Genomic DNA, 64,986 nt, shown 5'->3' on the forward strand with positions numbered 1-64,986 from the left:
GGATCCTCTCACCCTCAGCTGGCCTATCAGCAGCCAGGGCCGACCATAAAGGAGGCACCCAGGAAGTCTTCTCGCTCTCTCACTCTGGGTAGATTGCTGATGGAGGAGCCTGCAATTTACTGCCTTGTAAACGACAATATTTCTCTTTGTTTTGTATGACCTTTCTTGAAAGTGTGTGTGTTGAGAGGTGGAGGAGTTAGGTAAGTCTGGGGTACCCTGTACACTTCTCATCACGTAGATAACTAATGTTAAGACACACTAGGTTAGCGGATTGTTGCCACCCCTGTATTCTGTTTTTGTCCAATTCTGAGTAGTTTAGTTAGTGAGGGTTTTTGTTTGAGTTTTGGTTTCAAAGGATAGACGTAGAGATAGGCCTGGGTTTGTTATGCTTGTTTCTTTTGTTTGGCACAATCCTTCGACTCCTCCTCCTCACACACAAAGTATTTCTGTAAAGTTTTCTGTTCAGTTTTAAAGGTTTACAAGAATAAACCTTTTGTCAAACCTTTACGCTGACTCTCATTTTATTGGTTGTTGTGTGTTAGTGTCTCCAGGTCCCCTAGACCTTAGTGGGGACGTAACAGTGCCTTGCTCGCAAAAAATCCCCACGCTTCAGATACGCCCACCTCCAAGATTTTTTTAACGCTGCTGTGTGGACGGGCCGTAACTCCCGCCTGCTCCAAATAAGGGCAAAGAGGCGGAGCCGAGGCGGGACCTGCTGCCTCCGAGCTGGAAGTAACAGAGCTAGCTCAAGCTAAGAAGCTAAGCTAACATGCTCCCCATCTGCACACTGCCGTCACATTGTACGTTTCTAAGGTAAGCGGACATGAAACTATTCAGCAAAACTATAAATAATAATCTAAGTTATTGAGTTTTTAGCATAATACTTCAGAATCTTAAAATCCCTTAACGTTTGTATGCAATTGTGCTAAATTCAACACTGGAATCAAGCAAATATTAATATGTTTGCATGACATTAGTTATTTATATTTTGCTATCACTTAATTATACGTTTAATACATTTAAGTCAAGCTAAGGTACATGTGATGGTTATGGAGGACGGAACATGACTTAAGTATACACAAATAAATAAATGCATAAATAAATATGGAAATAAATACACCAATGTCTAAATAAATAAAACAGAACACACGTTATTATATATCTTTCATATATTTCTACATTTACGCGACATACATTTATGTATTTATGTGTCCGTATGCTAATGAGGTGGGCGGTCCTAACCTCAGTCTGAAGCAGGATTCGCCAATTGTTGGAGCCAGGCAGAAGCAAGAGATTCGTGGCAAGTCACATCTGTTCATTCTGTGTACAGTGTACACCCACGGCAACTCGCTAATGGCTTCTTTAATAATTGTTTTTTCGCACACCCCGAACACCTGCGCAATGTCCCCAGCGGTGTGCCCCCAACGAAGATGTGCTTCAATAACGTTTGGGGGCAACATGTAAGATGGACGCCCAAGGGTCGCCTCTTCTGTTTCCGAGAGGATTTCAAGTTGGCGGGCAACCTCTTGAAGACTCTCAAACACAGCTGGGTTAGCATCCACATCCATGTCGAGCTGAGCCAAGTCCTCTATACATCGTTCCACACAAAACTGGACATAGTCTTTTGGTTCTCCGTTCTCTAAATGGTCCGCTAATGATCGTAAATGATCTCCAATGGCTCTTAAACCAATATCCATAAATAATCCTTACAACTGTGGATAAACCATGGATGTATAAAGATAAGGGCTAAACAGTAAAGCTCCTGCATTCGAATCAGCGCGGTTAGCCAGGCGTTAGTAGTAGAGTTTATTTATTCTTTTATTTATTTATTTGTGTATTTATTTCAACATTTATTTATTTCTGTATTTATTCCTGTATTTATTTATTTATTTACGTATTTATTTATTTATTCCTGTATTTCTTCATACATTTATTTACACATTTATTTATTTATACTTATGTCATGTTCCGTCCTCCATAGATGGTAGCTAGTTAGTGCTCTTACCTGTGAGGCCTCCTCCAAACAGCATTATAACCAGACTGTATCATTAAAACTATAAGTACCAGTTCTAGATCCTTGACTTTAGACAAACAATTCAAAAGACAAAATGTTAAAATCTTAACCTGAGATATTAGTTATACAGTAATAGTATTGACAATCTAAAAAAACTGAGCAACTCAACAGTCAACTTTATATTTCTTATTGTCTAAAGCATTTATTATTTTCATTTTTCCCCTCTCATATTCAGTGTGGACGGATTGAGACAGCGTGGTGTCCAGAGAGCTGCAGAGACTTCAGAGAGAAACCTCCGTGTGATGGACGTCCTGTCTGTTGGTTTGGAGAGGACTGAGGGTCTTTCCTCTGTGAGGAGGACCAGGCCTGATGGAGGAGCCCATGCATAGCTGATGCCACCTGAGGCCTGTACTACGAAGCTGGTTCAATTTAACCTGGATATGTTGGAGTTAGCCGGTTGGCGTAATCCAAAACATTCGCGCTGGCGCTAAACTGTACTACGACGCTGGATATCAAGTGGATCGCTCAAGCCGCCGTGTCCTATCTAGTTAGGTGCGCGTTCACATGAAAGGGGTGGTATTTGGAGCATTCGACCAATCTCAAACACGGACAAGCGTACTGACAGCGCAGCGTCATACTTCCTGAATGAAAAGTGAACTTTAATATTAGTCAAATATGAAGAAGTTAAACCTCTGATTGGTCAGCAGGCAGTGCTTTCACTGAGTTGATCTCGCCTGCCACCTAACCTGCTCCGGAGCAGGTTTGCCGCTCAGCATAAGTTACCATGGAAATCTAGCCTGCTAAAAAGAGAACCAGCGTCGTAGGACCGGAAAGCCCGAGATTTCCCTGAATTTAGCCGGCTAAGCGAAAATCCAGCTTCGTAGTACAGGCCTCTGATCAGGCCTAGTCTGTCACTTTATTTGACTAAATGTGTTTACTTATACAATTAATAGGTTTACACCTTCTGTCCATATGTGCTTTTTATTTAAAACATGTTTGATTAACTTTTGGTTCACATTTCAATAAATTGTATTTGTATTTGCACTCCTTTTGTCCATTATTCTTACTGAAAATGTTAGATTACACATTCACATCTGACTGAAGATTGGCCCCATTTATTTGTGACGTTGCAAACTCTGCGGTACAAGGTACATGTTGTGAAGCTCATGAAGTGAGGCAAATAGAATTAATCAGCTGATGGAGTGTAGATGTGGAAATAGGTGCATTCGATCAGCTGACTTCACAATAAAAGTAGTTTCTTAGTGAATGTCCTGTACTGGTCTTAAAATCTCATAACATCAGCTTTTAATTTCCCTCTTGGATGTTCTTCTTGACCCTCGGAGAAAGAGGAGATGTTGAGTCGTGTCTTTCAGGCATGTCCTTTCCTAACAAAAATTACAGGAAACAAAACATATTATTGTGTTATTTATGAAAGAGGTGTGTTTGTGTGTTTAGGGGCTGTAGATATAATTATTTTATATGTTTTGTATGTTTTTCTTTTATTTTAACAGTGAGCTACAAAGACAATCTGATTATGAATGAACAGTATGACATTCATCAACATTGAAATATATTTTATTATCAAAATAATATTGAACTGTTATCAAAACGTAGTGCAACTGTAGAAGCTTGCTCTGTTCTCTCACTGAAAGAATAACTTTTACCAAGTTTTTTACAGACAATATTGAGAGATAAATAGCAGTTCTCACTATGTGTTAAATAGCTTTGCTTTCAATACATTAAATTAGAAAGCTGACAGTCATATTGCTTGTTAACATCTAAATGTAACCCTTTGCATGGAAAAAACCCTCAACTTAACTGATGTGTAGGTGATCTAGTATTTAGTATTGTTTAATGGAATGTATATCAGTGTATTAAAGTCAATACTTCATTTATTTAAACCAATATCTTTCTTGATTCTTTGTACAGTATGAAAAAAAGAATATTTGTACCTGTGCTGAAGTTCACTGCTGTGAGGAGTCCAGTTCTGTCTCTCACTCTCTGGTCCAGCCTGTCTGCATCACCTGGACACGTTAAACAAACAGATATATATGTAAAGTACCATGTGTACAAACAATATAACATATCTTCTGTTGAACATGTTGGATTGTGTATTGGCCGAGTCAGGGTCCTTTTTATTTTACTGTAACTTTGGAAGTTGTGTTACCAATGCTTACTGTTTATTTGATACCAATTTGGTAATGCAATTAATAAAAACAACAAGGTTTGGGTTCGTTCTTCAGATGACTGTGACGTTAACGTGTAAGCTCAATAATGAACTCCAGCTCAACCAACCATATTGTAATATCCAAGTAATCATCTTGAAATATGACATTAATAATTGTAATATACACACATCTTATTGTGAGGTTGATTTCACATACACTACTTCGACATTAGCTTGTCTACATACTCGAGCATAGCCAATTTAAATTAACCTTAGCGATGCATAAAGTTCCTACCTACATAATAACATATCTCTCTAAGTTACAAGGATGATCTTATTTTATCAACCTCAAACAAAAGCCTTTTGTTCTACAGTATTATCCCACTTAACGCTTAACACTTGTCTATTTCGTTTTAACCTTTATATATACGGTCTATGGTTTTAACTTGGAGGCTACGATTAGCATCGTTAGCACCGATGTAGCTACCACTCGCTTACACGCTAACACATTCATTACGTAGCTGATTAAAATCATAAACACATAAAGTACTCTAATTTCACTTACCGCAAAACGGCATTGATGCACCGTCTGTTTTAACCGCAGAGCGAGTCACAATAGTCCGATATATAAGCATGAAGAACAAACAAACACGGCCGGGGTCAAGTTGTGTTCCCTGCATGAACTGAGCAGGCAGAGTCCCTGTAGCTTCACGGAGACGGAGCAGCAAGCAGAGAGACAAGAAGCTAACAGCAGCAGTCACTTGACAGAGCTGTCACTCAATGTGACCACGCCCTAATTTATGCAAAAACTTTAAGACCTAATATAAATAAAAGGGTCATGTTAGAAAACAATTCACTCACAGATCCATAATCATGAAGGTGGAATCTAACTATATCTATAATAATATTTATTGGATCCATGGGTAGAAACATGTTTTTTTAGGCTGTAAAATTGGGCATTTTAACATGGGGCTCTATGGAAATTGCTCCTTTCTGCAGTCAGCGCCTATCGGCCAATATATGAACTGCAGTTTGTGGCACTTCCGTATTGGCGTCCCGGCTCTTCCCCAGAGTTTGTCGCTTGACACTGACACACCCCCAGCTCGCCGCGGGGTCACGAGCGTGATGACGAATCATATTTTTTTAAGGAAATCTTTTTATTTTTTATTATAATTACTGTGAAATGTATTATGTTTTTGTCATTATTACAACAAATGCACACTTGCAACTGATAACACTGGCAATGATTTTATATTTATTAGACTATTGAAAAAAAGATCATGCTCCAAATAAGTGGGGGTACGGCGCCCCCGCGTCCAACGCCCACTACACCACTGTGTGTGTGTGTGTGTGTGTGTGTGTGTGTGTGTGTGTGTGTGTGTGTGTGTGTGTGTGTGTGTGTGTGTGTGTGTGTGTGTGTGTGTGTGTGTGTGTGTGTGTGTGTGTGTGTGTGTGTGTGTGTGCAGGTGCGGCTGTGTGACGATGCTCCGCTCTCCGAACAAGACGAGTGCCATGAAGCAGTGGGAGCAACGCTGGATCAAAAACTGTCTGTGTTAAACAGCTCAGGCAGGTGAGGGAGAGTCTGGCAGGCTGACAGCTACATCCTGTAAGGCCGGTTTCCACGTGACTCTGACGTGTTTTTACTCTCTGGATTTCTGACGGTGTGAAGGCGTGTTCAGATCAGATGCAGGCAGACTCAGGACTGAAGAGGAAGAGATGAGCAATGTTTCTGTGAGTGGACCTGAAGAGAGTCTGTGAGTAGACCTGAAGAGAGTCTGTGAGTAGACCTGAAGAGAGTCTGTGAGTAGACCTGAAGAGAGTCTGTGAGTGGACCTGAAGAGAGTCTGTGAGTGGACCTGAAGAGAGTCTGTGAGTAGACCTGAAGAGAGTCTGTGAGTGGACCTGAAGAGAGTCTGTGAGTAGACCTGAAGAGAGTCTGTGAGTGGACCTGAAGAGAGTCTGTGAGTGGACCTGAAGAGAGTCTGTGAGTAGACCTGAAGAGAGTCTGTGAGTAGACCTGAAGAGAGTCTGTGAGTGGACCTGAAGAGAGTCTGTGAGTAGACCTGAAGAGAGTCTGTGAGTGGACCTGAAGAGAGTCTGTGAGTGGACCTGAAGAGAGTCTGTGAGTAGACCTGAAGAGAGTTCAGCAGGTGAGAATCCTCATGATCACATGGTGCTGGGTCACTGTTTACCTGGACAGAGTCACTGTTTACCTGAACAGGACACATGTTTCTTGATGCTGATTCTCAACATCTGTCTGAAATATTGTGCACGGTTTCTCTCTGAGTGAGACAGAATGAGTTTAGAAAGATTTCCATGTACTGTTGTCAGTGTTTCCGGTAGAATGAGTTGCAGTGTGATTGTTATCTGAGTTATCTTCATCAGAGAAAAGTGCAGGGCGTGTCAGAACCGGTCTAACAACTCGTGACTGTTTTTAACTCAAACAAAGAAATGCATGGCTCAACACGCTGAGTTCATTTTTTGGGTGTGCTGTAAGCATACTTTGAGTTTCTGGGTGGTTCTGGGGCTGTGGGGAACCTTCTGGGCTGATCAGGTCACACACACACACACACACACACACACACACACACACACACACACACACACACACACACACACACACACACACACACACACACACACACACACACACACACACACACACACACACACACACACACACACACACCACACACACACACACACACCACACACACACACACACACACACACACACACACACACACACACACACACACACACAAAACGGTATTGCATTGTTTTCTTATGCGCAATTACTTCATACTAGGCTTGTTTGAGACGAGCGAGACCGACGCAGACCTGCGCAATTCCGATCGCCGTCTTGCTAGTGCGTTGCATGATGGTTAGTCATTTTGTCCGACTTGTTCTGGAGGCTCGCCTACATGAGACGTTGAAATCTCGCGGGACAAAGACACCCGCAGACTTGAGAGCGAGGCGAGGCGCGGCGAGGCGCGGCGAGGCGCGGCGACGCAGTTTCTCTCCACGGGCTGCAGAAGCGAAATGCTTGATGGGAAACGACTCGCTGGTATCTCGAGCTGAGCGCTCATCGGTGGGTTTTACCCCGTGCTGGTGATGAAACTCTCCATTGGCTCGGCAAAAGTTTGTTGTTGTTTTGTGTCAGTTTTACGTCGCCACTTCCATTCACATTTTTCATCATTGTTCCACAATGTTTATCATCATGAAATTAATATCTATATATTTTATACTGTACTTGCACTGCTTACCGTTGTCATACTTTATATATCTTAGCATATTCATACACACTGTTCATACTGCTCACAGGCTGCTGTGTGTATCTAGTGTATTCATACCCCTCACTGTTTATTCATCATTCAATTCATTTAGTGGGAATGCTGAGACAGCATTCCAACTATATGTTATGCTACGCACGGAAAGTTTATTATTATTCCGCCGACTTATTTTGGCCCTCTTCTCCCGCATTCCACATCGCAGAAACTCCGTTCAAACATCAAAATGTTCAGCTCGGTCGGGAATCGATGGCTATTACTTTTCTCATTCATAACTTTCATAATTCCAGAGATACATCCCATAATGGTCAGTGTATGTTTTGGTCATTGGATTTTCTTTTCACAAATGGAAATTCAAAAACAAAAAACGACTGGATATTTGATTTTCGTTTTCAAATTGAAAAACCAAAATTGAAATACAAGGCGATTTTCTTTATCACGGTCAAAAAGGGATTTACTAAACTTAAAAAACGGGATGATTTTCATTTTCTACTTCTCAAAACAAAAAATAAAATCACTAGAAAACAGAAACAAAAAACCCCCCCGTTTTTTCATATTCTGCTACCGGAAGTTGTCTTTCAAAATAAGAGCGCAGATGAGGACGGTCAATCCGTGTATCTACGGTCCATTTGTTTTCACAACGAAAACAGCCAAGACACATATTGAGCCCAGAAAATGAATGTTATTAAGGGCTGTAAATATAATAGACCTATGTCTAAAATGGACAACATTGTTAGGAGATTTAAACTATACAGCGATTCTGCACTGCGGTCAGCTCAGCCTTCTCTCGAGTTTGTTATAATTTTTTCTGCCATTAGTTCTTCGTGAGATCGATCCTGTTGGACTCAGTAGGCTAGTAGTGAAACTACTCCCACAAGTAGGCTACTATGAAGTACTTACTGTGTACTTTTTGAGTAATCCTCTGTCAATGTCCCCTCCTGAGAACAAGAATGCATGTTTCTCTGCTATTTTGAATCAGCGTTAAAACACCTTTCTTCATGAGACTGATATTGTTGGACAGAGTATTTTAAGAGGATATGGTAGACATGATATCAGCAATACTTCCAGTCAGTAGTCCGGCAGCAGCATTTTTACCCCTTGGAAAGTCTTGCCCGCTATTTGAATTTACTTTGATTGAAGTTAATAACAATATTGATATTATATAGATATATAGATATAGCATATTTGATGCAGTCTTTCTGAACACTTTTAAAATAAAATACTGCAAATTAAGAATATTTGTAATGTTCTGCACAGATAGTGCCTTAACTTGAAAACACGTGGCAGCTTTATTAATACAGCAGATGAAAAGATTTGTGGAAGGATACATTCTTCATGGGCTTCAATGGCTCTCTAGATAAAGGGCGTTTTATGGTTGCTTGTATTATCCTCAGATAGGGGTTTGTTTAAATAACTAGTGACATTTTAATAAATATTGCAAAAAAGGGCTCCAAAAAAGGCATATATATATATATATATATATATATATATCCTGGCCGGCTTAGCCAGTGTGTATTTTTTCAAGCACCACAAGATTCATAGTTTATAAAGTACAATTCTGGGCCATTGATTGTGTTATTTCTCCAAACACATACAGTAAAAATGCCTGTTTTGAAGCCTTAAAATGGTGCAGGAAAAGGACTTTACATTGTATTATACTTAAAGACAGGACTATTCAGTTAAGAGAAGAGAAAAAAGGAAAGCACATTGTTATAATGGGTGATGTAACATTAATGACAGACATAATATGAGGTCCTTGGCACTCAGACTTTAGAGGGGTCATTTTGTGATCATGGGGCATCACCCTTACAGCATCAGGACAATATCATATGGAGTCAGACACTGGAAGTGTGCTGGAGGCGTTGACTGGGACTGATGGAAGGATGAGGCTGATGAGACTGAAGAATCTGCGAGGAACGAATTAGCGGCTGAGAAATAGTTATATATTAAAAGACAGCAGCATCATAAGAGGGCAACCAGAGTGACAGTGTGTTTGCTGAAGGATATTACTACTAACAATACATTGAAGTAATTTTACTGTGTACTTTTTGAGAAATCCTCTGTCAAAGTCCCCTGCTGAGAACAAACTCAAGCCACTTCTGCTAAGTTTGATGAGGGAATTATTTTTTGTTGCCATTAGTTCTTCGTGAGATTGATCCTGTTGGACTCAGTACTACTGAAACTACCCCCACAAGTAGCTACTATGAAGTACTTATTGTGTACTTTTCCAGTAATCCTCTGTCAATGTCCCCTCGCGAGTACAAGAATGCATGTTTTTCTTTTAATAAGCGTTAAAAAGCATTTCTTCCTGAGACTGATATTGTTGGACAGAGTATTTTAAGAGGATGGTAGACATGATATCAGCAATACTTCCAGTCAGTACTCCGGCAGGAGCATTTTTACACCTTGGAACTTCTTTAGAGATAGGCTCCAACAGGTGTAGGCTACTATGGAGGGGACTCTGACAGAGGATTACTCACAAAGTACACAGTAAAAGTACTTCATTTCATTTCTGGTAGTGTAGCACCCATAAGGTTGAGGTTGTCTACCTGCACATGCATGTTTATACCACAAGGGGGCAGATCACCTGATGGTTCATCATTGTTTTATGCTGGACATGAACAGAAGAAGTGTGTCTGTGTGTTGTGCTTTGAGATCGTTTGAGATGCTGACATCTTGCACATGTGCCTTGTGGAAGTTAATAAATGAACGTTTTCTACACCTATAATACCCTTGCGGTCTGAGTGGTGTAACAGTAGCAGTCAAATTAGTACAGAGTCCAACAGTGTCAGTTTTATTAAGAACTTGTGGACAAAAATATTTGTATCACTCATTGAATATAGCAGGGGAAAAAATGAAGAGCAGCTGATTTGAAAAATCAAACTCGAGAGACGGCTGAGGTGACCAGGTGCCAGAAACATACTCTAGAGTTTTTTACCAAAAGTTCTTAATAAAACTGACACTGTTGGACTCGGTACTAGTTTGACTGCTACCAGAAATTAAATGAAGTACTTTTACTGTGTACTTTTTGAGTAATCCTCTGTCAGAGTCCCCTCCATAGTAGCCTACATAATGTATGTTTATCTGCTATCTTTGATGAGTGATAAAAAGAAAATTTTACCATTAGTTCTTAATGAAATTGATACTGTTTGACTTTGTATTAGTTAGCCTACTACTACAATACATTGAAGTAATTTTACTCTTTACTTTTTGAGAAATCCTCTGTCAAAGTCCCCTGCTGAGAACAAAATCAAGCCACTTCTGCTCTAGAGTATGTTTTGGCGCGTTTCCACTACAGCGCGGAGCACGGTTTAAGAGGGCTCAGACGTCAGCGGCCCGTCTTTGGTTGCGTTTCCACTTGGCCTAGTACCGGCCGGCGGGTCCTAATTCACAGTTTTTCTGGCCTCATAAAATCGTGGGTCTAGGGCCAGACACAACGAGGCTGAGTCGGGCTGAGTATGCTAAACTAGAGAGAGAATCGCTGGCAAGGGGGCTACAACTACAACAAGATGGACATATTTGACCGTGATTTAATTGTAATACACGTTTCAAAATGATGCCGAAGTAACAACATACTGATACCGGTTAGTAAAAACCATGAATTAATGCTTTGACAAGTCTGCAGACAGACGGCAGGCGAAAAACCTTTTAAAATGCGTGTTTTCTAAATGGAGATTGGCTAAGCTAACGCAGTATATGCTCCGACCGTCCACACTCACAACAACGGCCTATACAGACATAAATAAAGCAGCGACTGTATTCGCCATGACACAGGCAGTCTGTGGTTTGTACTTGTTTAACTTTTGTCGAGTTTCTGAACAGATATGAGGAGCTGTGAGCTCTGAGTGCTAACAGCTAACGGCTGTGTTGTTTTTCTGGGGTTCTCATTGAAGATGACGTCACGGCTCCGCCTACACTGCGTTACTATAGATACTACCCCAGTTCCTAAACTGTAATGGAAATGCGCCATAAAGTGAGCCAGTCCTAACGAGGCCTAGCCATGCCGAGCGAGGCCGAGCGAGGCCGAGCGAGGCCGGGTAGTGGAAACGCGCCATTTGTGTGGGACAATGTGGCCCGTGGGACATGTAAATGCAATGTCGACGCGTGAACTGTCAACGGGGGGTGGAGAGACACTATGGACGCTCGTGAACTGTCAGCGGGGGGGTACACTGTGAACCTCTGTCGCCTGTCAGCGCAACTTACATGATGCCGTTTAAAACCATAGACTGTATAAAGTTTAAAACATATAATAATAAAGGGCGGTGCCGGCCGTCAGCTAACCGAGCCGGCCTTTCTCCGCATCTGATTAATGTCATAAATCAGATTTTAGAAAAGCGTTTTAGCCAATCAAAATGAAATATGCGGGACATCGTCTCAATTTGCGGGACGCACCAAAAGTCGTGAAAAGGCTGTGCAATACCGCACAAAGCGGGACATCTGGTCACCCAGACGGCTGAGTTGACCGCAGTGCAGAATCGCTGTATAGTTGAAATCTCCTAACAATGTTGTCCATTTTAGAAATAGGCCTATTATATTTACAGCCCTTTATAACATTCATTTTCTGGGCTCAAAGTGTGTCTTGGCCGTTTTCATTGTGATCGCTAAATTCTCCTTGTTTATAATAATCACAGTTCCTTCAACAGGATACTGTAGTGATTCAAAGTGTGATTTTAGCATAGCCTACGAGTGCTTTTGTTTTGAAATCACTTCCGTGAGTTTCGTCTGCGCTCTTATTTTGTAAGGTAACTTCCGGTAGCAGAATATGAAAAAACTGGGTTTTTTTTTGTTTCTGTTTTCTAGTGATTTTATTTTTTGTTTTGAGAAGTAGAAAATGAAAATCATCCCGTTTTTTAAGTTTAGTAAATCCCTTTTTGACCGTGATAAAGAAAAACGCCTTGTATTTCAATTTTGGTTTTTCAATTTGAAAACGAAAATCAAATATCCAGTCGTTATTTGTTTTTGAATTTCCATTTGTGAAAAGAAAATCCAATGACCAAAACATACACTGACCTTCGTGTAACACAACTTTTAAATCTGATTCTTACTTTTAGAGATATTAAACATTGTTCAGACCTTGGTAAAGAGGCTTTCTTCAGATTTTAACATTAACTAGAGTGCGTGATGTCACAGCTAGAGTGGAGGAAATCTTGAAATTTGCCTTCACATTTTTTTTTAAAACTGCCATAATTCCCAAACCCTACATTCCTGAGACATATTTTTCATGACAAACGTAGGAAAACATCTCGTAGCTTGAAAAATGACAAATAATTATGCAAAATAATTCAACAAAATGCCTCTTGAGGGCATGAAGTGTCAAAAACGTTCAACATGCCTCCGTTAAAGCCCATTGTAATTTCAGGCTGATATTTCCTCACGGTAGCAGCCGCACACCTTTAGTTAAACTGCCAAAAAGGCCTCATTATTAATCCGAAAGTACACAAAAGTTACACTTCAAATACTCAACTTCCTTGACATGCTTCAAGTTTTGAAATTTCACAGATATCTGTTACAGTTCTTCCACAACACATGTAAGAGGTTTACCTCTCATTCAGAACAATGAAAACCTTTGATCTCTGCACACCTCGTTAGCTCAAATATAAACACCTGTGTCATGGAACATGATGATGTCATCACTCCAACTGACATGCTCAGAGCAGCAGACTTCAGATAATAGTTAATGGTCCTGCCCTCAACAGCTCTACATCAATTATGGGGTGTCATCATCATATGCCGAAGAGAGAGAGAAGAGAGAGAGAAGAGAGAGAGGGCGATCAAGAGAAGAGAGAGAGTAATGTAACCTCCTAATGTAATGTATAACTACTATGAAAATGTTCAAAAAGTGTTCAAACTTCGCATGTGTGCTAACAGTCCAGCCGTGAAGACATCTACGGGACAGTTTTGCCATGGCAACAGACAACTCGCCATGAAACACGATGTCGCTGTAAGTCCAATCAACACGGTCCAATCGTCCCCCAATCTTCACTTGTATATCACCGGTCCATGCCTCAACAGCTCTACGCCAAATCTGAGATCTCACCATATGCCGTTTCCATGGAAACGCATCCCTCGCCATAAAACATGATGTCGCTATAACTCCTATGAAAATGTTCAAAAAGTGCTCAAACTTCACATGTGTGCTAACAGTCCAGCCGTGAAGACATCTACGGGACAGTTTTAAGATTTCTTCAAATGCCGTTGCCATGGCAACACAATGCTTGCCATGAAACACGTTTTTCTCATAACTTCAGTGAAAATGCTCCAAACACCGCAAAACTTCACAGGTTTGGTAACGATGCAGCCATCAACGCATCTAAGCGTATTATGGGGTGTCATCAAATGCCGTTGCCATGGCGATAGACCACTCGCCATGAAACACGATGTCGCTGTAAGTCCAATCGACACGGTCCAATCGTCCCCCAATCTTCACTTGTATATCACCGGTCCATGCCTCAACAGCTCTACGCCAAATCTGAGATCTCACCATATGCCGTTTCCATGGAAACGCATCCCTCGCCATAAAACATGATGTCGCTATAACTCTTATGAAAATGTTCAAAAAGTGCTCAAACTTCACATGTGTGCTAACAGTCCAGCCGTGAAGACATCTACGGGACAGTTTTGAGATTTCTTCAAATGCCGTTGCCATGGCAACACAATGCTCGCCATGAAACACGGTTTTCTCATAACTTCAGTGAAACTGCTCCAAACGCCCCAAAACTTCACAGGTTTGGTAACGATGCAGCCATCAACGCATCTAAGCGTATTATGGGGTGTCATCAAATGCCGTTGCCATGGCGACAGATCATTCGCCATTAAGTTAGTTCAGAAGTTTGCAGTTCAAATATTCTGCTGCTTTTCCAAGCCTTTTTACTTTCTTTTCTTCTCTTATCACACATTCAAGCCCCCTGTGTTCATGTATAATTTCAATCTAAATTCTTCACTTTCTTCTTACACATTACATTTCAGCATAGCAGTTTAGCGTCAGCTTTTCAGCATAAAGCATTCCCACTAGCAATTTCTTCAGGAATTGCATCCTCTAGTTCTATATGTTATTCTGTAGATTGTGTACATTACTTTTCACTTTACTGCTTTTTGCACTCCTGGTTAGAAGCTAAACTGCATTTCGTTGTCTCAGTACCTGTAATCTGTGCAATAACAATAAAGTTGAATCTAATCTTGAGCAGGAACAAATGTATTTACTTAGTACATATCTGACATTAACGAAACACATTTGTGCATTCTTTAGAAGAGAGAAACGTGCTCTGTCATAGGCCTACTGGGTCAGGCTACAAGGAAGTGGAGAGGAAAATATCACAAACAGAATACTACAGGATTGCTGGGAATATACAAAGTTCCAGGGGCGTGGGTTTGGCTGGACAAGTAAGGAGAGAACGAGGGCATATGGAGTGGAGACCATAACGTTTGCCAAAGCAAGCCCATTTACAGTAGCAGTGTTCCCCCATGGCTTTTCCCAGAAGCTAATATATATATAGATGTGAGTATCATAGAAAGGAAAACAGAGTGGCAAATAAATGAAGTGGGAATTAAAACGAGTATGTACGAGAACGAAAAGTATTACAATTACCTCAAAATGTACACAGATGGATCTTAGAAGCAAGAATGCGTGGGGATAGGCGTGTATATACCAGAATTCAAAATATCAATCTCAAAACGAGTGTCACATAACTTATCAGTTTATACAGCAGAAATACTAGCAGCAATTATTGGGCTACAATAGGTTGAAGTCAGATAGGGTGGTGATATGCACAGACTCACTATCTGCTTTGAAAAGCATACAGTCGACAATAACTCTGAGAGAAGATTTAATTATTGAACTTATCCACTGCTTATTGAGACTTCAGAGAAGGGGAATAGATGTGCAGAACTTGCTGGGTGCCTGCACATGAGGGGGTTCAAGGGAATGAGCATGCTAATAAGTTAGCAAAAGATGCGTTACAGAAGGAAATAGCAATACCAGTTTCACTTGGGAAAGGAGAAGGAAAAACAATAATTAAGAAGAAGGGTATGGAAATATGGCAGAAATGGTTGGAGGAAGATCAGAAAGGGAGGAGATACCACAAGTTACAGAAATCAGTCATAGTAAAGATCTATACAGAAAGGAACAGACGGGAGGAGATCATCATCGCTAGACTCAGATTGGATCATACAGGATTAAACTGCACAATGTTTATGGGAAAAAGCGAAGTTGAAGAATACAGGGGGTGTGGAGTGAAAGAAAATGTGGAACACATCGTATTACACTGCAACATGTAGAAAACAGAGAGGGAAAAACTAAGAGACAGGGTCAGAGAGGCAGGAAGGGAGTGGAGCCTGATGGTGATACTTAGAACAGAAGGTGAGGGGGTAAGAGCTACCAGGAAGGCCATTCTTAAATATTTGAGTGAAACAGGATTGATTGGAAGAATTTAAAACAACGTAAATACAGTGGTATAATTCTACAAGTGGTGATAGGATGATATGGTGATACACACTCTTGTACAGTAGGTTGCGGTATGCACCTTAACGTTGTTTGCAATCCGCCAAAAACAGAGAGAAGAAGAAGAAGAAGAAGAAGCCGACTCCGAGCTGTCCGACTTCAGGCGAGCTTTTTGAGACCTCCCTCGGCTGCAATCGGCTATTCTCGTCTACTTTCGAGGCGAGCCGCAGCTCGTCTCAAACAAGCCTAAAGTCTTTGTCTTGTTCGTCCTGCATTTATTGTGCCCCCCTCAGAAAATAACTGGACCCAGCCTGCCCCCCCAGTCAAATTGGTCTAGAACCGCCACTGATCTGCGCCATCATGGTTACATAACTATACAGACCAGGGACGTGCACAGGTACGGGCTAATGTTGCCCGGGCAACGGCCCGTTTGCCTTTTCTGTCTGACCTGCCCCTCTGGAGAGAGCGAGAGTTTTTTTTCTGCTGTGGCCGAATCAACATGATAAGCCCGCAATTAGTATGGTAGCGTCTCGCTGTGATAAAACACACCTTCTCAGTGCCGTCATCTACTCCCGGTCACGTGACTTTGTTTAAAATCTGACAGCTGAAAGTAAAGAAAATAAAAGCCCTCCGAGTCCGGCCTCATATGGCTGCCTGGCTTTGGTGGCCAATCCCCGGATCAATCTGTCCCCGGAAATGTCCCCGTTTTTTAATATGCTGATTTTGAGTTTTCTCATGGCAGTCAGAGTATAGGGGACAAACCAGGGGACTTTACTTCCTCTTGACACCATCAGTTATTTACAAAAAAAACACCCAAATATACTTGTTATTGTGCTTCTGTCTTTCTGTGTCTTTTCATCTGCTCCTTAAACTCCCTCAACGCGCCGCTCGCTCTCTTTTCTTGATCGCCCTCTCACGGAGAACACTTCACTGTCCCACTTCATTGTAGGATTTCTGCCATGTCTCACTTTAGTTTGACCAACTGTGTTATTAAGTTATGGAATACTAAATAAATAAGTAATTAGATACCTTACCATTACTGCGCTCATAAAGAATGATAAGAATAAGAATAATGCGTATTGAACTGGTTTAATTAATTAGTGAGTTTATTTACAACACGTTCTCACTCCCAACCCGTCACATGTTGACGGTCGGTCAGGGCCCCTCCCCGTCACCCTATCACGCACAGGGTACCCCTTGAGCTTTTCAACGGGCAGGGCGTCCCATAGACCTTCATAGACCTCCCATAGCGTTGATAATAGATGCCATGAGAACGCTCCCCGGCAAATGCTCTACCCCGACGGTCGGTTGTTATTGTCAATATTAATATAGTAATTATGTATTTTTTAATAGTCACACTCGATTTCGCCGATGTTCTTGTTGCCCCAGCTGGTTGACACCTCTTTTAGCAGAAACAAAGGCTACATGAATGTATTAAATCAATGTTAATCCATGTGTGTGGTTGTGGAATTAACGGACGTGCCGTTGTGCCAGGCAACGCAATAATTTACAAACTCTTCAACGACAACCCTAATTATATTTAAAAACATTTTAGAAGGCCTCACGAAATACTTTAAAGGGGACCTATCATGCAAAATGCACTTTTGTACGTCTTTTATACATGAATATGTGTCCCCGGTGTTCCAGGGAACTCACCAAGTGTCAGAAAACACAACCCTCTCTATTTTCCTCCATACCCAAATCTCTAAAAAAGGGGCTGCAACGGATCTGATACAGACTGATCCAGATTTGAACACTTCTATGACATCACAGAAGTGGCGCTACGGCTATTGGGCCAACTCTCCACCTATCAGGGGAATGTGGGGTTGGGCCACGGCCGGCCATTGCTGCTCGAAAGCGCTGGAGACGCTGTAGTACATATGCCAGGCCTGTAAGTGGCGCTGTAGTCTGCCACAAAAGCAGCGAAGAATACTTCCCGTGCATATGGTAACCATGGTTACCCTTCTGTTTATTCTCCGCTGTGGCTTTCTTTCTCCCTCCCCGAGGCAAGCGTTTGCTCCCGCTGCTTTAATTCAATGCAATCCCTCCCCGTCGAGGCAAGCACTGTAATTCTCTCCGGTTAGTCCACCAGCAGATGACAAACACCCACCTCTCCGCCTCTTCCAAGGAACGAGGGGACCGTGCGGCAGAGTTTCAGTTTCAGTTTCTTTCGCCGGTCAAGATGTCCGTTAAAGTTTAAATCTTCCGGACAAAATTAGAAAAGTGCCGGTCATAGGTCTTCTTTGTTATTTATTGAGCTTTAAAACAAATGAATAACGACTCTATAGGCCTATAATAATATAATAAAACCATAGACTGTATATATAAATAAAACACGGAGGACTGAGATCTTTTTTTCTCCCCCTCTTGACTTGATCAGAGCACGGCTCACCTCTCCTGCAGGGGGGCGTGGTCTCACAGAATCAGCCCCGTAGACAGCAAACAGCACATAGAGCGAAATGAGGCATGGCTAAAATGCATGATCTGTTTGGTATTTTGAAAACAGAAACGTATAAATATACCTTATATAGGTATGGCCCTACAATATATCATTTAAATATAGCATGATAGGTGCACTTTAATCTAAATTAAAATGAAAATGTGAAGGAATGTGTGTAATGTGGTGATTGACATTATTCACCCTCGGATCTATGGGTTGGGGTATTGTTCCGCATGGACATTTTAGTTAACCGGACTTCCTGTTTACCCCGGTCTTCGCTTCCCGGGCTTGAAGCTGTTTACATGTTGTTCTGATGCTAAATAAAAGTCTAGCTTGTACCTTTGATACCCCGACTCCCGTCTCTTGGCACTACAGTAATAGCAAAATACATCCGTCATAAACAATACCGGAAACAGACGTAGGCAAGATCCTCAGCTCGGTGATTTGGATGTTTTAGCCGCAATGCACGCTGGGATATGGTGTTTATAAGATGTGAAATCCGAAAACATTTAAAAAATAAATAAATAATACTTTATTCCGAGTTTGCTTGCTTTTCTCTTTGAAAGTCATCACATAACGGCATTGTAATACACGGTTCGGCTGCATTACATATTACACATCTGCCGTAGTTCTTTATTTATAGAGCCCTGATGAGAAGACTTCTGGACAAACAGGAAGAACTGCGGCCGAAACTGAATATGTGACGTGGATCATAAATATATCAGCAATTAATCAACATCTTAGATTTCTCTTCACAATATAAGTCTCCTTGCAGTATCAATACTAATTCGGCTGACTTTTATATTTGATCCAATTGGTAGATAGGCTATATTTACACCATAACGGTGCCCAGCTGATAGAAAGGGACACCTAGTGGTTAAAGCACGTTATTGAATTGTATTATTTTTGTTATTAGATATTAATAGGAGACACAGACAGACAAAATAATAAGGATTTATTTAAACATTAAAGAATACTTTAGGTTAGGGTCTTCTTTTGAATAAGAAAAAAGCTTTGGGGGTATACAGATAAATATTAAGCCTGACAAAGTACTAATATATTGCTTTCCTGCAATGTTAACTACTGTATGTTTAAGCACTTATTTTAACTGATATTATACATATGTATATATATTATAAGATGTATGTAGATGCGACAAGAAATGTGCAGAATATGACAGTTTAATGGTGGAGGTACACACATATCGATAGATGTCTTGTAATGCACTGTTGAGGAACCTGCGACCCAAGTTTTTCATCTCCGACCTTGTCAGGTATTGAACATTCAATAAATAAAGAACACAGAATGATTAAATATAAAACACATAATTTGTGTGATTATACAAAATGATTTACAAATAAACACCACTGCATATTTACAACTGTTACACATGCTGCTGTAACGAAAAAATGTCCAACTTGGGATCAATAAAGTATATCTTATCTTAAGATGATCGATGGCTACTGCCATATTTGCAAAATGTGCCTCTGAACCTTGACAAGTGCATGTTTCAGGCTTATCAATTAACAACAGGAGGGGTCACAGACATAAGACCAGCTGTTAAATAAAGCTCTTCTGACCTTAGCTGTCATGTGGGTATATATTAATGCTGCCCATTATGGACACAAGCAATTTTCACCCATTTATTAATTATATGTTTTAAATTTGAGTGTTTCCTATCCCCTAAACCTCCAGGGATGTACACAGTTTAATACTGGCAACTTGTTATTATGGGATATACGAAAACGTCTTTTAAAACTACAATTCCCAGTAGAGACGTGCCATAGAACATGTTGCGAAACACACAATAGCCAGCATGTGTAGTTCTGGGGACGGGGTGGGGGAGGGTGGTGGTGGACCCATCCGAATCCAGCTTTGGACAGTCTGCTGTGGTTCCATCCCATGTCATAGTGCTGTTTGACACTCGGCGTAACCCTCGGCGCACACTCAAACATCCAATCACAGAGCTTGAGGACTAATCACGGGGTTTGTCAAACATAGCGGCGAGAATACTTACTTCCGGGTGTAAAATTCTCTAAAGCAACTACTATGAGCTGCTCTGACCCTCGGTCCTGACGGACTCCAAAAGTCCGACATTATACAATCAAACAAATAAATAAACACAAGGATAATTGTGTCTTATTGTTGAGTAAATAACAGTGTGTGGTTTAGAAAAGAATACAAAATTAGAAGGAAAAAACGAGGAAACAATACAGATTTCAGTTTTCTGAGCCCCTCCTCTCCCCCTAACTGACAGCAACAAAAGTCCGACATTATTCAATTAAAATAAAGAAGTAAACACAATAAGTGTGGCTTGATATTGAGTTAGAAAAAGGTTGATAAACGCTGTGAGAATGTGTCTGCGGAGAGCATTTCGCCGCAATCCCAACTCGTCTATTACCAACGTTCAGGGAGCTCTATGCAAGTCAATGGGACGCCCTGCCCGTGGAAAACTGATGCTCAAGGGGTACCCTGTGCGTAATAGGGTGACGGGGAGGGGCCCTGACCGACCATCAACATGTGACAGGTTGGGAGTGAGAACGTGTTGTTATTTAAGGTAATTAGTTAGAGGCCCTATTTTATCAGTATGTCTGCACAGCAGTTACAATGGTCAAACTACATTAAAACAGAATTGTCCCCATTTTTCTTTAACAGTTACTAACATTAGATATTTTAATGAGATATGGACCGCAAAACAAAACATTTGCCTGAATAACTAATTTAGCAGTTGACATAAAAGTCAACTGAGTGTCAATGACAGTGTTGTGTTTTTATTTTATGAACCTTTTACATTAAAAACAAGTTAGAATTTTCCAAAGGTCTTATGTTTTTTTCGGGGGGAGGCCATTTTTCCAGTTTAGAGCAATAGCCCCTCCAAATGTCTGTGCACGTCCCTGACACAGACTTATTTGTTGTTGTTAGTGGTGTTAGTTGATTTAAAACAAAAAGTAATCGCGTAAATCACGATCATAAACTGTGATTAATCTTCATAAATCAGAAGTTTAAAATATTAGTAGGCCTGTTAACTTGTATTTTGGAGAGATATAAAACAAATACATCGTGTGTTGTAGTCTAATAAAGCGGTCCATGAAAAACTGCTGAGAGAAATAAGAGGGGTTTTCACTTTATTATAACATCTCAGCTAATGATGATGGTTTCCGAATGACTGGCATGAGGTCAGAGCAAGTTCTGCTCGTATGCAGAGATGGGGTCGTTACTCAAAAAAAGTAATATATTACTTTAAAAAAAAAGTAATATATTACTTTACTTCGTTACTCTCTACGTAAAGTAACTCGTTACTTTACTCGTTACTTTACTCGTTTCTTTACATTACTTTTGCGTTACTCAGCAACAGCCTATAGCCAAACTTAAAACGTAGGCCTCCATGTGCACACACATAACAATTACTATTGCAATAAGGAAGACATAACACAAGTTAATAACGGTGAACATTCTAGTTTTTGCTGCTTGTTCGGAGTCGGCACTCACTCAACATCATCACTCTGGGTTCGGGGGTCTTTAGCTACTAGCTTGGTGTTAGCATGTTGCCTCTGCAGGTGCTTGGAGAGGTTTGATGTTGTTGTGTTTACAGCAGTGCACCTCACCGTCACATTCCTGTCTTTTCTTCTGGCACGTTTAAAATAATGGGCATACCTCCACCCCTCGAAAGTTATAGCTGTTGATGTCTCTGTCTCAGTCTGCAGCTCAACCCCTGTGACAGCTGCATGTAGACAAGTCGCGCAAATGTTACGACAAGATAAACCTGTGGTGGAAATCCCTCTAGTGACTTGAAATATTTAAAATGTTAAAAGTTAGACCATCACATTTACCAATCTTATCTACCCCTGGAACTAGCTAAACTAGTTATAAATATGATTATTATTTACTGTCGTGTCGGGTCACTCATTCACTGGATCAGTGAGCTGCATGAGACACAGACGGGCTGTCAAGAGAGGGAGAGAGAGAGAGAGAGAGAGAGAAAGAGGAGAGAGGGAGAGAGGGAGAGAGAGAGAGAGAGAGGGAGAGAGAGAGGGAGAGAAGAGGGAAGAGAGAGAGAGAGAGAGAGAGAGGGAGAGAGAGAGAGAGAGAGAGAGGGAGAGAGAGAGGGAGAGAGGGAGAGAGAGAGAGAGAGAAAGAGCTCTGACTGATGTCTGGAGGTGGAAGAAGTACTCAGATATTGTACTTGAGTAAAAGCAGAAGTACTCAGATCTTGTTCTTGAGTAAAAGTAGAAGTACTCAGATCTTGTTCTTGAGTAAAAGTAGAAGTACTCAGATCTTGTACCAATCACGTTTTTTTTGACGGCACAAATTTAAACCAAAATGTATCATATGATGGATTTGATTGAAATGCTTGCATTATAAAGTGTGTGTGTTTATGTATTTGTCTCCAGGGTTACTAGTTCATCTCTCAGGATGGAGAACATGAGAGATTTGGATGATGAGGAGGAGGACAAATCTTCAGTGTCCAGAAAACCTCCAGATTTGAGTAATACACTTGGAGCATCTGACACAAGGTAAGAGTCTGTTTCTGCTGTGAACTGACCTGAAGAGGAGTCTGGTTTGATCTGAGTAGCAGATCACAGTACAGAGACTCAGTAAAGCATCACTGTGGAGTTCAGTCATGAAACAAAGTCAATGAGAGGAAAGAAACCCAGAAGAGGAAAGTAAAGAGGTAACTGAGCTCTGGCTGTGCTCATCAGCAACAGTTAATCATCTACTATTGTGAAATCATTCTCACACTCGACATGTAGGACTTTGTGTTTGGTTTAGTAAATGAACTTGGAACATGTAGAACTTTTCCCTCTCACAAAGAATTGTAACAACAGAAACCCACAAACACCATTTTTAAAACATAAAGTTTAGAGTAAGAACAAAAATCTTTAAAGGGGAAAGAAAATCAAAACTGAAATCAAACGCTGCTTTTTACAAGAACTAGTGATGTGTGTTAAACATTTGTTGTTTCCACAGACAGAGAGCAGAGTCTCCAGTCCCCAGCTGTCTGTCTCTGAAGAGTGACTGGTCTATGAGTCAACCTCTCTACTTCAGTAATGAACCTGGACCCCCAGACACAAAGTAAGAATCTGTTTCTGCTGTGAACTGACCTGAAGAGGAGTCTGGTTTGATCTGAGTAGCAGATCACAGTACAGAAACTCAGTAGAGCTCAGTATAGAAACTCAGTAGAGCTCAGTATAGAAACTCAGTAGAGCTCAGTATAGAAACTCAGTAGAGCTCAGTATAGAATCTCAGTAGAGCTCAGTATAGAAACTCAGTAGAGCTCAGTATAGAAACTCAGACGTACTTGAATCAGATAAGGGAAATATTGGCACCTAGAGCTCTACAGTACTTCATATTGAATTGAAGTTATACATTGATGTGTATCAACCATTGATTGTTAGTTTGACTTTGAATGGAGCAGCCACAATGTTAGCTAAGTCTAACTCCACTCAATCTAATGTCCATTCAGGAACTAGCATTTTGAAAGTGATTTGCTTTCCATGTTGTGGACAGACCTGACAAAGTGTTCACTGCTTTTACAAATTGGAATCATTATGTAGTTATTACATAAACAAGTTTAATTTAGCCGTAGTAAAACTTGTGAGGTACAGTGAACATGCTGTAGGCCAGGGGTATTCAACTCAAATTCAACGAGGTCCAGTTAGAGAAAATCTCCCCATGCAAAGGTCCGGAACATCAAAATGTCTAACTTGCTTTATGAATTAGTGTGATATATATTGAAGTAGCCTGTAGCTTTATCAACGTCTGCATGTAACAACTTTTAAAAATAAAATAGAGAAAATAAATAAAATAGCTTTTGAAAATATGTGCATCTTATAAGTGCTTAATTTTAGATAAATAAAATAAAGTGTAGCAGCAGCTTGAGTTTCCCTTTTTCTTTGTTAACCGTTTCACATCATGACTTAACAGTTTCAGACGATTATAGAACAATATCAGTCTTTACACATCATAACAATTGAACCGTTTTAAAGTTTCTCTTTCTTTCCCTCTTATATTGCAGTCCCTCACTCACTTTTTTTTAATTCAGTGCGAGAATTGAGCTCGAGCTTGTCCTGCCAGGAGTTTAAATCTGGGCTGAAATGGTGTCAGGGCCATTCTCATACACACATGCAGGTGCTCATTGGTTAGCCTCGGTTAGCCTCGGTTAGCCTCGGTTAGCCTGCCCTGGAACGATATTTAGTTTTAATTTTGATCCTGGTCGACTGATCATATTGGGCTCTGAGACTGCTTATTTTTTGTGACCTCCGTTCTGACTTGAGAGGGAATGTTTGGTCAAACACTGTGTTTTGTCTCATAGTGGCGTTTTGGCACTTTTAATGAGCGCCACGGTCTCTGAACAAATGAGACACACTGGTTCTGTGCTCCCAGTGGGCAGGATGAACATGAATGAGTCCGTCCACTCAGGGTTAAAAGCTCTGTTCTCACTGTCCACTTTCCTCTTCTTGGAGAGCGCCATGTGTAATTATTTGTCTCTCCCTGTCTGCCTCTAACACGCCTGTTCACTCTCCTCTCCGCTTCTCTCCCTGTATCGCTAATTATTCTCTTCACTCACTTTCCTCTCCGCTTCTCTCTGCCGCTCTCTCGTCTCTTCTTCTGTGTTTCTCTCCCTGTATCGCTCACTCGTCTCTTTCGCCCCCTGTCGGCGGCGGTTAAAATAGAATCGCCCCGTCAAAATTGAAATCCCCTATTAATGTATTGATTATAGGTCCGGGGCCGTATAGGTCGGCGTCTGGGTCCGGATCCGGACCGCGGTCCGCCTGTTGCCGACCCCTGCTGTAGGCGATGATGTTACAGACAGAAGGGCGTTTTGTTTCATAATTATATGAATCACTAAATATCTACCACTTGGGAACAGTTACCAGGATGAAATATCATCTACAGATAAAGAACTTTAAAAAAACAAGAATTTGCCAACTTTGGGTTGTACCATTGGTGAAAATTAGTCACCGTAAAGTGCTATAAAGGATGTGTTGATCTCCACAGAGGGAAGAGGAAGAGTGGTGTTCCTGTGGAGGAGCAGCTGTCCAGCTGTGTTCTGTGTCAGGACGTCCTGAAGGATCCAGTCTCTACCAGCTGTGGACACTGGTTCTGCAGACAGTGCATCACCTCATACTGGGAGCAGAGACCTCCATCAGGAGACCCCTGCTGTCCCCAGTGTGGAGAAAGATCCAGAACCAGAGCTGGACTGCAGACAGCCAGTCAGACCAGAACAGTAACAAGTAAGTCTGAACATCTGTCCAGGGTTTCCCACAGATAGACTTTACTTGGGCTGGCCGCCCAGGTATATTAACGTCCGCCCAGGTATATTAACGTCCGCCCAGATATATTAACGTCCGCCCAGGTATATTAACGTCCGCCCAGATATATTAACGTCCGCCCAGGTATATTAACGTCCGCCCAGGTATATTAACGTCCGCCCAGGTATATTAACGTCCGCCCAGATATATTAACGCCCGCCCAGGTATATTAACGTCCGCCCAGGTATATTAACGTCCGCCCAGATATATTAACGTCTGCCCAGGTATATTACTACCCTCCTGGCTGGTCTACCTGCATGTCCCGTCCGACCTCTGCAGCTCATCCAGAATGCAGCGGCTCGTCTGGTCTTCAACCTTCCTAAATGTTCCCACACCACACCGCTCCTCCGCTCCCTTCACTGGCTTCCAGTAACTGCTAGAATCCACTTCAAGACACTGGTACTAGCGTACCATGATGTGAATGGATCTGGCCCTTCCTACATCCAGGACATGGTTAAACCATACACCCCAGCACGTGCACTCCGCTCTGCATCAGCCAAACGGCTCGCTGCACCCGCACTGCGAGGGGGACCCAAGTTCCCATCAGCAAAAACACGTGGGTTTGCTATCCTGGCTCCAAAATGGTGGAATGAGCTCCCCATTGACATCAGGACAGCAGAAAGCTTACACATCTTCCAGGGCAGACTGAAGACTCATCTCTTTCAACTCCACTTCGAGCAATACATTTAAAAACAAAAAACCAAACAAAATAAAAAGCACTTATATACTAACAAAGCACTTACATACTAACAAAGCACTTACATACTAACAAAGCACTTATATACTAACAAAGCACTTATATACTAACAAAGGACTTAGATACTAACAAAGCACTTACATACTAACAAAGCACTTATATACTAACAAAGCACTTAGATACTAACAAAGCACTTATATACTAACAAAGCACTTATATACTAACAAAGGACTTAGATACTAACAAAGCACTTAGATACTAACAAAGCACTTATATACTAACAAAGGACTTAGATACTAACAAAGCACTTACATACTAACAAAGCACTTATATACTAACAAAGCACTTAGATACTAACAAAGCACTTATATACTAACAAAGCACTTAGATACTAACAAAGCACTTATATACTAACAAAGCACTTATATACTAACAAAGGACTTATATACTAACAAAGCACTTACATACTAACAAAGCACTTATATACTAACAAAGCACTTAGATACTAACAAAGCACTTATATACTAACAAAGCACTTATATACTAACAAAGGACTTATATACTAACAAAGCACTTACATACTAACAAAGCACTTATATACTAACAAAGCACTTAGATACTAACAAAGCACTTATATACTAACAAAGCACTTATCTAAAGCCTGTTGAGTTTCACTTGAAATGGTTTGGCTCTATGAAACCTGATGTACTTATATGATTCTTCAAGTTTGTATCGTCTTGGTCGAATGCACTTATTGTAAGTCGCTTTGGATAAAAGCGTCAGCTAAATGAAATGTAATGTAATAATAACGGCCGCCCAAGTATATTTCGCGACCTATTTAGGTTTTTTTTTTTTTTAACCGTCTGCGAGCACCACGCCATCTGTGATCGATGAACTAGTGGACAATGATCCCTCGCTCTACGCCTCCTGTACCTGTTCGCTCTGCCATCGTGTGAAGGGTCCGCTAATAAGCGACCAACAGAAAGGGAGACCTTACGAGAAAAAGAGAAGTCAAATGTTGTTGCACATCACTCATGCGCAACTGCGACGCAATTATGCGCTCTGCAGTAACCCCGCTGCGACGCTCCGGCAAACTAACAGTTCACGAGCGTGCTCCATTAGCAACCCCCCCCCTGCCCGTCGTGCACGGCTACCACCACAAGTATAATTCTGTGGGAAACACTGCTGTCTCCTGGTGTCTTCAGGCCTGAAAACAGGATTCTTCCTGTTGTGTTGTACATAATATAAGTTCATTTAAAACGTTTTTTTTATTCTCCTGTTTCCTTCTCTTTCAGCAGAACGTGGTCTGCAGGAGGTTTTAGATGAACATAGGCTCAGTCTGAGGAGGAGATGTGAACGTGTGACTGAAGGAACTGGTGAAAGTGAAACCCTCCTCAACAGGATCTTCACTGAGCTCTACATCACACAAGGCCAGAGTGAAGAGGTTAATACCCAACATGAGGTGTGGCAGCTGGAGACAGCTTCCAAGAAAGAGACCCTCCATTACTCTCCAATCAAGTGCCAGGACATCTTTAAAGCCTTACCTGACCAACAGAATCTCATCAGAACGGTCCTGACCAACGGAGTCGCTGGAGTTGGAAAAACCTTCTCAGTGCAGAAGTTCACTCTGGACTGGGCCGAGCGTTTGGAAAACCAAGATGTCAGTCTGGTGATCCCGCTCTCCTTCAGGGAGCTGAACCTGATCAAAGGTGAGCAGTACAGTCTTCTCAGGCTGCTCCATGTTTTCCATCCGACCTTACAGAAGGTCACAGCAGAGCAGCTGGCTGTCTGCAAAGTGCTGCTCATCTTTGACGGCCTGGATGAAAGCAGACTTTCTCTGGACTTCAGAAACAATGAGGTTGTGTCTGATGTCTCTCAGCAGTCCTCAGTCAACGTGCTGCTGACAAACCTCATCAGGGGGGAGCTGCTTCCCTCGGCTCTCGTCTGGATAACTTCCAGACCTGCAGCGGCCAATCAGATCCCTCCTGAGTGTGTGGACAGGGTAACAGAAGTACGAGGCTTCACTGACGCCCAGAAGGAGGAGTACTTCAGGAGGAGATGGAGTGATGAAGACCTGTCCAGCAGAATCATCTCTCACATCAAGAGCTCCAGGAGCCTCCACATCATGTGTCTGATCCCAGTCTTCTGCTGGATCACTGCTGCAGTTCTGGACCACATGTGGACTACAGACCAGAGAGGAGAGCTGCCCAAGACCCTCACTGACATGTACTCACACTTCCTGCTGGTCCAGACCAAGAGGAAGAAGCAGAAGTATGAAGAGGGACATGAGACGAGTCCACAGCAGCTGACGGAGGCTGACAGGGAGCTTCTACTGAAGCTGGGGAGGCTGGCGTTTGAACATCTGGAGAAAAGAAACATCATGTTCTACCAAGAAGACCTGGAGCGCTGTGGTCTTGGTGTCACCGAGGCCTTGGTGCACTCAGGAGTTTGTACACAGATTTTCAAAAGAGAGAGTGTGATATTCCAGAAAACAGTCTACTGCTTTGTTCATCTGAGCATTCAGGAGTTTCTGGCTGCAGTCTACATGTTGCACTGTTACACCAACAGAGACACAGCGGTACTGAAGGACTTCCTGAAGAGAGACTTGGACGATGGCAACAGTGATAGCAGTGATGATGATGATGATGATCACCCATCCCTGCAGAGTGACTATAACAACATGTTTAACAGTGATCAGGATTACCCATCCCTGGATGTCTTCCTAAAGAGTGCCATGATGAAATCCCTCAAAAGCAGAAATGGCCACCTGGACCTGTTTGTCCGCTTTCTCCACGGCCTCTCTCTGGAGTCCAACCAGAGACTCTTAGGAGGCCTGCTGGGTCGCACAGACAACAGACCAGAAATCATCCAGAGAGCCATCAGCAACCTGAAGAAGATGAGAAGTGATGAAGTCTCTGATGAAGACAGGAGCATCAACATATTCCACTGTCTGACAGAGATGAAGGACCACTCAGTACATCAGGAGATCACAGAGTTCCTGAAGTCAGAGAACAGATCAGAGAAGAGACTCTCTGTGACACACTGCTCAGCTCTGGCCTACATGCTGCAGATGTCAGAGGAGGTTCTGGATGAGTTGGACCTGGAGAAGTCCAAAACATCAGAGGAGAGACGACGGAGACTGATTCCAGCTGTGAGGAACTGCAGGAACGCTGTGTGAGTCCAGATGTGATTAGCTTTATAGATTAGTGTAGATAAGGATTTTAGTTTTTAAAATAAACACTATACAACTTGTTGCTGTTTCACATACTGTGTGAGCTAAATTGAATTAATACAATTATTCTAATAATTAAAAGATTGTACAGTTTTTTCTTCTCTTCATTTTCCTTGTCAAAATAATATGAAGGATGTTTTATCACAGCAACATGTGATCAGAACATACAGAATAACTTTACATATGTCATTGAATGCAGTAAAGTTATTATGAAATGATTGCAGTTTCTTTATCGTTAAATTAGACACAGAGCAATATGTGATTTATGTTGACTCTAGTCTTCTCTAGTCTAGAAGGTGGCTAGCAGAGAGGTGACAGACATGGGATCAGATCACACTCTACCAAATATTAAATAGACTAACATCCAGTGGTAATCAGATCATGAGATTCAACATGTTTTTCCTCAAATGCATGAAGTAAATATGTTGTTTCCTCTTTTTTTTATATAAACAAATTCTGTAATATGTGTTCTAACAGAATTCCTGCCAGTGGATTCTTAGACTGGGAAGTCGTGGCCTCAGCTCTGAAGTCCGACCCCTCCGATCTGAGAGAGCTGGTGGTGAAAGTAGAGCTGCAGGATTCAGAGGTGGAGCAGCTGAGTTCTGGACTAAAGAGTCCAAACTGTAGACTGAAGACTCTGAGGTCAGATCACTGGCTGTAGTTCATGTGGTTTTGTACTGTATTTATAATTGATATATTTATAATTCCATCATTTGCCTGAGTACAAAGATATTTGAATAAGTTCACATTTCTTTCTAAATTGCTGAATATTTGACAAGAATAACAGAAAGCAGAGAAAGTAAATGTGTGAGGGGACAGTGTGTGAGCTTCCACAGACTCTCACTGTGCTCCATGAGTCAGTGAAGATGCTGTCAGTACTGATGAGCTGTGAGGGAGATGAAGGAGGTTCTTCTGATGCATTATCAATGCATTTATAGTTATCTACTATTACATTTCTAAAAGTATCTTCATCATTTTTGACATTGGCATCTGAACCCTCTCCAGGTCTGAAAAGATGATGAGACTTTGAACTATCTCAAGCAGGACCATTGTTCTCTGAACTTACATGATGTGTTCTTTATTCAGACTCTGGTGCTGCTTCTTTGTAAACTCTGTGATCTTGAGTTGAATCAGTTTCTGTGGGTTTTGATTTGTCTGGCTGCACATCACGAGTTAGTGTAGAAGGAGCAGAGTTTATGATGTGAAGTCACCACTTTTTATTGAAGGTGAAGAACGTTGTCTTTCATATTAATGAGAGCTCTTTTCACTTTTTGGATCTTACTGTTTTTAACCTGTTGGGAGTGTCCACTTTATAAACGTCTACATTCTCTACTTCTCCAGCTATAATCAGATTATTAAACCTTTCATTATTTCAATCAGGAACATTGTTTTCTAAACTGACATCATGTGTTCTTTATTCAGTCTGGAGTACTGCAGCTTGTCAGAGATCAGCTGTTCTGCTCTGATCTCAGCTCTGAAGTACAACATCCATCTGAGAGATCTGGACCTGAGTTTCAACGCTCTGAAGGATTCAGGAGTGGAGCTGCTGAGAGATCTTCTGGAGAGCCCAGACTGCAGACTGGAGACTCTCAGGTCAGTAAGGGGTCGACTCAGTCTCTGCTGGTTCAGCAGGATTGTATTGAACACAGGGAGGTGGATGTGTTCCTCTCACTGGGGAATCTCTCCAGTTCCACCTTCCAGGCGTAGCCTAGCTTAGCACAACACATCAGTGATGTTACCATTTATCTGCAGTTTCTCCTTTTGTTCATCTCATGTTTCTTTTCTTGCGTTCTCCCAAGAACAATATAATGCAAGCTGACAATGCAAAGCCACATTTCAGTCAGGAGCAACTTGTTAACAGACACATCCTACTCTGCATAATTCACTCTGATCCTTTAAACACCTGGAATTCATCTTTTATTCTCCGTCATGTTTTTAAATAAATGACATTATAAACACATGAATACAATAATTACATATTTCTATTAAAACTTTCAAACACTAACAAATATGTTCAGTTGTTGCTGTTTCTAACATGTTTCTGAAGCTGCATGATGCTCAAACTGACTGAATAGTTTAAACTGAAGATGCTGTGATCTATGTCTCCACTATTCCTGAAATAAATATTCTCTATTTATTTTGATCACATTTCTTCTAAATTCATCCTGACTTCTTTGTAAACTCTGTGATCTTGAGTTGAATCAGTTTCTGTGGGTTTTGATTTGTCTGGCTGCACATCACGAGTTAGTCTAGAAGGAGCAGAGTTTATGATGTGAAGTCACCACTTTTTATTGAAGGTGAAGAACGTTGTCTTTCATATTAATGAGAGCTCTTTTCACTTTTTGGATCTTACTGTTTTTAACCTGTCGGGAGTGTCCACTTTATAAACGTCTACATTCTCTACTTCTCCAGCTATAATCAGATTATTAAACCTTTCATTATTTCAATCAGGAACATTGTTTTCTAAACTTACATCATGTGTTCTTTATTCAGTCTGATTCAATGCAGTTTGTCAGAGATCAGCTGGTCTGCTCTGGCCTCAGCTCTGAAGTCCAACATCCATCTGAGAGATCTGGACCTGGGTTACTACGTTCTGCAGGATTCAGGAGAGAAGCTGCTGAGAGATCTTCTGGAGAGCCCAGACTGCAGACTGGAGACTCTCAGGTCAGTAAGGGGTCGACTCAGTCTCTGCTGGTTCAGCAGGATTGTATTGAACACAGGGAGGTGGATGTGTTCCTCTCACTGGGGAATCTCTCCAGTTCCACCTTCCAGGCGTAGCCTAGCTTAGCACAACACATCAGTGATGTTACCATTTATCTGCAGTTTCTCCTTTTGTTCATCTCATGTTTCTTTTCTTGCGTTCTCCCAAGAACAATATAATGCAAGCTGACAATGCAAAGCCACATTTCAGTCAGGAGCAACTTCTTAACAGACACATCCTACTCTGCATAATTCACTCTGATCCTTTAAACACCTGAGTTGAAACTCGACGCTAAAGGGCCCCCCCTTGTGTTGGAAAGTGACGACAGGGACCCTGACACAACGTCAACATAGGCCGAGTTGTGAGTGAGAATGTGTTGTTCAGTCAGCTGCAACTCATTAACAGACACATTTTACAGTTAAAAAGTTAGTCTGTTTGTTTTTTCTATGAAGTTGTTTTGTTCCTGGACTAATGTCTAGTTAACTCTGTAATGCAGCTGAGAGCTGTGGCAGGCAGTCGTAGTGTTTGCAGAGAGGATATGATGGGATGTGAAGCATTGGATCAGGACTCTGAAGCTGACTCAAAGAACAAACACTTATTTTAAACTGGATCTCAAACTGTTGGATTGTGTTCATCCCTACAGGATCGGACATGAGACGATCAGATCCACGATCCAGAAGACCTGTGAGTACTGAAACCATGTCCTCCATTCATCAAGATATTGTACAATAAATCTGATCTTAAAAGGTATTTATAGTACAATAATTATTATTATTGTTTTATTATTATTTTTCTCACCTCTTCTCTCCATCAGGTGACTCCGATGTGGAACAGGAAGTGAAGACAGACACAAAGGTGAGAGAGGAGCAGCTGCACAGAGTTGAAGCTAGAACTTAACTTGATTTCTAATATAATAAATAACTTTGTTTGTTCCAGGCTCCTGAATCCTTCTCACCTGAACACACACCTGAGTCTTCATACAGGTAACCCTACAACATGACCAACTATTATTTTAAACACATTAAACACATATATGAATTTCATTGTGTTTGATGTCATGTCTTTCACCTTGAGGTTTTGCATCCAATCTCTTTCCAGCAGACATGAATAAAATAATGCCTCTGTGTGTAGGATTGTTTTCTTGTACCAGTCTAGATCCTCGCTGGACTAGACATTTTGTTAATTTAATGAAAGTGTACACACACATCCTGATGCATGTGGACACATCTTCAGTGATGTTCCTGTAACCATCAGGTGTTTCAGATCTTTCAACAAACCCTCCTCCAGGTCAGATCCAGCTGGATGAAAACCTGTCAGTCAGAACACAGGCCAGTGAAGGCTTGTTGTAGTAACTTGTCTCTTGTGTGTCTACAGGTTCAGGTGTCCTGGTCCAGGTGAGTTCCAGTGTGCTTCGACTGGCCTGGTGTTCGTCATGGCTCAGGAGGCGGAGCTTCTGTACAGGACGGTCCCTTGGGATGAGAGTCTCCTCCAATCAGCTGGCAAGCAGGCAGCAGGGCCGCTGTTCGACGTGAAGAGTTCTGTTGAAGCTGCCGTCTGCCGGCTCCACCTGCCGCACAGTGAGACAGAGGATGGTAAAGACATCTAGTGTTAACAAATACACTTATATAATGTTTAGCACCTTATGATATCCACTACCGTTCAGAAGTTATGAAGCAGCTTTATTAAACTAGTTTAACAAAGATAAGATAATTCAGACACGAAATCTGTTCTTTACATTCAAAATACTCGTGTCCCCAAAAGAAGAAGAATGAAATCATTAAAACATCCATTTAGTCGATGTGTTTCATGACATCATTATTGAAGCAGACGATGCAATGCAGCTCTAAATACTGAGTTGGAGTGTCTTTGGGCCTCTGCAGTCTCCTCACTGTATATTAAAGACATGTAAACTGTGACCTGTCAGTCCACAGCATGTTTAGCTGCTAACAGTGCTAACTCAACGCTAACTCACTCTAAGCTAGCAGTTTGATTAATTATTACTTTGTTATCCATCTGTTGCTCTTTCTGCTCTCTACATTGTCAGTCTGGCTGAAGCATGTACAAAACAAAACAACAGTCAACAACATTTATAAGTTAGACTTTCTACGCCCTGAAAGCTTTAGAAAACTCTTCACACGTCTAGAGAATCACTCAGACATGAGACCGGACTCAGTCCAGCTGTTCTGGCTGCAGATTACAAACATCTCAGCAGTCTTTAAATTAGAAGATAATTACGCATGCTCACCTCCAGAAAGATCACAGGGGGGCGGAACAATAATTAAACATTACAAATAAAAGGTGAAGGATATAAACTGGTACATCCTAGCGAGGCTCCAAAGTAAATGACATCAGATGAACATTAGCTCTGAACTAGTGTCATTGAATATGATGAAGCTGTTTCAGCAGCAATGCAACAGATGACCAGCTCTTTGCTCCACAGCGCTGCTCCTGGACGGCCTGTTGTCTGTCGTCCACATCACTGATGAAGGCCTGAGCATCTTGGAGCCGCTGGAGGTCACACGCACTCACGTGGTGGTGAAAGTGCCTCACCTCTCTCTCCTCGGCATTATCTTCGATCCATTGAAAAGGCTTCTAGGGTGGCCGATAAATGGCCAAATTCTGGTGTTCCTACGACCCCCGGACAGAGTGGACCAAATACTGGATGTACATCTTCTGCAGAACAACGTCCTTGTGGAGGAGGTAATGTGCTCACCATCAGACTAAACACTGGTTTTAAACCTGTTTCCACACACACTGCTCCTCTTCGCAAACGTTCTCGTGCTGGGAGAAGATTAAGATCTGAACTGAATCTTTTGCGTATATTGCTTGTGCAGATTTAATAATCAGTTCTTCATTATTAACATGGAGTGCCACACTCTACTTTGGTTATCAAACTCGAAGTTTACCTCAATACTTTAAAATACGTTAAAAAAGACATTAAGAAGTAGAGGCCCCCTACTGAGAGAGATAATATGACAGCAGTTGATAAAGCCAGTTGAGTAGCACTTGAAATGTGTTGGCTCTATGAAACCTGATGTACTTATATGATTCTGTTTTCTTCTAGTTTGTATCTTCTTGGTCGAATGCACTTATTGTAAGTCGCTTGGGATAAAAGCCTCAGCTAAATGTAATCTAATGTAATAGCACGATAGTTTAATTCTTTTAAAGTCTTTAAGCACGTTTTCTCTGCGGTCAGCACCAACTCTAGGTGGATGGACTACTAGTTACTTTAATACTAACTAGAAAATGCATTTCCTGCTGAAAATGCGTGTGAATGCTGTAAGCTGCACACATTTGTTGTTGAATTGCAGAAAAATCTGAATATGTTATTAGTTGAATGGTGACTAGCTGCTTTTCGCTACAAAAACCAAGTAAGTGTTATAACTCAAATGCATTGCACTGACTTTGTTGAAAACTTAACAGTGACATTTTAAACTGGAAGAGTAGGAAAAATAGTGATGAAGCTTAATAAACAAGAAAATGTATAGCCTAAATGTCCTGAAATAGCTGAATAATGTTGTAGTTGAATGGTTTTTGTAGCTGAAAGTAGGCTGAAGGAGTTAGATATGAAATGCACGTAGTAGTATACTATAAGTAAAAGTAGTAGTAGTAGTAATAGCTGTACTAGTAGTAGCAGCTGTAGTATAAGTAGCTGTAAAAGGAGTAGTAGTTGTATTAATAGTAGTGGTGTTAGTAGTATAAGTAGTAGTAGTATAAGTAGTAGTAGTAGTAGTAGTAGTAGTAGTAGTAGTAGTAGTGTTCTATCAGGGGGTCACAGGTTCAAACCCCACTGCAGTCAGCATGTCGTTGTGTCCCTGAGACACTTCACCCCAAATTGCTCCTGTGGGGATTGTCCACAGTATTGAGTATGTTAGTCACTTTGGATAAAAGCGTCTAACAAGTAACATGTAATGTAATGTCATGTTAGTAGTAGTTGTATGCGTAGTAGTGGTAGTAGTGGTGGTAGTAGTAGTAGTAGTAGTAGTAGTAGTAGTAGTTTTATGAGTAGTAGTGGTGGTAGTATAAGTAGTTGTAGTAGTAGTATTAGTAGTAGTATAAGTAGTAGTAGCAGTGGTAGTAGTTGTGGTAGTAGTAGTAGTAGTAGTAGTAGTATTAGTAGTAGTTGTATGAGCAGTAGTAGCAGTGGTAGTAGTTGTGTTAGTAGTAGTAGTAGCAGTGGTAGTAGCAGTGGCAGTAGTTGTGGTAGTAGTAGTAGTAGTAGTATTAGTAGTAGTATAATTAAGCAATAGCTCACGACAGGCCGTGGTATATGGCCATTATATCACAGTTAAGGGGCGTGGTTCGGCCCGACGCGAATGTTGCTACTGAAATCTTTTGAAATTATTTGAATAGAGTTTATATTTTGGGATTGAGAGCAGTTTTACAATATGTTAAAGACCCTCTAGCCCTGAGAGTCTGTCCCATATGCCCCCAGAAAATGACACCAGTAATGACAAACAGATGAGAATGCTGCGTGGGGTCTGGGTGCCGTGTTGGTGGGACGTTGCGGGGCTCGCTGCTCCGCCCTTTAAGGCTTGAGGAGCGGACAGTGTGAGCTGGATTACTGGTGTTGTTTCCTGGTTGCTGCGTGGGGCCTGAGCTCCACGGAGCACCGCGGAGCTCAGGCTGAGTGAGTGAGTGAGTGTGCAGAGCTTGGTCTATATCCAGCATCCAGGGAAACACAGCGGGAAATCCACCTCACACTGTCCGCTCCGGGACATGCTCGGGAGTCCCGCCCTGGCAGAGGGTGTGCCTATTGTTCTATAGCTGTGTGCCAATTGGTCCATTTGGACTTAGTGACGTCAATAGGCCCCGGAAGAAAAACATGGAAAAAGAAACATCTACAACGAGGTGTTCTGGGGCAGCACCAAGCCCCCAGGGTGTGCGCCGGACTCAGAGGCAAAAATGTGTTGTGTCCAAACGGCGGTACTACAATTTCCGTATCAGTCCGTGATATCACTGGGCCCAGAAAGACTTTTCCCCATTGACTAACATGGGGAAAGAAACGTCTGTAAATCAGCGGATAATCTTTTTTAAACTAAATAAACTACCCAGTATGAACTATCTTATAGCCCTTATTAGAATCTTTCGGTCCTTAAAGTTGTAAAATGCACTAAAAGCTGAATCTAGAGGTATTTTTTCTCTCTCCATTCATTCTAGCTAGCCGAGAGTGGGAGCTCAGGAGGCGGGGCTTAATGACATGAGGCGGGGCTTAAGGGGCGCATGCTCTGTGAGCTACATACGGGTTCTTCTGCTCTGACAGCCAGGCATGACGGGTAATCTGTGACGTTTCGTCTCTCAAAAGTTGGGCCATTTTACCTTCATGCGCCAATGAGCAGCTCTGATAGGAAAGAACGAGACCCCGCCTCCCACGCTCTATCCAGTTCTTACCCTGGGATCAGGATGTAGAGAGTCAGGATGTAGAGAGAGTCAGGATGTAGAGAGTCAGGACGATGAGAGTCAGGACGTAGAGAGTCAGGACGTAGAGAGTCAGGATGATGACAGTCAGGATGTAGAGAGTCAGGACGATGAGAGTCAGGACGTAGAGAGTCAGGACGACGATGAGAGTCAGGATGTAGAGAGTCAGGATGATGAGAGTCAGGACGTAGAGAGTCAGGACGTAGAGAGTCAGGACGATGACAGTCAGGATGTAGAGAGTCAGGACGATGAGAGTCAGGACGTAGAGAGTCAGGACGACGATGAGAGTCAGGATGTAGAGAGTCAGGATGATGAGAGTCAGGATGATGAGAGTCAGGATGTAGAGAGTCAGGACGATGAGAGTCAGGACGTAGAGAGTCAGGATGATGAGAGTCAGGATGTAGAGAGTCAGGATGTAGAGAGTCAGGATGTAGAGATGTAGAGAGTCAGGACGTAGAGAGTCAGGATGATGAGAGTCAGGATGTAGAGAGTCAGGACGTAGAGAGTCAGGACGTAGAGAGTCAGGACGATGAGAGTCAGGATGTAGAGAGTCAGGACGTAGAGAGTCAGGACGTAGAGAGTCAGGACGATGACAGTCAGGATGTAGAGAGTCAGGACGATGAGAGTCAGGACGTAGAGAGTCAGGACGACGATGAGAGTCAGGATGATGAGAGTCAGGACGTAGAGAGTCAGGACGTAGAGAGTCAGGACGATGACAGTCAGGATGTAGAGAGTCAGGACGATGAGAGTCAGGACGTAGAGAGTCAGGACGATGACAGTCAGGATGTAGAGAGTCAGGACGATGACAGTCAGGATGTAGAGAGTCAGGATGTAGAGAGTCAGGATGTAGAGAGTCAGGATGTAGAGAGTCAGGATGTAGAGAGTCAGGATGTAGAGAGTCAGGACGTAGAGAGTCAGGACGATGACAGTCAGGATGTAGAGAGTCAGGACGATGACAGTCAGGATGTAGAGAGTCAGGACGTAGAGAGTCAGGACGTAGAGAGTCAGGACGTAGAGAGTCAGGATGATGACAGTCAGGATGTAGAGAGTCAGGATGTAGAGAGTCAGGACGTAGAGAGTCAGGACGACGATGAGAGTCAGGATGTAGAGAGTCAGGACGTAGAGAGTCAGGACGACGATGAGAGTCAGGATGTAGAGAGTCAGGATGATGAGAGTCAGGATGTAGAGAGTCAGGACGATGAGAGTCAGGACGTAGAGAGTCAGGATGTAGAGAGTCAGGATGTAGAGATGTAGAGAGTCAGGATGATGAGAGTCAGGACGTAGAGAGTCAGGATGATGAGAGTCAGGATGTAGAGAGTCAGGACGTAGAGAGTCAGGACGTAGAGAGTCAGGACGATGAGAGTCAGGATGTAGAGAGTCAGGACGTAGAGAGTCAGGACGTAGAGAGTCAGGACGATGACAGTCAGGATGTAGAGAGTCAGGACGATGAGAGTCAGGACGTAGAGAGTCAGGACGACGATGAGAGTCAGGATGATGAGAGTCAGGACGTAGAGAGTCAGGACGTAGAGAGTCAGGACGATGAGAGTCAGGATGAGAGTCAGGATGATGAGAGTCAGGATGTAGAGAGTCAGGACGATGAGAGTCAGGATGAGAGTCAGGACGATGAGAGTCAGGATGAGAGTCAGGATGAGAGTCAGGATGTAGAGAGTCAGGATGTAGAGAGTCAGGATGATGAGAGTCAGGATGTAGAGAGTCAGGATGTAGAGAGTCAGGATGATGAGAGTCAGGATGTAGAGAGTCAGGATGTAGAGAGTCAGGACGATGAGAGTCAGGATGATGAGAGTCAGGATGATGAGAGTCAGGACATTGAGAGTCAGTATGTAGAGAGTCAGTATGTAGAGAGTCAGGACGATGAGAGTCAGGATGATGAGAGTCAGGATGTAGAGAGTCAGGATGTAGAGAGTCAGGATGATGAGAGTCAGGAGTCAGGATGTAGAGAGTCAGGATGTAGAGAGTCAGGAGTCAGGATGTAGAGAGTCAGGATGTAGAGAGTCAGGATGATGAGAGTCAGGATGGAGAGAGTCAGGACGTAGAGAGTCAGGATGATGAGAGTCAGGACGTAGAGAGTCAAGACGTAGAGAGTCAGGACGTAGAGAGTCAGGATGTAGAGTCAGAGTCTGGTTGCTAACAAACGCCATTGTAAAACATAGACACTGATGTTCTGCTGTAACGGTGGTGGACTCATCAGAACAGAGTGGGTGAGCTGACCAATCAGAGCACAGTGGGCTCATAGGGAGGGGGGGGGGCAGGAGCTCCAACAAGCCGTTTAGGACAGAGAGTGAATACACATACTATACAGAGATGCTGTATGAGAAACCAATGTGAGTTTGGAACATTGAACAATTTAAATCTATTCTAGTAGACCTCAACAATGGAATTATGATCAGTAGAAATGGTCATGCCATGGGACCTTTAATGGCGAGTACGGCAAATAAGAGTTGTAACAAGTAGTAGCGCTGAGCAAATTGAGAACACGACGACACACTTATAAAAAAAAAACACACTTTATAAAGTCAGGCAACACAAACCAGGCTTCGTGTGATTCTGTTTATTTGTACCTTACTTTGACCATCCGTTCGCTGTCATTGATCATTGTGGAGAGCAGGCAGACGTGTTGTTTTGTATTATAGCAGCTATCGGATGGAATCAATACATGGACTGCACAAGTTGTCATGTCCGACTATCACAAGTAGAATCATAATGAAAAATACGCCGGTAAAATGTGCCTGTAGAAAACGGCTTATGCCACAAGTTAAAGCAACAAGCAACAAGTAGCCTAGTCAATATAGTCAGTTTAGCTTTGGTTGCTATGCTAACATCACCCATTTTATACCAGAGAAACTTTCATAACAACGTTGTGATGCCAAACAGCGTCAATTCAGACTGACACACATTCACTTATTATGTCACGATGCAGCAGCGGCAGCACCAGTCGGGCTCTGAGTGGTGGAAACACTAAAGAGAAGAACCAGTTAAGCACCAGAAAAAGAACGGATCTTGAACCGGAACCGTTTTGGTGGAAAAGGGGCAAGAGACAACCATTATAAAATGTACCAAAACCTAAACAGTAAAAAACTGTAGAAGATATAAAAAATCTGAATACAAGTTCAATAGCTGAACGTCTTGTGTCTGTTTTAAAGTTGGAATGAAAGTATGTGGAAGGAGTAGCCTTTGGTGCACGTCGTACAGATGGAGCATCTTATTTCAGACAGTTTGAAACGCGAGGGTCGTGATTGCCTCGTGCACGGCCCGTGATCGGCCCGTGATCGGCCCGTGATCGGTTCGTGATGAAGAGCCGGCCCCCAGTCTGACTTGATACCGCCCCCGTGATAAATAAATGTAATTATTGTGAAGCCAGCTGCAATGGATCATTGATCCACCAGGGGGTGCAGTGGGGTTCCACACTGGAGCTCATGTGAAATCAACTTCGATACAGTAAGCTGGATGTACAGTATGTCTGGTACTAATGTATAGCGGATCTTTGTTAAGATCCATGTCACGGATAGGATCATAATCTGTGCTAAATAAGACATGTAATCATTTACAAAACATCACCATGTTGTTATTTAACAAAATAATGTTGTTTAGTCGAAAAAAACGAATGAGAGGAAATGCAGCCGGCTCTCCCGATTTTTAATCCTAATTTAATCATCATCTTCACCACGATCATTGATGTTTATGTTCGCCGAATTTACATGAAATCACTGACAAATATGAATATTCTGTATTCAACTTCATTAAAACGATCAGGACCCTGGGTGTTATTTTTTCCCCACAATGAGAAATAGTCAGAAAAGCAGAAAAAGAACACTTTTATTGGGTTCTTTTATTTGGGGTTAAGTATAGGTGAATTGCACTAATGTGGGAAAGATCGTGATGTCTCCTCCGATCTGCTTTATGATCTTCGTTCTCCCGCTGTGCAGATTGGGGGACCGCCGTCCTCTGTATTCAATGTTCGACATCGCGTGAAACAGAGGATTTCGACATTCTGTATTCCTTGCTTACTTCCTTAAACCTTTTCTCCTCCTTATCTCTTTCATGACTTTTTAGTTAATGCTTTATAACAGCTGTAATAGTTCGTTTAGAAATCCTAGAAACACTTTTACGGCAGCTCTCATTTACGGTAACTCCTTCTGACGTCATAGCTACCCACGTATAATATATAAACAAAGTCTTGGCTTTCAGAATATGAAACTTTTATTTCCAAAATCACACGATAAATACATTTGTGAAGCTTGTAAAGGGAAGATGACAGGCACCTCACTCGCAATCTGCTCCTCCGCAGCGCCGCCCCCCTCCCTCCGGCTGAAATTATGAATGTACAGTAAGGCATATAGTAATCATAGATAACACGGCAGGGTCCGTTACAGTTTGTTTTCATCTGATTTCAAATAAACAAAGTCTTGGCTTTCAGAATATTAAACTTGTTTCGGCAAATTTAGATGATAAATACAACTATGAAGCTTGTAACGGCATAATTACTTAAGCGGAGAACGGAGTAATTTAACGTTACAGCAGGCATAACAACAGCCGGTGTTTATTTTATTATTATATATAGTCGTTATTCATTTGTTTTAAAGCTCAATAAGGAAGATTTAAACTTTCACACACGTTGACCGGTGAAAAACTCTGCCCGGTTCCCTCGGTCCCCACCACGTTGAATAAACAGAAGGCTGCTTTTGTGGAGGAAGTTACAGCGCTACGTACAGGCTCGGCATATGTACTGCAGCTTTTTCCAGCGGTATCCATAAATCTCTTAATTTTGACCTCAAAGTGCACCAGATTCAATATAAAGAAAAACATCTTCTGTTGTAACAACAATAACATTATAAATAGTAACATAGCTGAACATGGTATTGCACATTTAGCTTTCAGTGTTACTGACCTGAGATGTTTTTATTACATGAATTAAGGTGACTGAGGCTTTTTAACATAGACTTTTCAGTGTCCCACATACCCACATACCGTTCACCACCATTCGCTTACGGCCGACAACACCCACCCCCCCCACCCGGTTGACAATTCACGAGCGTCTAACTCTCTCCCCCCCCCCCCCCCGTCGCACCTTCTAACAGAGCCCCCCCACATATCAAATCCCAATTTAACCCCTGGCCTCTGGAGCAGAAATTAAAGAGTTTTAAAAATGTTTACGTTTTGGTAAGTTTTTAGGGAAATGTTGTAATATTGCAACGTTGGCCTTAGGTGGGAGCAGAATTTCTGTATTTCTACTCACATTGTCTGAATAAATATATTGAACAACTAAGGGTTAATTTGCAGGATTGATTGCTTACTTAGCCCTATATCAGTATATAGCATGAATAATAATCACACATCACTCATATTTGTTATGAATAATCATTTATCATTTATTAAATAGTAAGTCGCTTTGGATAAAAGCGTCAGCTAAATGCAATTTATGAAAGCCTCACTCAGGATTTTTTTACCAAGTGTTTTTATTGCTCTTGGGGCATTAAAAACAAGATTTTAATTTTAGTTTTTTATATAATATCTGCATTTTCTCTTGTGAAAAACTAAGTTTGGCCATAGTTATTTAATATATAAAGACTATATATTATTGAATTACAAGATTAGATATACTTCATTTGATCTAAAATATTGATGTGTTCAAATGCTCTTCTAAACAAAACTGAAAGTCCATGAAAAGTTGTCTTCCTGTTTTTGTGAAGGAAGCGCCATCTCCTGGTTAAATCCTGAAATTGAAAATCTGGCAACGCCCTCTTGGAAAATAGTGGGAGGGCTTAACATTCCCAGATACTGGTCTTTGGCAGGTAACTGGCAGGTAGTAGGCAGGAAGCAGTAAGCTGGAGTCTGAAATAAGCTGCTCCATCTGTAGTTTAAAGAGGATTTGAAGGTTCCTCCCATTGAGTTACAAAAAATAGTTTATAAAGATGAATATTTCAAAAAAGTATACAACGTTTTGAAGTAATTTAAAGTTTTCCATCATGTTCTGAAAAGGCTGAATATTTTTGATATTTGGTTTCTGTAGCTGAAAGTATGCTGAAGTTATTGAGAGCTAAAATATAGAATAGAAGAATAAAGAAAAGGAATTAACTATTTGCTAATTTCCACCAGGCAAGACGTCTCGATGACGGGGAGTATTTGTTTAGATCAGTGGAGCAAAAAATCCTTAAACCGTGGGTTTTGTGCCGTTAAGGTTCGTTGTGGCTTTACAACATCCTTTGCTTGTCTTCAGGTCAGAGCCGGACATTAAGTATTAAAACTGGGGAGTTTTGTCCTTGATCTTCCATTAGACATCATAGTGATGTTAGCCATGGCTAGCCAACCCTCTGGTAGTTTTTAGGGATTAGAGCCGGCATCTTGTGTGATCGCATACAGGAATTGGTCATGTGATTAATATGCATTCATTCTTTTAACGCGTCAAGGTTTCCAGATTAATCGCGAGTTTTGACACGTTAATCTTGACAACCCTAATAAATATATAGAGAATGTGTTGGAGTGGAATTTCATCAAAAAGTATCTAACCTATACACTTTAATTTATCTACACACAATATGTCCACATACTGTTATTCTTAATTGATTGTAATTCTTATATCTCTGTAGAGCAGGTCTGTCAACATGTTGTTTTAAATTGATCAAAATGTCCTGTTACTGAAGGTTGCTGAAAAACAAGAAGGTGCTGTGAACATCAGACTCTCCTCCAACTGTGAGCTGCACATTCATCACAGATACAGTGTGCACTGTGAACCTGAGGACTGTGATATGGTGTATATCACACACCCTGAGGTGAGTCACTGATACTCTTCTAAAGAAACACAATGATCATTTACACACATTTATCTGCATGTGGATCCACAATCAGGAAAGATCCAGATCAACATTTAACTTCTTCTTCTGGTTTTCAGAGTAAAAAATTTGAATCCAGGTTTGGACCAAACTACCATCCGACATTTCTAGTTTACCTGACGACGAGCACAGAGAAAGTGGTGTTGAAGGTCAAGGACCAAGGTGGAAAAGTCGTCTGGTATTGTCCCGTATCACTGGAAGGTAAAGACTCCACCTGAGCTCAGACCCAGTGATAGACTGGATAACTCTAAAGCTCCATCTCACAGCCTTCTCTATTAAGGCTCCATGGCAGCGCATCATTACGACATTAAACACACAACCTGTAATATTCCTAAACTATAGTAAAAACTAGTGTTGTGTGGTGGTGAAACAGCGTGGCATCATGGGAGTTGTAGTCTTCATCTTCTAATGGTTAATTGGATACGCCGCCATTACAGGAGACCGTGATGAACGTACTGTTACCTTTAAAATTACACATCTCTCTGAACCATTTGGGATAATGTACGTACACAACTCAACAAAACATGAATAACATAGGTGTAGGAGATTTTATACATTTTAACCTGTTAAGCCCTGAGCCCATTTTCCCCTGTTTATCTACCAGGTCCAAGGCGGCAATTACCCCAGAGAAATGTCCCAGCAGAGAGCAGAGTCCCAGCAGACAGCAGCGTCCCAGCAGACAGCAGCGTCCCAGCAGAGAGCAGCGTCCCAACAGAGAGCAGAGTCCCAGCAGAGAGCAGAGTCCCAGCAGAGAGCAGAGTCCCAGCAGAGAGCAGAGTCCCAGCAGAGAGCAGAGTCCCAGCAGAGAGCAGCGTCCCAGCAGAGAGCAGAGTCCCAGCAGAGAGCAGAGTCCCAGCAGACCAGAGGCTGCGCTCAGTTCGGACAGAGTTCAAAGAAAGAGTGTCTCCACCTGTCCTGAAGGACCTTCTGGATAAACTCCTTGAGTCTGGAGTTATCAGTGAATCTGAAATGGAGTCGGCCAGAACCAAATCCCGAAATGACGGCGCACTTGAGGTGCTGGACGTGGTGCGAAAAAAAGGAGCTGCAGCCAGCAGGGTTCTGATCAACGCTCTCCGTGAGCTGGACCTGTATCTTTACAGAGAGCTCAACTTGAGCTGAGGCAAAACCTTGTGGAGTGTGTGTGTGACAGTTGAAGTCTAGTCCTCTGTTTTGTTACCTGTACATTTTCCCCCTTGTCCTTGAAGGTAACACAGATTCTGAGCGAAGGCCACTTTCCTTCTCTCTTTTCTCCTGGACTCCCTCCTGAGAGCAAGTACATGTTTGGTCTTGGTCTTAAGTTGTTTATGTTTGCACCACAATACACCAGAGCTAATCCCTCTGTGGCCGTATCTCATTTCTGAGATTCCCCCTCCTCGACTCCTCGGTCCTCCGGTAGTGACCCGGAAATGAATTTCAGCGCGCCATGTTGAAGGACATCTAATTTCTCTAAATGCACTTTGAGGACCGAGGATCGAGCGTCGAGGAGGCTCTCTGGAGGAGCTCTAACCGAGGATACACTGATGGGTCCTCCACGGCTCCTTCGTGGATGCATTTCCGGCAACAGAGATGTTTCAAAGAGTCGTGACGCACGGCCGGACTGATCTCAGCCAATCACAGCTCTGCATGCATCCCCTGGATATTATTTTATTAACTGCTTTCATCAGACGCGATGTTTACAGAGAGAACAGCTGTGAGGTCCGTGCAGAAAGCAGAGCAGTGTGTATAATATATATCACTCAGTATAACAGGCCTACTCTCTTTATTTGCTTTAGTTTAGTAGATATCTACAAACAAAGTCGATATTTTTCTAAAACCATTTAGTGCTTCACAAAATAAAATACACAACGGCTGTAGCCTGATGATATGCTTTAGGAGCTGTAGGTGCGTGTGTGTGGTGTAGGTGTGTGTGGTACAGTGTGTGCGTAGATGCAGCGGACAGACAGGTCTCAGTTGGTTTGGTGTCCTCTGCTTACTTGTAATACTTGTAAATAAAACTTTTGGCCCGTAATTTATTTTCCTCATTGTTGCGACCAGAGAGGGGGGGGGGGGGGGATATATCCAGTCTCTGATAGTGTTACGTTATTATGAGAATGCTCTGTTTGATTCTGAAATTGTATATATTTATATAAGTGTGTGTGTGTGTGTGTCTGCATCTGTAGCCTGTTATTGTCTCATTATACCGCACTGTGAATGAATCAAAGTAAATATATAAGTCATCATGAACACATCTGTCCATCAGACAGAGGGCTGCTGTGCCTCCTGTCATCATTAATGGACGTCTCTTTAAAATGACCGCTCAGAGGAGAGGAGTTCTCATTTCTCTAACCGCCTGCTGCTTCCCCTCCTCTCTCCTCGGTTCCCCTCCTCGAGTCCTCCGCTCGCATCTCCTGTGGGCGGGACTAAGTCTTGAGGATAGGAGTCGAGGAGGGGAATTAGAGAAATGAGATATGGCCTGTGTGTGTGTGGTCAGATAGAATGTTGGAGAATAAAACAGTTTAAAGAGTTCATATACAGTTTTATTCAAGAATCAACACCATAGTATTTACATTCCCATAATGCACTTGTGCTGCTTTTACAGGAAGAAGAAGTTTATTTATTTGTAAAAGCTTCTTATAGGCATCTTTAATAAGCAGTTTCTTTCTCACTGTTCACTTTAATCAGATATACAACAGAGAGAAGCAACAGATGGCATTCAAACACAGAATTTAATTTGTGTGTGTGTTCTACATGCTGAGATGCAGCCCCCCGTCCACCAGTAGCTCCGCCCCCGTCATATACTGACTCTCCAGCAGGAAGAGGACGGCCTGAGCCACTTCCTGTCCGGTGCCAAACCTCCGGAGAGGGATCAGACGCTCCGTCATGTTGGTCCGGATAAAACCTGCAGGACGAGGGGGTTCATAAGATAAGGTAAGATGAGGTAAGGTAAGGTAAGATAAGGTAAGGTAAGATGAGATAAGGTAAGGTAAGATGAGATAAGGTAAGGTGAGATGAGATAATGTGAGTTGAGGTAAGTTGATTTTTAAAACAAATTGTATTTGCATTGTTTGAACTATACACCCACCCTGCAAAAGAGTCGGAAAAAACCTAATACATTACAAAATCAAATAACTAAACAGATTTTCATGACTTCCAAATAAATATCATTTAAAAACATCCTCTTTTACACACTTTAAAGCTCCCATGTCATGCTTTTCCGGTTATTACCCATCCCCTTGTGTGTTATGAAGGTTTTTATGCATGTAAACGGTGTGCAGAGTCAAAACCCTCAAAGTACACCCTGTAGCGAGTAAAACTCTAACACAGAAAATACCTCCCCAAAACGCCTCGTTGGAGATACGTCACTGCCCATTTGAGTCTTCCATTTAGTTCCGGGTACCGCCTGATGTCATGCGGTACCCGGAACGAAATGGACCAATCCCGAAGAGCTATGGCCACACCAGCAGCGGCGTGTTCCTCCTCCAGAGGTTCGAAGAACCGGCATTTCACAGACGAAAGCTTCCAAAACATTGCCCAGTTTGAGGCCGGATATGCACAGCTTGTTTGGACCGTTTGGAGCAGGGGAAGATCTGGGTATACAACCTGTAAGTTTGCATTGTTATTTGTGTATTTATCAAACAAGACTGTTTAAATGTGTAAACTGTGTTGGACTGCTAAGCCATTGACACAGTGCTAACTGTGCTAACTAAGTTGCTAGAGTTTCCATATATCAACTCTAATATCAGCAGATGGCCTTGCATACATGTATCTCATAGCAGGAGAATGTCTGCATTCACACACAAAATACCTATTGACAGTATACTCCGGGTGATTTGCCGGTCAGTCGCAAAACGTAATTACATTATAGCTGGCGTAGCGATCTAACACACGGAGCTAGAGCTAGTTTTGGTCAGAAAAAACATTTTTGTGATGCTACGTTGCTAGCGTTTAAATATATCAACTACAATGTCAGCAGATGGCCTTACATGTTTGTCATGGCAGGAGAATGTCTGCAGTCACACACACGGAATACTCATACAGTATACTGTACTGTGATTTACCGTACATTGTGACCGTACATATACTGCATGTAGCTAACGAGGCTAGCTGTATGCTAGCGCAAAACAATGTATTCATGCAAGTTACATTGTATGACCGAACGTAGCAGAATACCCGTATACGATTGCAATTATAAACACGTTATTGCTAGCCTAATATGAACCACTAGCTTTTGTTCATAGTAGTTTTATTACACTGCATTATAGTTGCCTTTCCTCCAAGCTAACGTTCATATCGTGTTAGCTACCAAGGTAAACAAAGCTAGGTTAGCATATTAGCAGGCAAGCTGTTCATTACACAACTACTACTAACGAATCTAAAACAACTAAGTTTCTCTAATATTTTGTGATTTGCATTTGATTTCGTCCAGCCAGATCCTGGCGGACAATCCATGACGGGGAAGGGATTCTACTACTACTGAGGGTGCTAAAAGGCACCGCACCGACTGTGCGCAGGCAAGATGCGAGGAGGAGGAATGGATGATATACCGTGTATATATGTATATTTATGTTCATTTTGTACATTTCTAAAAATAAAGTTTAATGGAAATACTTAGTAGGCCTATCCTTTCTTCCCTGAATTCATATATAGCAAACCATGATTTGATTTCTCATCAAACAGTAGTAGTTTATAACGGGTAAAAATAACTTACTCTTTGTTATGAGAGTAGCTCGTAGGCCACAACGGAAAGACAAGGAGACATACACGAGTTTACAAAACCACGGCACATTTATTGTGGTAAATGCAGAGACAGGTGGTTGAGAGGATCGCAGAGTTAGTCTTCCTGCAGCCGCTTTGGAGAGAGACTGTGTCCGGAGGTGTCCGTGATCGTGCTGATTAGCCTCTTCAGCTCCACCCCATCGTAAGACAAAGGCCCTGGGGCCGTCACACTCTTCTATAACAACAGTTAAAAATATATATGTATATAAAATATACCGCTGTACCGACGCCATGATAAGACTGATGTTACGCTGAGAGCAGCCGGGAAAAGCACTGACATGGGCGCAGCCTCTCTGGTGGTTGACTAATCAGAACGAGTGGCCGAGCTGACCAATCGGAGCACACTAGGCTCACAGGGAGGGGGGGGCAAGAGCTCCAACGAGTCGTTTAGTGGAGAAAGTGAATACTGCTGAATACACATGCTTGACAGAGATGCTGTATGCGAAACCAATGTGAGTTTGGAAAATTGCACAGTATAAATCTATTTTAGTATACCTCAACAATGTAATTATGATCAGTGGAAATGGCCATGACATGGGCCCTTTAAACACAAAGACTACATCTATCCTTTAAAACTTCAATATTAGAGACTCCTTCTCCCCCAGTGAGCACAGACCCTGCCCAACAGCCCACACATCCAGAACCCCCTGCAGATGGTGGATCAGTGTGTAGCATGCTCCACCCTCAGACGCGCTGCCACCAGCCCCCTCAGACAGAGCACTGCATCCGTCCATCCAACTCCAGGAACTTGGTTCTTTCTACTTTTCCAGATCGCTCATTTTGCATTAGCAAACAAGAAATGTATCAGTACTAAAGTTTCCCTCTTTTTCAGGGTGTATTTGGGGCCATGGACACAAAGTGGTATGGAGAAAACCTCCCCCAACCCTTCCACCCACTCCTGTAACATTTTTTTTAGACCAGCCAATCTGGGACAGGACACCACTAAATGCTCCAATGTTTCTGCTATAAAACAGAACGGACAGCGCCCCCTTGTGCCCGGGTCAAAATGAGCTCTGTATTTGTTAGTGGCTATTGCTCCATGTATGATTCTCCATTGGATGTCAGCCATCCGTTTCTCAACCAGAGATTTATACAGGATCCTCCAGCTGCCCTGAGGGGAAAAGCCCAAGCCAAACACATCCGTCCACTTCGACTCTGACGCCTGCGAGCGAGCTGAGGTTTAGCACCTTTACGCAGCTAAGGTATAGCTGCTTCCCATTGCAGGAGCTGAACGTTCCAGGTGTTAGAGTCCCCAGAGATAGCAGGAGACCATCCTCCTCTCTCCATTCCCCCACCGCAGGATCCTCACTCAGGGCAGGAAAGACATACTCATGTCCCTTTCTCCACTGGTCAGCCAGATCTGCATCCAGAGCAAAAGTCCGGTGGGATGGCGACAGCGACTGCCACACCTCATCTACCAAGTTCTCCAGAACTCGGGTTGATCGAATGCCCGTCACCTCAGCCGGTGTTTCTGTGGAGATCCCTGTCAAATGGCCAAGTTTTACCACTCCCGCTTCGATGAACGCGTTCTTTAGGGTGGCCGAAGAGAAAAAGGTTCAAGAAAGAAAACCAGTGTCAAACAGTGGCTCCTCAAACAGCCACATCCCAGGCCGGGGGTCGGGTGGTCTGGTAAAACTCAGAATCTTCCAGGCATTGATGACTGAGCAGTAAAAAGGTTTAAGTCCAGTTATCTTGTACGCAGGGGCCTTCAGCAGAAACAGGTGTTTATCCAAACCAAAGCCCCCTGCCCTCCAGAGCAACAGCCGGGCCATAGCCAGCCAGCAGGGAGAGGCACCATACAGCAGCCGCTGCGCTGCCTGCAGTCTAAAAGCAGCAGTCCTCGCAGTAATGTCCACAAGGCCCTGCCCCCCCTCTGCCACAGGTGGGTACAGGACCGATGCTGGCACCCAGTGATGACCCGACCAGAAGAAATCCACGAGGAGCAACAGGTCATGGTGGTGGGCTGTTACAGACCCCTCTCAGCTGCCAAGGACTCCTTGTCTTCACTAGCAAATCTTTTATCTCAACTTGACTATAAGGAAATAGTGCTGCTTGGAGATTTGAACTGGGACTGGTTAACTGCAGTATCAGAGGATTTTAAAAACCTTTGTATCTCTCTGAATGTTACTCAGATTGTTAACAGTCCTACTCGCCCTAACATTAAGTCCCCTAATAAATCCTCCCTAATTGATCTCATTCTAACTAATGTTCCCTATAAATGCTCATCTGTGGGAGTATTTGCAAATGATGTGAGTGACCACTGTGCTGTAGCCACAATTAGGGACACTAAGGTCCAAAAGGTTAAATCCCGTATTATTATAAAGAGAGACATTAAACATTTTGTGGAGCAGGGTTTTGTTCATGATCTGTTTGGCTTTGATTGGGGAAAAATCGATCTGTGTGCTGATATAGAAACGGCATGGTCTTATTTTTATCTTGGTTTTATGGAGATCATTGATAGACATGCACCCCTGCGTACATTTAGAGTAAAGGGATGAGATAATCCTTGGTTTCCTGCTGAACTGTCCAGTCTCCTACATGAGAGAAACAAGGCCTGGGCAAAGGCTAGGAAATCAGGCTCAGAGGTAGAATGGCTGAGTTTTAGGCAGCTAAGGAATAGCTTCACTTCACATGTCAAAAGTGCTAAGTCGGAGTACTATTTGTCAGTTACCACAGAAAACCTGAATAATCCTAGAACATTTTGGAAAGCCATAAAATCGATATCCACCAGTGAGATCCGTAATGAGCTACCTCCGTGCCTTACCACAGCATCTGGCTCTATATCGGACAGGGCCACCATGTTACATTGTTTTGATGAGCATTTTGTGTCCTGTGGCTCTCTGTTTGATTCTGTGACTAACTCTGCTTCTGTGAACACCACAGTCGGTGACTCTGAACAATGTGGTCTGGAAAACCCTTTCAGTTTTACTCCTTTTACTGTAAATGTTGTTCATGAAGCTTTATCCAAGTTAGATCCTAAGAAACCGGCTGATTTTATTGCTCCACCTCTCACTTCTCTTTTTAACCTCTCCCTCAGCACAAATGCAATTCCTAAAGTATGGAAGTCAGCGTATGTCCTGCCTTTACTGAAAGGAGGGGAGGCGCACCTTATTAAATAAGTATAGACCCATCTCTAAATGATCAGTTCTGGCTAAGGTTCTTGAACGCCTAGTGAGTGAACAGGTAAAGGTGTTTTTATGTAAAGTCCGGCTTCAGAAAGCAACATAGCACCATCACTGCCACAATGAAAGTGGTGAATGACATTACGAGTATTTTAGATAATAAGCAGAGCTGTGCAGCTCTATTTATTGACCTCTCCAAAGCGTTTGATACCGTCGATCATCACATCTTAAAGCAGAGGCTACTCAGTATTGGCTTATCCAGCCATGCAGTGGGGTGGTTTGTGAACTACCTCTCTGAAAGGTCCCAATGTGTTCACTTTGATGGGCTGTCTTCTGAGTGGTTAAACATTGCTAATGGTGTTCCTCAAGGTTCTGTTTTAGGTCCACTTTTATTCTCCATCTACATCAATAGTTTAGGTGAAAATGTGGATGAAGCTACTTTACATTTGTATGCAGATGATACCGTGATGTACTGTGCAGGTCCCTCCATTAAGGAGGCTGGTGTTAAATTACAGGCTGTTTTTAACATTATTCAGACTCAGCTCGCTGAGCTTAAGCTTCTTTTAAATGTTGATAAAACCAAGGTAATGCTTTTTTCTAAAGCTAAACAGACTCCAGAGACTGCTTTGGATATTGTAACTGCGCAAGGAAAAGTACTAGAAGTGGTTGCCTGTTACAAATACCTTGGTATCTGGCTTGATGATTGTCTCTCTTTTAAACTTCAGGTCAATAACCTGCTTAGAAAGCTGAGGGTGAAGCTAGGTTTCTTTTTCAGAAACAAGTCCTGTTTCTCACTTGAAGCCAGGAAAAGGCTCTGTGACCTTTTGACCTGTGCTGGACTAAGGTGATCTGGTCTATATGAATGCACTGTGATACTATGGGTACTTGTAAATGTTGATAACTATGTAATTGTAGCGTGTAAATATAATGTATGATGTCTTTTTATTGTTTTTATGTTATAAAAGGGTGTACCAAGAAGTCAGTTAAGTCGCTTCAGCTGATTCAAAATGCTGCAGCACGTGTACTAACCAGAGTTCTGAAAAGCCTTACTTCTTCCTTCTCTCTGTCTGTACCTGTGTACTCTCATGCTCCCAACAACCCAGCTTCCTGGAGCGCGAGCCCTGGATCCTGAGTCCTGGATGGATATCCTCGAGGATTCATCTTCTTATTATAGACACATGCATTTCCAAACATTTGGTCTACCTATGCTGTAAAATGTATTATCTCTTCAATTAACACACGGTATCTATTGCACGTCTGTCCGTCCTGGGAGAGGGATCCCTCCTCTGTTGCTCTCCCTGAGGTTTCTCCCATGTTCCTTTAAACTCTGGGGTTTCTCTGGAAGTGTTTCCTTGTACGATGTGAGGGTCTAAGGACAGAGGGTGTCGTATTGTCATACTGATATTCTGTACAAACTGTGAAGTCCACTGAGACAAATGTAACATTTGTGATATTGGGCTATATCAATAAACATTGATTGATTGATTGATTGATTAATTAAATATAGGCCTTGTAACTAACTCACTGATTACGGTATGACTCGCTTGAAGTGAATATTTCCTCCCTTGTTGTTCAGAGTTTGGTTATTTATGGTTTTTGCACTTATTGTGAGTTTCTTTGGATAAAAGCGTCAGCTAGATGTAATGCAATGTTGTTGTTGTTGTGTTGTTGTTGTTGTTGTGTACCTGGAAGCAGCAGGTTGACTCTGACGTTTCTTGAAGACACTTCTTTAGCCAGAGAGCGAGTGAAGCCCTGCAGACCGGACTTCGAGGCGCTGTAGACGCTCTGACCCGCGTTCCCCTTCAGACCCACCACAGAGCCTGGGACAACAACAACAACAACAACAAACAGGAAGGTTGTAAATAAGCTCTGGCAGCAAGCTTCATGTGTTTACTGCACTTAAAAGATTAGAGGTACTTTATTGATCCCAAATTGGGAGCTGCATTGCACATGAGTAGAAATGAAAGAGTAGAGATAAACAATAATAGAATTAAAACAGCTTTAAAAAGTAGAGAATATACAGCAGAGCGTGAAGATGAAACATCGTATAAAACTTGTCTATGTGAATATTAATGTGTAAAAAAGGGTTAAAAAGAAACAAGATTCATAATCTTCCAGTTCCTTGTTTATTTTTAGGGTTAAAATAAATTAAATGTTAAATGTAATGGCCTCTAAATCCTAAAGTGATGCACGCTGCCCCCTAGTGTCCAGAATAAGAACCACAGCTGTATTTCCTCACCGATGTTGACGATGGCGCCGCCTGGTGGCCGCAGCATGCTGCGCAGCGCCGCCCTGCAGGTCAGCATGGAGCCCAGCAGGTTAGTGTGGAGCATATGGCGCGTTTCCACTACAGCGCGCAGCCCGGTTTAAGAGGGCTGTGACGTGAGCGGCCCGTTTGTGGTTGCGTTTCCACTTGGCCTAGTACCGGCCGGCGGGTCCTAATTCACAGTTTTTCTGGTCTCATAAAATCGTGGGGCCAGGGCCAAAGACAACCGGGCTGAGTTTGTGACGTCAACGCTCTCGGCTGCTGATTGGTCGGAGAGAATCGTCACAATCTGCGCGCGAGATAATCCATTTTTACAAACAGCATTTTTGTTAACAGAGGAGCTACAACAATGGCAAAGAAAAGCACACCATGGTCGGTCGAGGAAGTGACGACGTCCATTATATTGCAGATGATAAGGTCCAGCGGGTGCTCGACGGGACAACTCGCAATATCAAAGTCTTTCAGGAGGTCTCTACACAGACACTGGACTCTCCAACGGCGTTACTGGAGTCTGCATGGTACGTTTTTGCTAACGCTCTGTTATTTGCTTGAAAGCTTTGTGTCCCTGCTTTGTGTCCCTATCTGTTCTAAAGCTCACTTCTAACAAATAAGTCTATTTTATCCTTACATTTATGTTCGACAACCGAAGGCTAGCTAGCTAGCTAAGGCAGATAGCATTAGCGAGAGCTATTGTTTGCTAACACCATATGTGCCATTGTTTACGTTCAGTTTGTCTTTTCTATAGTTGTTGTTGCTATTTATAGTATTGTGCTGCAGTAGTTTGTGGAATTTACAAGTCATGTTTCTGTTCTAGATGATTACATTGGGACTAGCGAGGAGGAACAGTTCCGAACAACGTCCTCTGCATCAACAGCACAAACCGAGGAGAGGATCTGGCCCTGCAGGAACGGCAACTGGCCCAGCAGAATCAATGCCATGTCTTATCTTATTGCTTGTTGATAAATAATTGCACCCACCAGCGATCGCACAGAAAGATGGCATCATCTAGGCGTCCCTCTGCAGTCAGAAATATCATAAACACCATCGTCCACAAAGCACTGTACAGGGGTTTATGGATTTAAGAGAATACTTATCACAGTGAAACCTTTATCATCTGTTGCAATTAAAGCAAATAAGAGAATAAATACTTGGTTAAATAATACATTTTAACTCTTTAGCAGGACAACTCCATACCTGCCAACCCTACCGATTTGGGCGGTAGTCTACCGCTTTTGACATGTTTCTACCGCCTACCGACTTAGCTGACTCTCCCTACCGATTTTCAATCTTCCCAAACTATAACAAATAAAAATGACACTACATAGACACTGGACTCGACTTTTGGCGGACACCGTTTGCAGCGTGTCTGTGATCCCATCATACAAACAGTCCTCTGTGTTTCAGTCGATCGCGAGATGTGTCTAAAAATAGAACAACAATATTCTGTTTTATCGTTAATGTCCTATAACATAATCTTCCTGTGCCAGAATAATGCACTTGAACGCATCAAAGCTTTGTGATTGGCGTGACCCCATGTATCGGGGCGTGGCTGGTAGTCAGTGGGCACTAGTTTGCTGTGCAGTCCGCACACACAAGACCACAATTATGGCAGAAGCAAAAGAGCCCAAAATATATAATTTTCACTCCGAGTGGGAGGATGATTATTTTTGTATCTATTCCAATTCAAAGTCCATCTGTCTCATCTGCAATGCGAGCGTGGCTTTACCGAAGAAGGGTAATTTAGGAGCGGCATTTCAAAACAGTGCACAAACGCTACGAGACGGAATTCCCTCCTAACTCTGCCCTACGCTCCCAAAAGGTGAGGGACCTGAAAGGACAGCTAAATGCACAGCAGTCCATTTTCACCAGGCCCAACAACAAGAGCAAGGCTGCTACCATAGCATCTTATCGTGTCAGTCACGTTCTTGCGAAACACATGAAGTCTTTCAAAGACGGCGAAGTTGTGAAAGAAGCATTCCTGGAGGCTGCCGACGCGCTTTTTGGGGACAGTAAAAATAACAGTAGCATTTCAACAGGTTTTTGATATAATAAAAACTCAAGTTAGATACCGTTATTAATCAGCTTTAAGTTTTAGTTTGTTTGAACTTATTCATTATAATTATTGTACAAAATGGTATAAGAATGCAAACTTTAAGATCTGTTCTGTTTAAATTGATTATAGTCTATTATCAATTCAGGTTAAGAAACTAGTGTTGCTTGCATCCTATTTTAAAGGCATTTCTTTTTATACTCTACTAAAATGCAACAAAAAAAGGGTTTGATTCTATTAATTTTGTCTTTTTTATTGCACTTTGGCAGCAGATTCCTGTGTAGCTTCAGATCTGAGTTGTCTTATTAGTAAAACTAATTTATACTTTTGTAGCAACACTATTTTTATATAATGACAAAGAAAGGGTTCAGTCTTTTCTTTTTTTCCTGTGTCATATGTGGCAGCACTGTTCAATGCTTCTTGAAAACATTACCCACTGTAGTTTGTGACGTGTGAATAAACTCCAACTCTGTATCAACAACACTGTTGTGTAACTTCAGTTAAATACTTGTGTGTGTGTTGATTAGAAAGAGGTAAGATAAAGGATCTGCAGTATTTTATGAAGTATTAATCGTACAAAGGTCAGTTTTATACAAGTAGAAGTGTGTATTTACCTGGTAGTAGGCTGTCAGTAATGGCCTCTCTATTTGGACTGGTAGATCTCGGCAGACTGGCCACTTTAAAAGTAGCTCTCGGTTCAAAAAAGGTTGGGCACCCCTGATCTACACTGTCAAGGTTCAAGGTTCTTTATTGTCAAACTAACATAGCTACAGAGTAATTATGTTGTTGAAAATCTTATGTCACAGGCTTCTCCAACAATGCAACTGAAAGAGGACCAGAAACACATTAAAAATATAATAAAATGTGGAGACTTTGGGATATTTATCTCCCATTCTTTTACTTTTCGGGCATTTTACAGACCAAACATGTCGTTGATGTCACTGTTTACCAAACTACCACTTTTTCTGAAAAATGCATAAAATGATGCAATATATGTTAAATACATGGTTTATACATGTAATTACTGGGGTTCCATTTCTTCTGATTACCTAATTTGGGCGTGCACATTTGCCGCGCGCAAACCTACCTCTTTTGGATTTGGAAATGTTGGCATGTATGCAACTCTGCATACTGTTTGAAATTGAGTTTGCTAGCTTGAGGTCCTCCTCTAAAACATAACATTACATATTTTGTAATGGTATTAAGAATACATGATAAATACATGTAGTAAAAATTACTCAATTGTAATACCCTCGTTGTGCTAGACTCAAACACATTGCTTATATATTTCAAAGAGAAGAGAACAAAAGAAAACACCTATACAAAGAGAGCGGTGCACAGCGCTTAATATTTACTTGCACTATATTTCTGTTGATCTGGGTTATTGTGTTGCACTGTTGGAGGAGCCTGTGACCTAAGATGTTCATTGTCATAACTACACTAGCTATGTTCGTATGACAAAATAAAAAACCTTGAACCTTGAGGCTGTGTCTTTCAGACAAACCATCATAATCATATTATTTTATGCTGTGGATACTTTAGCCTCCATCCATGTTAACAATTGTTTACACTTGCATTTATGAATATAGTTCTGTTGTGTTTTACACTTTTGTATTTATGTTTATAGTTTGCTTTGATATTTGCTTAATTTATTAGATTATTATTATTATGGGGGCAGTACTGGTGCTTGAAATTCAAATATTTACTAAATAGTCAATTCTAACAAACACATGTATGTGAAAAAGAAAAGATGTATTTATGTTCAATACAATACAATGAATATTTAGGTATTACATTATACATTCTAGGTATTCAGGTAGCGCATCAGACCCTCTCGTATGTCCCTGCCCTCCTCTGCACCTTGTGCCACTGCTACCCCTGGTAGACGTAGGTTTTCCTCAGGCATCCTGAAGTTCTCCACTGAGTGTGTGTGAAAGATGGAACAATCACATTCCACCACTCGGTAGCTCGGTCGAGCATCCAAACACATGGTCGGCGGCGACGTAACTTCTGAAATACACAAACAAAAGCATACATATTTTAATACGTAAAAGTGGTAGCTACAATTAATTAAATACTTGAAATACTTTGGTCGTATAGGGAGCGTGAGCCTAAACACATTGCTAGTTAGCGAACGTTAGCTTACCAAGTAGCATTGTAGTTAGTAGTGATTCGAGTCGTCCTAGTCTCTGCGGCGTAGGAGGACTGCCCGAACTCTCGCGTCAGCTTCTTCTATACCTCGTCTTGCTATACGTCGCCTCTTTCGAAACAACTCTTGTCTATTTCTTGTGATAATAAACCACACAGCAAAAAACAAGCAAACGATCGCTTTCACATCTCCACATCCTCCATTGTTGTGTCGCATTGAAGATGACGTCACGGCAGTTTTAAGCAGCGTCGCTCCGCCTACACTGCGTTACTATAGATTACCATGGTTGCTGATTGGCTAATGGTTACACAAGACAAAACATCGTTATGACATCATCAAGTGGCCAAAATCTGATCAGCTCATTTTCAAACAGGTTTTTATATAAATGGATCAAAAAGAGAGAGAATCTTTGTTCCTGAAACTTTCAGAGTCTCTTTCCACAGAGAGGACACATGTTGATGTAGAAGAGACATGAAGAAGAGGGGACACATGTTGATGTAGAAGAGACATGAAGAAGAGGGGACACATGTTGATGTAGAAGAGACATGAAGAAGAGGGGACACATGTTGATGTAGAAGAGACATGAAGAAGAGGGGACACATGTTGATGAAGAAGAGACATGAAGAAGAGGGGACACATGTTAATGTAGAAGAGACATGAGGAAGAGGGGACACATGTTGATGTAGAAGAGACATGAAGAAGGGGACACATGTTGATGTAGAAGAGACATGAAGAAGAGGGGACACATGTTGATGAAGAAGAGACATGAAGAAGAGGGGACACATGTTGATGTAGAAGAGACATGAAGAAGAGGGACACATGTTGATGTAGAAGAGACATGAAGAAGAGGGGACACATGTTAATGTAGAAGAGACATGAAGAAGAGGGGACACATGTTGATGTAGAAGAGACATGAAGAAGAGGGGACACATGTTGATGTAGAAGAGACATGAAGAAGGGGGACACATGTTGATGAAGAAGAGACATGAAGAAGAGGGGACACATGTTGATGTAGAAGAGACATGAAGAAGAGGGGACACATGTTGATGTAGAAGAGACATGAAGAAGAGGGGACACATGTTGATGTAGAAGAGACATGAAGAAGAGGGGACACATGTTGATGTAGAAGAGACATGAAGAAGAGGGGGACACATGTTGATGTAGAAGAGACATGAAGAAGAGGGGACACATGTTGATGTAGAAGAGACATGAAGAAGAGGGGACACATGTTGATGTAGAAGAGACATGAAGAAGAGGGGACACATGTTGATGTAGAAGAGACATGAAGAAGAGGGGACACATGTTGATGAAGAAGAGACATGAAGAAGAGGGGACACATGTTGATGTAGAAGAGACATGAAGAAGAGGGGGACACATGTTGATGTAGAAGAGACATGAAGAAGAGGGGACACATGTTGATGTAGAAGAGACATGAAGAAGAGGGGACACATGTTGATGTAAGAAGAGACATGAAGAAGAGGGACACATGTTGATGTAGAAGAGACATGAGAAGAGGGACACATGTGATGTAGAAGAGCCTGAGAGGGGACACATGTTGATGTAGAAGAGACATGAAGAAGAGGGGACACATGTTGATGTAGAAGAGACATGAAGAAGAGGGGGACACATGTTGATGTAGAAGAGACATGAAGAAGAGGGGACACATGTTGATGTAGAAGAGACATGAAGAAGAGGGGACACATGTTGATGAAGAAGAGACATGAAGAAGAGGGGACACATGTTAATGTAGAAGAGACATGAGGAAGAGGGGACACATGTTGATGTAGAAGAGACATGAAGAAGAGGGGACACATGTTGATGTAGAAGAGACATGAAGAAGAGGGGACACATGTTGATGTAGAAGAGACATGAAGAAGAGGGGACACATGTTGATGTAGAAGAGACATGAAGAAGAGGGGACACATGTTGATGTAGAAGAGACATGAAGAAGAGGGGACACATGCTGAGACCTTTAAAGCCAGAAAACAGATCATTCCAGCAGTAATTATTATGAATATTACAGCGTGTTGTTCCCGTGTTCCTGTCAGCTCCAGAGACTCAGAACCATGGCACAGTTTCTGATTATGATCTTGCATTGTTAAAGTAACAACAGACTGATCCAGCAGTAATTAATATTATTATTTCATTATTATTTCTGGACTTTAACACCGCACACACTCAGACCCTCAAATCCAGCACCAGACACTTCACGCTGCTACGGACCGTCTGCACTAATGCACATTCTCAAGATAATGAAGTGCCTGTTTGTATATATAGGTTGTTGTGCTTGTATTGATGTCTTAATGTGTGCATATGTATAAATGTGTCTTTGATTGTGTATATACATATCTGCACACATATTTTTATATATCTTTGTTTTTGTATTCTGGACACAGTGTTTGGATCTCTCTGAACACACAAAGTGAGAGATGAACAATAAAGTTGACGTTGAAACTACTTCATGTTGCAGCTCCATGGCTCGGACCCTCCATCGTGGCACACACTCTAAAAACTAAATCATTGGTTTTGTAGATATCACAATAATAAAAAGCTACATTACCTTAATAAAATCTCTAAATATCACCAAAGTAATTGTTTGAGTTGGACATACCAAAATAAATGCTTACAAATCCAACAGTTAATTTAGTCTTAAATTATTACTATCATTTAAGTTGATGACACGAAAATAAATGAGTATTTGACTAACAAATTATATTTTTAAGATATCCTTAATATCTTTGGCAAATTTCAGTCAAAATATTTGAGAATTGGCTAATGATACTGATCAGTTTCAGGAACAGCAATTATTACTCATTCTAAATCAATATTCTTCATCTTTAAAGCTCCCATGTCATGCTTTTCCGGTTATTACCCGTCCCCTTGTGTGTTATGAAGGTTTTTATGCATGTAAACGGTGTGCAGAGTCAAAACCCTCAAAGTACACCCTGTAGCGAGTAAAACTCTAACACAGAAAATACCTCCCCAAAACGCCTCGTTGGAGATACGTCACTGCCCATTTGAGTCTTCCATTTAGTTCCGGGTACCGCCTGATGTCATGCGGTACCCGGAACGAAATGGACCAATCCCGAAGAGCTATGGCCACACCAGCAGCGGCGTGTTCCTCCTCCAGAGGTTCGAAGAACCGGCATTTCACAGACGAAAGCTTCCAAAAACATTGCCCAGTTTGAGGCCGGATATGCACAGCTTGTTTGGACCGTTTGGAGCAGGGGAAGATCTGGGTATACAACCTGTAAGTTTGCATTGTTATTTGTGTATTTATCAAACAAGACTGTTTAAATGTGTAAACTGTGTTGGACTGCTAAGCCATTGACACAGTGCTAACTGTGCTAACTAAGTTGCTAGAGTTTCCATATATCAACTCTAATATCAGCAGATGGCCTTGCATACATGTATCTCATAGCAGGAGAATGTCTGCATTCACACACAAAATACCTATTGACAGTATACTGCGGGTGATTTGCCGGTCAGTCGCGAAACGTAATTACATTATAGCTGGCGTAGCGATCTAACACACGGAGCTTGAGCTAGTTTTGGTCAGAAAAACATTTTTGTGATGCTACGTTGCTAGCGTTTAAATATATCAACTACAATGTCAGCAGATGGCCTTACATGTTTGTCATGGCAGGAGAATGTCTGCAGTCACACACACGGAATACTCATACAGTATACTCCGGTTTACCGTACATTGTGACCGTACATATACTGCATGTAGCTAACGAGGCTAGCTGTATGCTAGCGCAAAACAATGTATTCATGCAAGTTACATTGTATGGTAGCAGAATACCCGTATACGATTGCAATTATAAACACGTTATTGCTAGCCTAATATGAACCACTAGCTTTTGTTCATAGTAGTTTTATTACACTGCATTATAGTTGCCTTTCCTCCAAGCTAACGTTCATATCGTGTTAGCTACCAAGGTAAACAAAGCTAGGTTAGCATATTAGCAGGCAAGCTGTTCATTACACAACTACTACTAACGAATCTAAAACAACTAAGTTTCTCTAATATTTTGTGATTTGCATTTGATTTCGTCCAGCCAGATCCTGGCGGACAATCCATGACGGGGAAGGGATTCTACTACTACTGAGGCCTCGTGCTAAAAGGCACCGCACCGCACCGCACCGGCTGTGCGCAGGCAAGAGGAGGAGGAATGGATGATATACCGTGTATATATGTATATTTATGTTCATTTTGTACATTTCTAAAAATAAAGTTTAATGGAAATACTTAGTAGGCCTATCCTTTCTTCCCTGAATTCATATATAGCAAACCATGATTTGATTTCTCATCAAACAGTAGTAGTTTATAACGGGTAAAAATAACTTACTCTTTGTTATGAGAGTAGCTCGTAGGCCACAACGGAAAGACAAGGAGACATACACGAGTTTACAAAACCACGGCACATTTATTGTGGTAAATGCAAAGATAGGTGGTTGAGAGGATCGCAGAGTTAGTCTTCCTGCAGCCGCTTTGGAGAGAGACTGGGGCCGTAGTGTCCGGAGGTGTCCGTGATCGTGCTGATTAGCTTCTTCAGCTCCACCCCATCGTAAGACAAAGGCCCTGGGGCCGTCACACTCTTCTATAACAACAGTTAAAAATATATATGTATATAAAATATACCGCTGTACCGACGCCATGATAAGACTGATGTTACGCTGAGAGCAGCCGGGAAAAGCACTGACATGGGCGCAGCCTCTCTGGTGGTTGACTAATCAGAACGAGTGGCCGAGCTGACCAATCGGAGCACACTAGGCTCACAGGGAGGGGGGGGGCAAGAGCTCCAACGAGTCGTTTAGTGGAGAAAGTGAATACTGCTGAATACACATGCTTGACAGAGATGCTGTATGCGAAACCAATGTGAGTTTGGAAAATTGCACAGTATAAATCTATTTTAGTATACCTCAACAATGTAATTATGATCAGTGGAAATGGCCATGACATGGGCCCTTTAACAACAATTTAAGAAATTGAGTAAATTACACTAAACGTCATGAGTGGACCCCATTAACAATCGCGCGCAAATGCAGTGTGCTCATGGGAAATCTACTTTTCTATCTGCGCCACATGTGGCAACCACAACAAGCAAGGAAACACCACGACGAGAACCACCAGGACAACTCCCTGCAAATCCTGGTAAGTAGCCAGCTTGCAAAAGTTAAACTGTGACCCGCTCAGGTAAACGGCGATCCGCCCAGGGAACTGGGACCCGCCCATGTTAAACTGTGATCCACCCAGGTTAAACTGTGTTAAGACTTCTGTGGCTATCTACCAGCGATCATGTTTAATATGAAAGACTACACACACATTTATCCCTTATGAAAACAGTATTCTGCAGCACTCATCCAGATAAGATGTGACTGTTAACTCGTTTTACAAAGATAGCAGCAGAAATGTCATTGCTGCATGTGCAGGGATACTTAGACTTTAAAATGCTGATGGGTCATTAATGTTGGTCTCGGCAAACAATATTAGGAGTCCTCTATTCTATGGGCTCAGAACAGTCTCATAATACACACATGCACACAGAAGGATTCACACTTGTATTTCATGATCCGCAAAATGATTCACACTTGTATTTCCGGATCCACACTTGTGTTTTTCAATGCACACACAAATGTGTTCCGTTTCATATACATGTAAATAAAATCCAAATACAGAAAAAAGTTTTACATATGTATTTTTGATCCTCACATATTTGTTTTCCGTTAAATCCCCTGAACCTGCAAACACAAACCGCTTTCTGTGCATGGATCGCTCTGCATTCGTGTGTGGGTTTTTTGAGACTCCCCTGACGGTCACCCGATTCGTACTTTTAATTTTTTCAATCTATAGCCAATCAGATGTCTCCTCAATTCTAAGCCAATCACATGAGCGCGCCCCCACGAGGGTAGATTTCTTGCGTTCATGTCACTTCATATACGCATTTTGCGTAGTCCGGAGCAGGGTTTCCGCGGACAGAATTTAATTTTACCGGACAAATTTGAAACTTACCGGTCATGTTTCAAAAATAAGAATAATAAGAATTGTGTAGCAGCGTTTCCGTTAGGTAATTACCGGACTAT

At 42.0% G+C, this 64,986-nt stretch overlaps 2 protein-coding genes and 1 long non-coding RNA gene across 3 annotated transcripts; 2 read left to right on the plus strand and 1 right to left on the minus strand.

Moving 5' to 3' along the window:
* The first annotated feature begins 6,288 nt into the window (after positions 1-6,288).
* Positions 6,289-23,400, plus strand: LOC117497685. Its single transcript, XR_004557454.1, has 3 exons — positions 6,289-6,331; positions 22,740-22,862; positions 23,317-23,400. It is a non-coding gene; the product is annotated as an uncharacterized LOC117497685 (long non-coding RNA).
* A 4,288-nt stretch (positions 23,401-27,688) lies between these two features.
* LOC117497676 (protein NLRC3-like) lies at positions 27,689-45,996 on the plus strand (the record flags this gene model as incomplete). Its single annotated transcript, XM_034149679.1, has 12 exons — positions 27,689-29,532; positions 30,068-30,232; positions 31,013-31,183; positions 32,084-32,367; positions 32,935-32,975; positions 33,066-33,146; positions 33,228-33,274; positions 33,666-33,883; positions 34,732-34,991; positions 44,369-44,497; positions 44,617-44,758; positions 45,162-45,996. Coding segments are annotated over 12 exons (3,897 nt in total), but the record flags the coding sequence as incomplete, so codon positions are not given.
* A 1,058-nt stretch (positions 45,997-47,054) lies between these two features.
* LOC117497680 (carbonyl reductase family member 4-like) lies at positions 47,055-54,767 on the minus strand. Its single transcript, XM_034149682.1, has 3 exons — positions 54,674-54,767; positions 54,120-54,254; positions 47,055-47,435 (listed from the first exon to the last, which is right to left on the minus strand). Exons 1-3 carry the CDS (start codon positions 54,765-54,767, stop codon positions 47,281-47,283), a joined length of 384 nt encoding a protein of 127 aa, XP_034005573.1. The 3' UTR covers positions 47,055-47,280.
* Positions 54,768-64,986: the final 10,219 nt, after the last annotated feature.

This window comes from Trematomus bernacchii, unplaced genomic scaffold (genome assembly GCF_902827165.1).
Source record: "Trematomus bernacchii unplaced genomic scaffold, fTreBer1.1, whole genome shotgun sequence".
In the NCBI taxonomy this organism is placed as follows: domain Eukaryota; kingdom Metazoa; phylum Chordata; class Actinopteri; order Perciformes; family Nototheniidae; genus Trematomus; species Trematomus bernacchii.

What these genes read in the sequence shown, in the direction of transcription:
- LOC117497680 (XM_034149682.1), bottom strand. Translation starts at nt 54,767, where the DNA reads ATGCTCCACACTAACCTGCTGGGCTCCATGCTGACCTGCAGGGCGGCG. An exon ending in CGGCGCCATCGTCAACATCG is followed by an intron (nt 54,255 to 54,673) that starts GTGAGGAAATAC and finishes TTGTTGTCCCAG; the next exon opens with GCTCTGTGGTGGGTCTGAAG. An exon ending in AGTCAACCTGCTGCTTCCAG is followed by an intron (nt 47,436 to 54,119) that starts GTACACAACAAC and finishes CTCGTCCTGCAG; the next exon opens with GTTTTATCCGGACCAACATG.